Source organism: Mesocricetus auratus, unplaced genomic scaffold (assembly GCF_017639785.1).
Source record: "Mesocricetus auratus isolate SY011 unplaced genomic scaffold, BCM_Maur_2.0 Super-Scaffold_100001, whole genome shotgun sequence".
Taxonomy (NCBI): Eukaryota; Metazoa; Chordata; class Mammalia; order Rodentia; family Cricetidae; genus Mesocricetus; species Mesocricetus auratus.
Window position 1 is genome coordinate 17414819 of NW_024429187.1, and position 71887 is coordinate 17486705.

General features: G+C 42.5%; 1 protein-coding gene and 2 pseudogenes across 6 annotated transcripts; 1 reads left to right on the forward strand and 2 right to left on the reverse strand.

Moving 5' to 3' along the window:
- The window catches only part of LOC106020761, a 15507-nt pseudogene extending 13121 nt beyond the window's left edge, over nucleotides 1-2386 (reverse strand).
- Nucleotides 2387-3557: 1171 nt separating this feature from the next.
- Nucleotides 3558-5500, reverse strand: LOC101839122 (annotated as a pseudogene).
- Nucleotides 5501-27196: 21696 nt separating this feature from the next.
- On the forward strand, nucleotides 27197-58960 carry Resf1 (retroelement silencing factor 1). Of its 6 annotated transcripts, none has more exons than XM_021228911.2 (6): nucleotides 27197-27406; nucleotides 31478-31537; nucleotides 37820-37888; nucleotides 50300-54748; nucleotides 56351-56434; nucleotides 58146-58960. In XM_021228911.2, the coding sequence occupies exons 4-6, from the start codon at nucleotides 50356-50358 to the stop codon at nucleotides 58301-58303; spliced, it is 4635 nt and encodes a 1544-aa protein (XP_021084570.1). In that variant the 5' UTR covers nucleotides 27197-27406; nucleotides 31478-31537; nucleotides 37820-37888; nucleotides 50300-50355; the 3' UTR covers nucleotides 58304-58960. The 6 variants fall into 6 exon arrangements, with proteins under 6 accessions (XP_021084570.1, XP_021084569.1, XP_021084568.1 ...); XM_021228909.2 differs by lacking the exon at nucleotides 27197-27406 and adding an exon at nucleotides 30580-31076; XM_021228912.2 differs by lacking the exon at nucleotides 27197-27406 and adding an exon at nucleotides 30580-31039.
- The last annotated feature ends 12927 nt before the right edge of the window (nucleotides 58961-71887 follow it).

Below are 71887 nucleotides of genomic sequence, written 5' to 3' on the forward strand. Positions count from 1 at the left end.
TTATGTTAGTCAAACCTTAAAAGTTTAATTTTTAATGGTCCTTTTTCAGTCACTTTCCACCCCTGGGGATTGGGCTCCTCTTCTGTGGGTTCTTTGGGTGCCTTTTTGAAGTGTAAGTGATTAATCCAGGCAGAAATACCAGTTTCCTTAACAGCAGTAGGCGTCTGGAGAATCACATAGTAACGGTCTTTCCATCCAGCTTTAAACTGGTCAGTTTTGAAGTGGTGGATTAATACAACATCTCCAGGCTGGAATGGATGATCAGGTGGAGGTTCCCAACGGGTTGAACAGCCTGGACCTGAGGGAGAATCTTACCCAAAGTTAATTGCAATGATTTTATTGACTCAGAAATTGAAATGGGGCAATCTGATAACAGCCCAGCATGTACCCAAGGGGTTATGGGAGGTAGTTGTCCATAGACTATTTCATATGAGGTGAGCTTTTCTTGGTAGTGGGTACAGACTTTGAGGAGGGCATAAGGCAAGAGGTCAACCCAGTCACCACCAGTTTCAAGAGTATTTTTAGTTGAAGTCTGCCCTGGCCTGCAGGGCTCAACGGGATGGAGACCATGGGAACCAGGAATGAATGAGACAAGAGACAAGAGGGAGATGTACAGCAAGACAGATCTTCTAATCAAGCTGCCGTTTAATGAACGTTCTGTACAGGCTTAAATAGGGGAAATGAGATAGGGGGATGCCAGACAATAAGAGAGGGGTTGGTGCCTAGTAGTCAGCTGAGGAATGTCTTTGGTCACATACCCAGGAGTGTGTTTTTGGTCACCTATGAGGGGTGCTGGCAGACCACCACTGAGGCTGAGCAGCAGGAATGAAGAGGTGTTAGTGCTAAGTAGCCTAATTGCAAGGAGGAGGGTTGAGTAACCTAACTGTAGATTGCTATCAGCTATTCCTGTGAGCCCAGGTTCTATTCATTAGGAAGCTGGGGAGGGGACAGACTATTCTTAAAAAGGACTGACAATATTTACAAGAGGTTTCAAACAACAATGATCGATCCCAACAGAAATCCCCTTTAAAGTTCTATTCATCCTCTCTACTTTTCCTGAGCTCTGAGGATGATACATACAAGGAAGTTTCAAATTTATGTTAAGAGCCTTAGAAAGCACTTGAGATAACTTGGCTGTGAAAGCTGGGCCATTGTCAGACCCCAGAGATTTGGGGAGGCCAAATTTAGGAATAATTTCTATTATTAATTTCGTAGCTATCAATATGTGTCCAGGAGGTGCTCAAGGAAAGCTGAAGGTGACTCATCTGGGTCCTGTTTCACATGGGGTTGCCTGTTTCATCTCTTCTAGAAGAACCTGGTGGTATTCACTGAATGACTTCCTACCTCTCTATGTGTCATAGAACCATTGGAGTCTCCTTCTTGGTGGAGCTATTCTCAGAGTGCTTCATTTACTTCATTTACTCTCATGAGAATTGATTCCCTTTCTTCAATAGTGAAGAGGGTACAGAGAATCTACTGACAGTCATCCCATGTAGGGATATGACTGTAAAAGATAGAATCAATTAGAGAAACTAAGAACTTGGGGCTAGTGTTGAAAGGTGAGTTCTGGTTCTTCCAGTTATAGAGATCTCTGGTAGAGAAAGGGACATACAGGTAGTGAGTACCAGGAAATGGTCATGGGGGATCAAGGACTGAAGGAGGTGTCACCCCAGGATGAGAATCAGAGGAATAGTTAGGAGGGTCATATGGGTCTCCCTTGCAGGTGTGGGGAGGAGAAAAGACAGGGGGAGTACAGAAGTGCTTGGAGGGGAGAAGATAGGAAGTAGTAAAGAACTAGATGGTTGGGTAGGGGTTTGTGTAGACAGGGGGACCAAGTGAGGCCTTGGTGATGGGGACTTTGGTGGCAAAGGTGGAGGCTGAGGTGAGGAGAGAAGAGGGTAAAGGCAGTTATACAGAGAGAGAAGGGATTCTGTAAGTCCTGCAGAACGGTTTTCAGAGGGGACTTCTGCTACAGGCCCTCAAAGGGTTCATCTGCTGAGAACTAGGGACTGAGCACCTTGCCCAATGTAGACCATACAGACCTTCACCCAGGGGGTGGGTTAGAAGTTGCTTCAGCTCAAAGCAAGATGTATCCAATCTGATTTGGGTGGGCAGGCTTACCGAGGGTGGCATCAACCATTGCCCAGGCTATCTGAGACTCAGAAGTGCCCTGGGAAGGCCCATCAACTCCATATGTGGGCCATTCAGTTTCACAGAGTGCTTGGAGGTGACGCTTGATGTTAGAATAATCATAAACCTCCTTAACTATAGGGAGGTAAAGCTTATTAAATTCTTTAAGAATACAGGTTAGAGGGCTATTAGGCTTGCTAGTCTTACTACCCATACTGTTTGTTAATTCATTCTCACCAAGTTCGTCTATGGCCATACCACCCTGAACGCGCCCGATCTCGTCATTCTCACCAAGTTCAAAATAAACCAATTAACACAGAAAGTACAAAAGACAGAAAGTCAACAGTAAACATGAATTAAAAAAAAAAAGGCAAACAGGACATAAAACCAGACCAAAAAACCTCAGGTGGATGGTGCAATGTCTTGCTTTTTGCCATGGACAGGAGAAAATTGGGGTTCCCTCAAACCCCTTCTACATCCCAGGTAGGGAGCCCACAAAACAGAACCAGACTGTAACTCCATTGATGCTTGCTGCATACAAATTTACCCTGTAGTCCTCGAACTGAAGGCAGTCTTGCAGCCTTGGAACATCTCAAGGCTTGTGCCCCCTAAGGTAGCTCTCTCAGCCTTTTGGAGTTCCAGAGCAAAGGTCCAGGTTTAGAATTTGGGTGGGTGGTTTGAATCTCACTGGGGATCTACAGAAAATGTTAGTTCCAAAGGCAAGAATAAGATCACTGCCACAATTTGAGTCAAATTTGAGACAAGCTTTTTTTTTTTTTTTTTTTAATATTGGGTTACATGCAAGATCTGGCCTAAGCTGGGTTAAAGAGAGCAGCTCAGAATCCATTCTTGCACCCCCCCCTTTTTTTTTTTTTTTTTTTTTTTGGTTTTTCGAGACAGGGTTTCTCTGTATTGTTTTGGAGGCTGTCCTGGAAGTCAATCTGTAGACCAGGCTGGCCTCGAACTCACAGAGATCTGTCTGCCTCTGCCTCCCGAGTGCTGGGATTTTGGGCCCTTTTAAGAAGTAAAATCATGAGTAGTTTTACAGTAGGGAAACAATAGGATAATAAGGAAATAAAAAAATCTTTAAAAAATCATGTGGTCAACATGCAATTTGGGAGCATTCAGGGTATCCCCAAAAGCAAGTCAAGGTCATGTATTGGTTTCAGAAAACAAAGAGCAACTCAACTCTCATAGTAATAGAGATTTATTTTTAACAATGCAGCATAACTGCTCCTGCCTTCAAAATGGAGTCAGGCAGATTCTTCACAGCGATGACAACTTCAGATGAGCCTCTGGTAGAAGCTCAGCTGTTTACCCTAGAGCTCCTGTTGGAAGCAGTGTTGGTTCTCCCATGGAGGGATCTGTCTACAAAGGGAATTATCTCACAGCTGCAGATTTCTGAGAATCTGCCAAGTACCAATCCACTAGAGCAGTATGTGATATTTAAGTGCCCTGGGGACTCTGTTGATAACTAGCCTCCTGTCACAACTCAGGGAAGAAAATAGCCTTGGGTGATCTGAGGCCCAATCCAAAGGGTACACACTGTCTTCATGTGTCCCAAAAGTGGCAATAATATCATCCTGCAAGGGTTCCTTACTCTTCTCAGCACAGTGCTGGTGTGTGAGTGTGTGTGTGTATGTGTGTGTGTGTGTGTGTGTGTGTGTGTGTGTGTGTGTGTGTGATGACATCATCATTATACACCAGAGGAAATGGACGCCTTGTTGAACAGGAACACACTACTGTCATTGCTGCCAGTGAGGACCAGCTAGCTGTGTTGGGGTACCCCGAATTGAGGAGGGGTCCCCAAGCTGGATTCGTCACCCCAAGAATCAAGAGTCCACGCGTCAATTGATGCAACACGCAAGAGGCTTTAATTAGGCATCTGCAGATGGGCCTATCGGTCAGCTTTTAGACCGATTGGCCCTGAGGTTCAGTTTCAATCAGCTTTTAAAGACAAAAACCACAAGCTTTTGGGAGGGGTCCCTATCTTGTGACGGGGGGGGGGGTATGTGACTATTGACCAGGGGAAGTAGATGTCTTCCTGACCTACACGTTGTAAATTCCTCAAACCTAGGTATGAGTTAATCATCTCTCCCTAAGTAAATGGTAGTTATCATCTCCTTGTTTCCCACAAATCTTGTTTGCCCATCTCTGACGCCCTGGTCAGTTCGTCACAGGTGGTCAGCAGCCCAGAATTTGGCCTTTTATGGGTTTACAGCCCTTCTGCAATTAAGGTTGCTAAACCATACATTCCATTTTGTGGTTTGGCCAGTTCCTGGGATGGGGGCCTTTGTTCACTTCCCAAGTTCTCTAGTGGGGTGCCCTCCCTGTTTAAGCTTATATTTTATTTCTATAAATTCGGGGTCTTTCAGCTGGTCATGAGAGAGATTGTAGTAGATGCCCCACACCCAGTGAGAGTGATCCTGTAGGGTCTTCATAGGCTAAGTGTCTCAGAGCTTTACTTTGTAGTCATTTCTGCAGCTGGTGAGATAATACTGCTTATTGGCATTGTAGTCAAGGTCAACACCAGCTGCCCATAGATGTTCCCTAAGCAGTATATCTGGCTCATATTCCATGTGTCCCAGCCTTTCAGGGTAGTGTTACTTTCTGTGGCCACCTGGCACAGTAGTCATATGGGCTCCAATGCACTGCAGTGAATAAACCTCAGCTGTCTCCTTCCTTCCAACACTGATAAGTTGGCCAGCACTTCCTGGCTTGAACTTGCTTGGAAGTCCTACAGAAGGATGTGACTGTCTGCCAGGGAATTGACTTTCTTCCCATCATCCATCAGCTGCCACATGAAGCAGGCCATATTGCAGTGGGCTACTGTTGTCAATGGGACAGAACAGTTCCAAGGTCTCCACAGTGCTTACAGGATCCTTGGGAGACTCCCTGACTGCTTGGTTCCAATTCATTGCACATCATTCAAACGGTTGCACACACCTGGACTCTATTGTCTGATGTTTTGTTGGCCAGCATACCTATATCTGCTGGGCTGTCACTAATGTGCCATATCTCACCTACTTGATGGAGGAGAACATTTTTATTTATAATTTTTTTTCTGAGACAGAATTTCTCTGTATAACAATTCTAGCTGTCCTGGAACTTGCTTTGTAGACCAGGCTGGCCTAAAACTCATAAAGATCCACCTGCCTCTACCTCTCAAGTGCTGGGATTAAAGGTGTGTATCACCATTGCCTGGTTTGTTATTTTTATCATCAAAATCTAGTATGTGGTGGTGCAGCCATATCTTATAAGAATGGCAAAAATCATAAAGCCAACACAGCTGAGTGACAAAGATCCAGCAAAGCTGAATCACATGATCACTGCTGTGACTGTCTTTCACTTTTCGTTTTGTTCTCTGCATGTTGCATACCGCAGGGGCTTTTAACATTTGTACATTATGCCTTCTTCCAGGAGTACTGCTTTTAAGTTTCCTCACAAAGTCCTGAGCATACAACACCTATCACTTTTAGGGAGATATTCTTATATACTTGAAGGTCTTCCTTAAGTCTTGCAGGTTTTGATGCACATAAAGAGATCAGTCAGATAGTGGTGTCACATGCCTTTAATCCTAGCACTCTGGAGGCAGAGACAGGTAGATCTTGAGACCAGTCTGGCCTACAGAGTGAGTTCCCAGACAGTCAGAGATACACAGAGGTACCTTGTCTCAAACTTCCTACAAAACATCCAGAAATCTCTTTATGATTCTCTGAGATCCTCTTAAAACATCTGTCACAACACTTACTCAGGAACAAGATAATAAAAGCAAAGTGAACTTTAAAAGGTCAGCAAGATTCATTCAGTAGGCTAGAGGAGCTGGTTACAGATCAGATTACAAGTTTCTTCCTACTATACACTCATACAATTATGTGATATATACAGCAACAAAGTTAGATGAGCTGAAGTTACCTATACCCTTCACAGGGACTTATATTGATGGGCAAATAATGGTGTGGAAAGATGATAAAAGAACGAGGAGTTGCCACATAGTGGTGGCACATGCCTTTAATCCCAGCACTGAGTAGGCAGAGACAGGCAGATCTCTGAGATCAAGGCCAGCCTGGTCTACTGAATAAGTTCCCGGACAGCCTCCAAAGTTGCAGAGAAACCCTGTCTCAAAAAACAAAACAAAACAAACAAACAAGCTGAAGGGACCAGACAACTCACCCAGTCCCCTGCTTTAGCAGCCATGACAGGCTGCAGAAAAGACCCAGCCACATGTATGCCTGTGACTTGGCGCATGTCCCTAAGTTTCTACCCTTCTGACCTTGCTGAGCCTTCCCTGGTCACTAGGAGGTCAGATACCCTCCATGTGGCAAGAAACCAACTAGAAGTTAGCTGGTGGGTACTGGACATGCTTTACAGTAAAAGTGGTATAACAGTGATGTGCAGAGAACAGCAACTGCTCTGGGAGGACCTATAGGCCATAACAACCAGTTAACCAATCAACATAGGACAGGCCCCCCAAGCCCAGAAGTGCACCAATCCTGAGACTGTTGTGTACCCCTAGATATTCCTCTTGCTCTCCCCAATAAATTCCTTGTCTTTTGGTCCCTTTGGGTCCTTCTTAAGCCAACTGCTTGTTCGATGGAGGAGAGAAACAAGACAGTTAACGCATTAAATAATAAAAGACTCTTTGCTTTTGCATCAGAATGGGTCTCTTGGTGATTTGGGGGTTCAGAATTTGGGCACAACAAAACAAAGAATGAGGTGTCAGAACCCCCCTTTCTTAGAAAAGTTAGCTTGTTAACTCCTGCAGAGCCACTGTGGCATCATATGACCAAGGAACAAAAGAATGCTAGGATTAGGCATACAAATAAATTCTATAAAGATATATAGTTGTTGTTACTGAATAATAACTGCAGCAGCTTTGGCCTGAGGATTTTTCTTGGGACTACTGACACTCTAATCATTAATAGTTAATAATACATTGCTCAGGACATGGAAATCTGCTTGGGCTGGCTTGGAGATTTTCTTTCTGTCTAGTGTCCTTGAATCCTCAAGAGTTGCCAGCCTTGGGCTGGTGATATGGCTTAGAGGTTAAGAGTACTGGCTGCTCTTCAAGAGGACCTTTGATTCCCAGCAACCACATGGTGGATCACAATCATCTATAATGACATCTGGTGTCCTCTTCTGGTATCCAGGTGTACATGCAGGTAGAACACTGTATACATAATAAATAAATCTGTAAAAAAAAAAAAAAAGAGTTGCTATCCTGAGAATAGGCTGTCAAATGCCTCTAGAGTCTTAAAAGTTGAGTTATGGGGTTGTTGAGTAAAAAAGATTGTAAAAGATAACTCTGTTTTGTCAGGGTTTATCAATAATGACTAAAAGATATGGAAGAGGAAGTGAAACACATGTCTGAAAACAGAACCGATATGGCCTATGCTTTAGAACATCCTTTCTTAATGCAAAAATAAAGAAACATTCTGACTGCTTATCAGTCAAACTACTGACCAGCATGACCTGGCTCAATCTTTCCCTTACCTACTCCTTGCCTCCTTTCTGCAACCTATCAGTCACTGGAGCTGACCCCTGGCAGTGTGGATCTGATTAAGTGATTGCATCCCAATCAAAAAAAAGAAAAGAAAAGAAAAGAATGGCATCTGTTTCTGTAGTTTGGGGTGTTAGAATGTATGCCTAGAAGCACTCCAGCTTGAAGTTAACCAGTGTGAGTCCTTCATGATCTGCTGCCTGTACCCACATCCTACCTCTGTAACACTAGGCCAAAACTTACTTATTGTCCTCTCAGAAATAGACTACCAGCCCCAGGTCAGCTACCAATTTGTTCTAAGCCCAAGGGTCTTGATATCCAAGATTTGGGATCAGTAAAGCAGGCCACTGTCAGCTATTGCTAACTGTACCGGCTACTATGAGTCACTGGTTGCCGAGCACAGAGTCACGAAACAGTCAAGATCCATAGTAATAAGCCTCTAACCACAGCACCTAAAGCCATACGTCTTTGACCTATAGAGATGGTGAAAGACCCTGGCCCAGTCTAAACAGGCAGCTGAGGCTTATGGAAAATTCCGTTTCCCCCACAGCTGAATAGTCATTGTTATCAGAAGGGAGCTCTGCCCAGGGACACAGGCTGCTGGGTGTCTACGAAGCGACCGGATGGCCAGCCCAGCAGGGTTGAGCAAACACAGAGACCAATTGTTCCTCAGATAGGGCCAAGGCCGAAACTTGAGTTCTAAGAAAAACCTCTATTTGCCCGCGCTCTGAGCCCTAGCCTCATTTAAATTGCCCAATCAGGGTCCTGTTACTAGGCTTCTCGCTTCTGTACTGCGCTTTTTGCTATAAAAGAACCCCTGAGTCCCCAGCTCGGCGCGCTCAGTTCCCCGAGACTGAGACGCCCGGGTACCCGTGTGTTATCAATAAAGCCTCTTGCTGTTGCATCCAAGCTCGTGGTCTCGTTGTTCCTTGGGTTCGGGTCTCCCTTCCGTGAAAGTATCCCTGCTGGGGTCTTTCAATGGGAGCTACAATCCTTTGTTTTTTTAGGACCCAGAGCTACAATCCTCTGGATCTACTAGTCCAGCTCAAGGGCCCTTGACCGAGAACCACTAGCACTAAGGAGGACACCTGTTCTTGACTTCCAACCAGATACAGCAAAAGAGACCAGACAGAAACAAAACAAAACCTTCAAGTATTCTCCCCCAACCCCATATTATTTGCCCCGACCAGCAGGGCACAACTGGTTCGAGCCCAGGGGAACCTGGAATGAATGAGACAAGAGACAAGAGAACAGATGGACAGCAAGACAACATGGCTGATCAAACTGCTGTTTAATGAAAGTTCTGTACAGGCTTAAATAGGGGAATGTGGCATTGGCCATGGGGCGGAGGTTGTTAGACCAGAGACTCAGGGAAGTGAAGCAGGGGGCTGTTAGGGGCGGGGAGTGTTTGATATACAAGAGAGCAGCAGATCTCACCAGGGAGTGCAGGTGTTAGCCAGGCATTGTTAAGTGATAGGTTATCTCTGGTACCCCAGCCATTTGTGGGAAGGTGCCTGAGTTTTGAGATGTGCCCTAGGGTAAGAAGTAGATTCAGTGGCCTGGTCCCCAACATCTCCTCCCTTACTTTTTATTAATAAAGGAGAGGGGTCTGGACTGTAGTTCTGAGAGTTGGTAGAGGAATAGGCAGTAGGTATTAAGATAGCTTTTTACAATGCCGCCCTTATATTAGGGCCCTTACAGGTATGAAATAAAAAGGCCATGGGTGGAGATATCCATGAGAGGGCCTTGTCTGTCTTAGGTCAGGGTGTTTCATGGACCAGAGGTGTTTAAAAGCTTCTCCCTGTCATTGGAGATGACATCATATAATGAATATTCCTGTGAGCCCAGGTTTTACTCATTGGGAATCTGGGAAGAGGACAGACTATTCTTAAAAAGGACTGACAATACTTACAAGAGGTTTTAAAAGACAATGATTGCTCCCAACAATTATGTAGCTCTAGTTGTCCTGGAACTCACTATGTAGATTAGGCTGGCCTGAAATTCACAAAGATCTTCCTGCCTCTGCTTCCAAAGTATTGAGATTAAAGGCATGTGCCTGTTGATTTCTGGAATTTAGCAAATAACAGAGAGTAAGAAGACCACTGAAGTATACTAACCAGAAGCAAACTTTATTCCATCATCATGGGGCACCAAAACTTCTAGTTAGCTAGGGCCACAGGCAAGTTGGGATTTAGCACTGTAGCCATGAGGAGAGGCCAAAGCTTCTTTTTATAGCAGAAAGCCGTACAGGGTAGGAAGCTAAAGGAATTTTTACAGTCTTGAGGTTAGACCTTGAGGAGAGTGCATTCTGATGTTTATGACTTTTGATTACAGGATGTTAGTTCAAGATATTTATGAAAGACTATGACTATCTTGACACAGTGGCGGGTCTATCTTAATTCCTAAACAGCTGCTCTTCCCATAACTACAAGGAATGTAGGTCAAAGGGTCATGTAGGAGTGACTGCTAAAGATTAATTTATTTAAAGCAGTTGCTAGCTCTGATATTCTTAGAACAAATATAAGCTATATTAATAGCTGGGTTCTTCAGTGCCCCCACAGCCAGCCCCCCCAAAAAATCTATTTTTAGGTCACTTGATTATAAATTCAATTTTATTTTCACAGGCCCTTTTATTTGTACTTAAGAAATCATGGAGGATCTAGCCACTCCATCCAACCAGATTCTGCATATCCTTCTCCAGGGTCTAACCTAACCATCTAGAGCTGGTTGTAGATGGAACTAGAAAAAAATCATATTAAGTGAGGTAACCCAGAATCAGAAAGAATTTACATCTCGTGTTTTTCTTTTCTGAGGTTCCTAGCTCCAAATCTTCAGATATCAATATACACGCTAGAATAACTGTAAAAACCAGCAAATTAAAAAGAGACCATTGCTGTTGTGGGGGGAGTAGGGGAACAATAGAGGGAAATAACAGGGTACAAATAATCTGATGGGGGTGTGCTAGATAGTTTTATGACAACTTGATATAAGCTAAAATCATTAAGTCAATTAAGAAAATGCCTCCACAAGATCTGGCTATAGGCAAGTCCGTAGGGCATTTTCTTAATTAGTGGTGGATGGGGTAGGGCCATACCCAATATAGGTGGTACTATCCCAGTTCTGGGTTCTATAAGAAACTACCAGCTGTCCTACCAGAGGTCCTGAGTTCAATTCCAAGCAACCACATGGAGGCTCATAACCATCTGTAATGAGGTCTGGTACCCTCTTCTGGCCTGTGGTGACATATATATATATATATATGTATATATATTCAGGCAGAACACTGTATACACAATAAATAAATAAATAATAAATCTTAAGAGCACTGAAAAGAAAGAAAGGTTGAGTAAGCTACCATGAGCAAGCCAGTAAGCAGCACCCCTCCATGACTTCTTCGTCAGCTCCTGCCTCTGAGTTGCTGCCATCACTGCTTTTGATGATGAACTATTATATGGAACTGTGAGCAAAATAAACCTTTTCTTCCCAATTTGCTTTTGGTCATGGTGTTTCATCACAGCAACAGTAACCCTAACCAAGCCATGGGAAAATGGTTGTAAATGAAGGCTCAGTGAAACCACCAAACCAGACCACTTTATGGATAAAATGAAAAGTTTATTGAGGGAACAAATGGCCAGGTGGTCTCCAAGAATAGAGGACAGCAGCCATAAAGAAAGCCTTGTCAGATTTGTTGGGAAGGTAGGAGTGGTAGAAGGTCCATGAATCATGGTAGCCTTGGGGTTAGCATGAAGACATTGAACTGTTGTAGGCTTTTTGGGTTACTCAGGAAGTAGATGCTCTTTTGGGGGTGGATCAGGGTGGTATTGACACTGAAGAGCCCCACCAGTTGGAAAATTACTAGCTGTCCCTGGGGTGAGCAGCAGCTGCGCTTAAAGATAAACATCCTGCCCTGGTGGTCCTCAAGGACTTGGAAACATTTCCCAGACCTCAGTCCTCAAGGACTTGGAAACACATTCCCCAGACCTCAAGGTTCCAGGAAAAGGCTGGCCACAAAGTTCAGCCAGGGCACAGCCCTTGCTAAAGATAGATAAGGAGCCAGTCAGCCACAAGCAAATGATTGCATGAAGGTCTGGCACCGAATACCAAACTCCTCTTGTACCCCCACCACCCCGTTTTCGGTTTCAGGCTTTAAAAACTCGCTGTAATAGCCGGGCGTTGGTGGTGCACGCCTTTAATCCCAGCACTCGGGAGGCAGAGGCAGGCGGATCTCTGTGAGTTCGAGGCCAGCCTGGTCTACAAAGTGAGTTCCAGGACAGCCTCCAAAGCTACAGAGAAACCCTGTCTCGAAAAACCAAAAAACAAAAAAACAAAAACAAAAAAAAACTCGCTGTAATTTCTGCTCGGGGTTCACTCCTTCCCGAAGGCTGCTGAACCCCGGCGTGCTGTCTTAATAAAAATCCTCTTGCGTTTTGCAACGAACTCGGGCTCCTTGGTGGTCTTTGGGGCGAGGGTCTCAAGAGGAAGACTGAAGGGTCTTTCCACACCTTACAAGATCTCTGGAATGTGAGTTTAGTTTTCTGTTTACCCAGTAACAATCCATCTGTTTACCCATTCAGAGCCCAGATCATCAACTTTGGACAGCAACACTGCCACTTTGGGGTCTCACTTAGGACCTAATAATGGGGGCTCTAATTAGGGCAGGGGAACTAAATATAGAAGAAGAAGATGATAGGAGGTTAAAATAACAGTAATGATGTCTGAAAAATTTATGAAGTACTATTAACTATCTAAAAAAAACCAAACAAACTTATAAAACATGTAAGTCTGTGTATAAATACACATATATAATTTAAATAAAAATTTTCAAGTAGGGTGACAGTGGTCCCTCTAAGAACCAAAGACTAACAAAAATCCCAACACCAGGCATGAGAAGGTCTCTTTTGAGTTGTTGGTCAAGGTTGTTTAAAAAGACTCAACATTACAGGCTATTGCTATTGTCCTTGGTCCACCCCCACCCCAAATGGTGAACAGTAAGAACTTATTGCTGAAGAATCATGCACTTCAGACACAGGGCCCAGAGCTGGAACTGATTTGGAAGCTTCTTCACTGACCGCTACTTTTCATGGTACCAGAAGCCATCATGCAGGCTTCCTAAGGAAGGAAGAAAACAACCATCCTACCCAGCTATGCTGCCTATGAACCACATCAATGACCAGCATGGCACAAAACTCTAAGGCTGTAGTAGTGGTATGTATACCTTGGCAGAAACCAACAGCTCTCTCTCTAATTGGACTCAAGAAGACCTTCTCAACAAGAGAGAAATCTTGCCTGGCAGCAGAAACCTAGCCAACTACCCAGGACTCATAAAGTCATGATCTTGCAAGAGAACCCACAACTACGGCTTTACCAAACCACATAACCCCAAAGTACATTATAAATATTTGTCCTTACTCTCACAGATAAATGTAGTTCTCACGACTCATCTAATAAATTTCTTTTTGACAGCCGGGCATTGGTGGCGCATGCCTTTAATCCCAGCACTCGGGAGGCAGAGGCAGGCGGATCTCTGTGAGTTCGAGGCCAGCCTGGTCTACAGAGCGAGTTCCAGGACAGCCTCCAAAGCCACAGAGAAACCCTGTCTCGAAAAAATAAAAAATAAATAAATAAATTTCTTTTTGTAACAGATGGAGATTATTACCAAAAGTGTAGAATTGTGGCTGGGAATGGTGGCACATGCCTTTAATGCCAGCATTTGGGAGGCAGAGTGGGTCAACCTCTGTGAGTACCAGGACAGCCAGAGTTACACACTAAACAAACTAAAAATGCAGAATTGTGGAGTCCAGTCCAAAAGGATACAACTCCAATATAACTCCTGCATCTAAGGCTCAGGGATCACTGGGGGTGGGGGTTGGGTGGGGGGAAAAGATTCTAAGATTTAGATGATCAGGGAGTTTGCTATGAAATTGTGTTTCCTAGGGATATCATACACTATATCCATAAAATACTGTTTAAACATGAGCTGCACAAGGACAACAATAATAGACATGCTAATGTGGATGGGTAGGGGTGGGGTAGAGGAGGGTACCCCTATGGTCTCAACCCTATACAAAGAACTACAGGCAACTAAGGAATGCTGGAGTGGGAGAAATAGTCTGTCTCCTTTAAAGAAGAGCACATCATTTGGTTATCTAGTGCAAAATGGTCAATTCTGAAAATATCCTTATAAGAATATACAGAATAAGCAAGTTGTATTTATATATTTGGGAATATATAAGTATATAATATACATACATATATGCATGTAAAATTTTTTTAAAATGTTGGGCCCCAGGCCCCATGGATCTCTGTGCATTATTTGTCAGGCAAAGAACCACAGGTGCATCCTGTTTTCTAGTCCTGGCTTACAGCCCTGGCCTTGCCCTACGTGCATCAACATCTAGCAAGAGGAAAACACGGGCTCTTACACTGGGGTTTAGGCTGCTCCCTCCTTGCAACAAAGGGCACACATTCATTCTGTTCTCCTTGCAATAAAGACACGTGTACACACATTCTCTTAGCACAAATGGCTAAACGTCTTGTCTTTTATTTAAATCTCCAGGCTTTTGCCCGATACATTAGACTTGCTTATGATACGGGCGCCACATTAAAAGGCTATTGGTTTGAAAGAGAGCTAGGATGGGTATGTAGGAGGATTGGGAAGAAAGGGAAGGGGGAAATGATGTAATTCTATTATAATCTCAAAAAAAATAAAAAGAAATGTGAACCACAGAATAACACCAGGAAATGATAGTCACAGGGGCCAAAATTCTATCTTCCAAATACACGCGTTACCGAACTGCGTAAGGACTCAGTATGCATGTGCAAGTTTCCCCTTTTTCCCCTTTTAAGTGAGCACCTCCATGTACTCTCTCTCTCTCTCCCTCTGTCTCCCTCCTCTCTCTCTCCTTCTCTAAAGCATGGCGGCTTGTAAACTTAGAAAATTGTAAAGTTTTTTGTTTTGTTGTTGTTGTTGTTGTTGTTTTTGTGTGTGTGTGTATCTTTGCCTGTCTTGGAACTTACTCCATAGACCAGGCTGGCCTTGAATTCACAGAGATCTGCCAGCATCTACTTTCAAATGCTGGGATTAAAGAGGGGTTTCGCCATTGACCAGTTCATTTTGTTCTGTTTTTTTTTTTTTTTTAAGACAAGGTCTTTGTATGTATTTCTAGCTGTCCTGGAACTCACTATGTAGACCAAGCTGGCCTCAAACTCAAAGAGCTCTACCAGCCTCTGCCTCCTGAGTGATGTGCTAAAATGCCTGGCAGATAAAAAGTCCTAAGGTTAAATATTAAGATCTTGAAAGATAGAATCTAACAGTGGCTTTTGTTGTTGCTGCTGCTTTGAGACAGTCTTTTGGAGTTCAGTAAGACCCTCTGTCAGGACCCATGAAGATGGCTCTGCTTCATCTTGACTAAGGTCAGAGAGTTTAAAACTGCCTTAGTCTCCCAAGGTTACAGTCAAAAGGCCTAAAGGTGTAAAGTGTGGCCACTGTAGGATGTTTTGATCTTGGTAGTGAATTTCTTATCTAAATAATACACAGACTTGGTCTGAGGTGTGGTTACTCTTGACCCTCAAGGCCGGATAAAGGGGAAATTGAGTCTAAGGTGTAGTTACCAAATGCTTGGGGGATTAAGTCTTGGGGGATAAAGAAGTCTTTTGCCATGTCCCCTTTTGGTTGGGGTACTTAATGTTGAACAAATTTGGGGTGTCCAGTATTTATTGGATTGCCCTCCTGACTCTATCCTGTCTCTGTCTTTTTCTTAGCATTTTTACCTGCCGTTTCTCAATCCACACTCCCCTTCTCAGGTACAAATCAGGCGAGTCAGCTGGATTCGATGGAAGCCCACAAAGACGGGTTACAAGCCTCAAATTCTGTTTTAACTGCGAATGACCTTGAACTCTTCGATCATCCTGCTCAACCCTCTTCATGATGATGTGACAGGGCAAAGGTTCTTCAATTTTGTTTCAGGTGAAGCCATTTTTGGTTTAACTGATGCCCTGTTTTCTACTCCTACTGTGAAAAGTCCAGTGGGAAAGTACTCAACACTGATCTTGATACTTGGGGTTGAAATACCCAAATAACTTCATGTTATTGACTTCTGTTAAACCAGCAGTTCTCAACCTATGAGTCATGATCCCCAAAGACCATTAGAAAACAGATATTTGCATTATTATACATATAACCATAGCAAAGTTGTAATTATGAATTAGTAACAAAAAACATTTTATGGTTGGGGGTCACTCCTGCGGGGCCCAGGGTAGCTTGGCTACACTGCTGCCATGACAGGTTCAATAGAAATCAGTTAGAGAGTAGGCCTGAGTCATGGTTTACTGTAAGGCAACACCTGGTTCCAGGAAAAACCACAAACTGACACCACCCAGAAATGGGTCAGTCAGCATCCAGGGGAAAACATTCCACGACAAGCGGAAAGTATCTGGAATTCCAAACATTTCCAACTGTTGTAGATAGGATCACCAGATGTCCCTCAGCACAGAATGTACCTATCCCCTTTTGCCAAGACACTCCTAGAGAAATGTCAGCCAATCAGCATCCCTGATTAACCATGTGACTTACTAGAGGCGCATAAAGATGAGGAAATAAAAGAGCAGTTTACCACACCGCTAACCCCACCCACTTTAGGCATGACTAAAGACGTATATGTACGTAGGCGGTGAACTACGTCACTAGCCAGGCCCACTTTTGGGCATGGCTAGGGGGCGTTATGGGGGAAGGCATAAAAGACCGAAGAACGGAAGTATTGGTCTCTTTTCCAGATTTTGGCTTCCAGTTCGGCAGCGGAAAACTACTGGGCTCATCTGGGTTACTTGTTTGGTATTTTTTGAGTAATTTCTACAATAAATACTTAGTTTTACTCTCAGTAAGTGTGCCGTTTATTGTTACAGCGTCATTTGGAGCGTCAGAAATCCCCTCACCCCAACCACTGCTGTAATAAAAACTCTGCCCCCAACTAGGCTCAGGGTTGTCTGCTCTCACGGTTGTGTTGGACAGACAGAGAGCCCGAGCTCCAGCCTGAATAAGGTCTCTTTGCTTTTGTATATGGATTTTCTTTCCTTGGTAGTCTTTTTTTTCTTCAAGACAGAGTTTCTCTGTAGCTTTGGAGGCTATGCTAGAACTTGCTCAGTAGACCAGGCTGGCCTTGAACTCACAGAGATCTGCCTGTCTCTGCCTCCCCAGTGCTGGGATTAAAGGTGAATACCATCACGGCCTAGCTTTCCATGGTGATCTTTGAGGGGTCCCCACAATCTGGGCATAACAACAACATGAGGAACTGTATTAAAGGGCTGCAGGATTAGCAAGACTGAGAATCATTGTGTTAAATTGCTTGCTTTACTTCCCCCTGTAATTGCCAACCAGGATGGTCTTTCTTTCTTTCTTTCTTTCTTTCTTTCTTTCTTTCTTTCTTTCTTTCTTTCTTCCTTCCTTCCTTCCTTCCTTCTTTCTTTCTTTCCTTCTTTCTTTCTCTCTCTCTTTCTTTCATTCTTTGCCTTTAAGATTTCCCTGTACCTCAGTTTGAGGCCAGCCTGGTCTATAGAGCAAGTTTCAGAACAGCCAGGCTACACAGAGAAACACTGTTTAGAAAAAACAAAACAAAACAGAACAACAGCAAATCTTCATGTAAATATATTCCAGGCTGCTCTGTGAGAACTGTTTCTTTCCAAGCGGTAGCTGGGCAGCTTAACAGACTCTGTTAGGACTTCAGTGGTGGTGAGTGATCTTTGAGTCGCTACCCTAAAACACTGGTAGAGCAGATCATTGGTGTGTGCCATACCCTTCATTGGTTTAGCCTTTAATTCTAAACAGAGAGGCTCTGTAATTTATGAGAGCAGACATCATATAAAATAATCTGGGCTTTTTAGAATGAGTTATTTATTTTTATTTTATGTTCATTGGTGTTTTACTTGTATACATGTCTGTCTGAGGGCGTGAGATCCCTTAAAACTGAAGTTACAGACAGTTGTGAGCTGCCATGTGGATGCTGAGAATTGAACCCTGGTCCTCCTGGATGAGCAACCAATGCTCCTACCATTAAGCCATCTCTCCAGTCTGATCTGGGTTTTTAAAATTTGTTTATTTATGGCTGACTTTTGCCAACCTGTGCAGATCTTAGGACCTGAAAGAATGGGGTGGATTACAGTCTACTGCTGTAGACAACCTTTACTTCTGTTTCACTGTACTTTTATACATGAATATAACAAATAAAGCAATGATCCAAAGAAGGTTAAGAAAAACATGATTAAAAAAAAAAGCATGTAAATAAACACCAGTAAACATATACTGGATATTAACCGAGCAGTATTTTCCCAGAACTTTCTCAGAACAGACCAATTTAATTACAATTGCCTGGCACATACTATAGATTATATCTGGGAAAGTATGAAAGCAAGGCAGAAAGCTAAATCCAGATTCAGGATACATTGATCAGATTGGGTTCTATAGCTAAACTGACATCCAAGAAGAATAAAGACATCTTACAAATTGAATGTAAATGTTTAACACAGAAGGCACAAAATCACATCCAAGAGCAACCCAGGGATACACAGAGAACAAAATGAATCCAGGGAACAAGATGAACTTAAGTTACAAGGCTCTCTTCCTTTTTTTTTTTTCACAGTTCCTCAAGGCATTGTTGACTATATGTTATTCATTTGGCCATGTTCTGACACCTCCCAAGCCTGTTTACCTCAGAAAATGAGGACCTATATGACCATAGATATAAAGGATGCTTTCTTCTGCCTACCATTGGATATGGCCAACCAACCTTTATTTGCTTTTGAATGGACACACCCAGAGGGTGGATACACTGGTCAACTAACATGGACTTGTTTGCTAGAAGTGTTTAAAATTTCAGCAGCATTGTTGGAGGAAGCTCTGAGTGTAGATCTATCGGGATTTAGAAAGAGTATCCAAAACGTATCCATCTACAGTATGTAGATGACCTCCTTATAGCTTCTACCATTCAGGAGGAATGTAGACAGGCAACAGAATGGCTATTAGAGACCCTCCAAACCCTGGAATACAGTTCCAACCAGGAGACTTGGTTTGTATAAAGATAATCCCTGCCCAGAGGTCAGAACCACTGTCAAAGTAGCTGGTCATCCCTTAGCTATATCATTCCCAACTGAAGGAAGCCACGGGGAACCATCACTAATGGACTACCATTGTTGGGCCCCAGCCCCACAGGATCTCTGTGAGTTGCTGGTCAGCCTACTTGTTTTCCAGTCCAAATGCTTCCTGTTTTCCAGTACAAGTGCATCCTGTTTTCTAGTCCTGGCTTCCTGCCCTGGCCTTGATCCTCTGACATCAACATCTAGCAGGAAGAAAACACCTCTCTTCCACCTGGGGTTTTCCCACTGTGCTGTAAACCTGTATATAGGGCTCCTCCCTCTCTACAAGAGAGAGACCTCCTAGTACTTGCAATAAAGACACACACACACACACACACACACACACACACACACACACACACACAAACTCTCTCTCTCCCTCTCTCTCCCTCTTTCTCTCCTGGCAATAAGCACATGCATTCTCTTAATACAAACAACTAGACATCTTGTCTTTCTTTTCCTGATACCTTGGACTTGCTTGTGGCATGGGCGCTGCATACTACTAGAACCTCTGATATCTAAAGATAAGGTTGACCTGAGTCTTGTGGGAACACCAGACCTTGAGCAGAGACCCACTTCCCCTTCTGCCTGGGAGTAGGCAGCTGTAAGACAATGTTTACTAAAAGCATGTTTACTAAAAACAATACAATGCCTGGGGGCATTAAGTTCCTGGAAAAGGCCTGCCCACAGAAACCACCCTGACCTCAACCTTGTCCAAAGACTAACCACCTCTTCTGCCACGCCCAGATCAGTTTCTGGGGTCAGAGCAGAACCAGCCAGGGTAGAGGAGAGAGCAAAAGCTTCTTTGGTGGGAGCCTTTCCTAGGAAGTTTTCTTAAACCTTTTTGGAGCCTGCTTAAAGTTTTCTTTACATCGTTAAACGAGTCTCTGTGTTGTCAATCCCCGACACCCTCCACACGTTCTCGGACACAGGCCGTGCAACAGACGCGACAGAGTCTCTTACAAGTGGGTATCATATTTATTTCCTTCCTCCTCCCTGGGGAATGGGCCTATAACCATTATAGTGATTTGGGAACTGAGATAAACAGAAAATGGAAAGATTCTCTTTAACCTGACTTTGGATGGCCAACACACTCTCTAGGTAGACCTTTGCATCCTCATGACCCTACATCTTAGGGAGCTAAGGTGAAAAGGTGGGTCTAAGGATGGGTTGTAGCTCTATTTCTCTGGAGAGTGAACTTCAAGACCTCCAATTCTATGCATGTTCTGCAATGGTCCATTCTCCTGTCACAGAAATGGTAATTATCACTGTTACCTAGGATTGTGAAACAAAATACTCTTGAGGACACAAATACACCTATATCCAGATAGAAAAGGAAAACACCCTTCAACCTTTAATACTGGAAGATGTAGCCCCCTGATCATTAAGGTAAAGGCCTGGTTTGGATTGGCACCCACTATTGGGTCACAGGGAGAACATGGGCAATTTGGCTCTATGCCACTGGAAAGAACCCAGGGAATTCATTTCCTAGTCAGAAAAAGTACACACCCAAAAGGGTGACTCCCACTGGGCCCAATTCTGGTATGTTCCTCCTAATCCCAATCCTAAGGGAAGACCAAAGGTCTACTTCCCATGCTTGCCTTGACTACCAAAGAGCCTAGACTCCCATCCCTGTTCCAGTCAAAGTCCTTCCTTCCAGGTGAGACATGTACTGAAAGTTCTATTGTTTTTAAAACACTTCTGACCCAGAAATAGGGCAAGACTTCGGGCTATGTCTGGATCCATGGTTACCTTTCTATATAGGAATATGGTCCAATATACACACTCTCTCCAATAGAGAACTCTACCAGTTGTGAACAGAAACAGCCTAAAATTACTTTAGCAGTTTTAGAAAGAGGGCAACATAATCTTCTTAGGATGAGCACATGATTTGACTCATGCCCATTGTATTAGTTAGGGTTTCTATTGCTGTAAAAAGACAGCATGGCCATGGCAACTCTTACCCAGGAAAACATTTAACTGAGGTGGCAGCTTATATTTCAGAGGCTCAGTCCATTATGGCAGGGAGTGTTGTGGTATACAGGCAGACATAGTGCTGGCTACCTCTTAACCAGAAGGCAACAGGAAGTAGACTGTGATACTGGGTGATATCTTGAGCACAGGAGACTTCAAAGCCTTTCTCCACAATGAAAGGGTTTTGTAATTAGATGATGAGAACAGTATGGTGTTTGGTTATGGATAAGTTTTGGGTATTCCACACTCAGGTGGCACAGCCATATCTGATGGGAACAGCAAAAGTCATAAGGCCAACACAGCTTCTTGACAAAGATCCAGCAACGCCGAGCCACATGATGGCCACCATGACACCTTTGGTTTTCATCTCCACCTATTGTATATTTGGGTAAATGTTAATATTTGTACAATTTGGGGATACTGGATGGATGGGAAATTTCTTATGAGTCATTTATGCCTTCTCCCAGGAGTACTGCTTCTAAGCTTCCCAGGATTGTCCTGAACATACTACCCCCCACCCTTCAACTTTAGAGATATATCCTTATCTACTTGAAGGTTTCCCTTACACCTTGGAGGCTGTGACACACATAAAGAAGCCAGAGGTCTCTTTATGAAACTATGAAATCGTCTTGAAACATCTGTCCCTGTACTTACACAACAACAAGATATTCAAAACAAAGTAAACTCAAACAGGTCAACAAGATTTGGTGGGCTAGAGGAGTTGGCCACAGTTCAGATTTCAAGCCTCTTTCCACTATACACTCAGGCAATTACATGACATATACAGCAACAAAGTTAGATTAGCTGAAGTTACCTCAGCCCCACACAGAGACATATTGATGAGCAAAGTATGGAGTGGAAAGATGATAAAAGAATGAAATGTCAAGACCTCCCTTTCTTTTTCTTTCTTTCTTTCTTTTTTTCTTTTTTTCCGAGGCAGGGTTTCTCTGTGGCTTTGGAGGCTGTCCTGGAACTAGCTCTTGTAGACCAGGTTGGTCTCGAACTCACAGAGATCCGTCTGCCTCTGCCTCCCAAGTTCTGGGATTAAAGGCATGCAGCAGGACCTCCCTTTCTTAGAAAAATTAGCACACATAGAGTCACTGTGGTGTCATCTGACCAAGGAACAACAGAATGCCAGGGTTAGACTTATAAAAAATTTTGTAAAGATATAAATGTAAACACTTTGGTATGTCAGAATTTGAATAATAACTGCAGTATCTTTGGCCTGAGGATATTTCTTGGGCACTCTGACCATTAAGAGTTAATAATATGCTGCTTGGGATATGGCTGTATGCCTGGGACAGCTTGAAGATTGTTTTGGTCTAATGTCCTTATAGCCACAAAGCTACCAGCCTGAGAACACTCTGCCATATGCCTCTAGATTAGTAAAATTTGGGTTATGGGGTTAATGAGTGGAAATGACTAAAAATGATAACTATCAATGATGTCAAAACTTGAGGGAAAATGATTGGAAATGACAACTCTGTTCCATCATAGTTCATCAATGATGACTAAAAGATGAATAAGAAAAAGTGTTAAACACACATCCAAAACCAAATATGATATGATCTATGCTTTGGAATGAAAGACCTCAATACACCCCTTTGAGACTCAGAAGGTCACCTCAGTGGAAAATTCCCCAAGGTCTCCTGGCCAGAGAACAAGGTCAGATTGAAAAGAACATCTGGTCCAGAGTGCTGACGCAGGAAACTGGCAGGCTGTTGAGATAAGCTTAATTTTGACCTTGTGGTTTCTCCAGGAAGGTTAAATTAGGCCTGCACTTTTTGCAATCCCCCTATTGCTTGCCCAGATCTGCACCTGCAGCGGCTCCACTTCTTACAATACCCCTATTGCTTTGCTTGCCAAGATTATGTATATAAAAAGAAAACTGTCTTAAAGCCCAGCGCGCTCAGCTAGCTAAGGCTGCTGGAGTGCCGGCAGACACCTGTGTGAACAATAAACCTCTTCCTGTTTGCATCCAACTGTCTGGTTATTGAGCTCGGGACGTCATGGGGTATTCAGCCTGATTACTTTCAGGAACAACATGAATCTATACCTGCTTACTGAATTCTGTATAAATAAAAAAGCACTCTTGTTGGTAGTCAGTCAGGATGCAAGATTCTCCCGATCACCACAGCCTGGCTCACTTCCTTCCCTCTCCTACTCCTTATATTCCCTGCTTGGACCTGCATCTTTGTAGGGACTGTGCTTCCTCTCTTTCTCTCTCTCCTAAAATAAAATGAAGCAGTGTCCCGTGTCTGATTCCTCCCATCGAGGCTCTTGCATCCACCCATCTGCAGACCCCATCCTCACCCAGAGCTGTTCTCCAGCACTCAGGGATGTACCTGGGGGGCTGGCAAGGGGCAAGGTATGTCAGATTGTGATTTGGACGAGTAAGGAAACGCCCAGTGAGCCTGGGGTCAAACTGATGGCGGGAGTGAAGGAAATAGAGGCTAGGACATTCTTCCCCCAGCAATGGGATGGGACAGGTTGGTACCACTTGGAAGGAGTGGGTAAGGGGAACATCCCTAAAGATATAACTAAGTGATGGAATTTGATGAGGTTGGTAAGGTTGTCCCTCTACCCCATCAATAGGAGAATAAGAAGGGAGGTGAGACCCCAAGACTCCATCAGGACCAAGTAGGTGACCTTGATGTCCAGAAGGAAGGAGATGGGTCACCCTGATACTGAGTACCCAGGACTCCCTGTTAGAAATGGCAGTAGTCAGGTTAAGGGAGCTTGGGGCTCCTCAGTCATCCACGGCTAGGTCTAAGGTCAGCTAGAGGGCAATCTGGGCCTGATATCCTTACACTGAGAAGGACATGGTCAGTAAACAGCCTGATGTCCCTTTTGATGGCTCTTCGGGCACTGAGCATTCATTTCTGAATGAAAATGGCCCCCATATGGGGTGGCATTATTGGAGGTGTGGCCTTGTTAGAGTAGGTGTGGCATTACTGGAGGAAGTGTTTCATTAGGGGATGGACTTTGAGGTTTTAGATGCTCAAGCCAGGCCCAATGTTACTCGCTGTTTCTGCTGCTTGCCTATCTGGATGTAGAACTCTCAGCTACCCCTCAGCACCATATCTGCCTGCCTGCCACCATACTTCCCACCATGATGATAATGGACTAAACCTCTGAAGGGTAAGCCAGTCCCAGTTAAATATACTCTTCTGAGCATTGCTATGGCCATCTGTTTCTTCTCAGCAATAGAAACCTAAGTAATACAGAAACAGCTTAGGTGGTTTGTGAGTGCTAGAGTAGGCCCAGTCCCAGTGATCCTCTTGATGTATTTGAAGCAGGGATCTGGAGGTTTTCAGGTTTTGGAAGCAAGGGAGCCTGGGCAGTTGCTATGGCCAGCTGAAAGGTCTTAGTCACTATCAGGTATTTTTGTTTTGGGACTTTTTCATTTTTCTTGTAGTGCAACTTTAAAGCCACCACTAAGACTTCTGCCTGTGGAGTCAGGAGTCCCCTCTCTAGGCATTTAAGTTTGACCCTTATGTCAAGGAAACTCTGGGAGATGGAGTAGATCATGAACAGTTGTTTTCCATCAGGAGGCTTGGGATGCAGAATGGTATATTTGTAAGAGTGCCTTTATAAAGTGGCCTAGGAATTGAGGCAGGTTTTCATTTTGTCCTGGGTGAACGTTTGGATTTTCATAGTTTACTGCTTTAAGGGTAGCCTTAGAGACTGGCCAGGATGCAATTTATACATTGATCCCTAGCTGGAATGTCCCCTGGAGTATTGTAGTTCCATTTGAGGTCATTGGAGACCACCTCAGCCCTGACTGGGTGGGCAGTATTAGTTTGGTGAATTTCATCTGCATGTGCCCTCCTAGCCTCGTCCCAGACTTGCCTGCCCTCCTCTGGAGAAGGTTGTTGGTGAGAATCATGTAAATGTCATGGAAGGTTAGGTTGAAAGGTTGGGTGAAATATTGGCACTCTTTAGTGAAAGTAGAGGGATTAGCTATACAAGCTCCCAACCTCTTTTCTTTTTGAGAGAGAGATCACTTAATGATAAAGTTTCCATGAAGCAACCTCCTCTAAAGGGAGAACTGGGGGCTTCATTAGGCCAGGTAAGAGGTGACTGAGGAGGTCCCATGGCAGAGCAGGAATGAGTAGCAGGAGTACTGATGGCTGCCAGTGAGTTAAAAGTGGGCGCCAGAGAGGAATGATTAGGGAGAAGAGGAGATTGGAGAGGATGGAGAAAGAGAAGGGAGCTGAGGGTTGAGGTCAATAAGGGGAGGCCTGCCAGCTAGATCAGAAATGGTTTGTGCTTCATATCTGGGAGGAGTTAGGTGGGGGAGCAGGAAGAATAGATGGAGGGCTTGGTGCAGAGATAAGAGAAAGCTGGAATGTAGGGAATAGGGGCTCTCTATTTCCACAATCTGAAGATCTAAGTACTACTGGGATCTAGGCTATGGTTAAGTGGTCATTTTGATTGATTAGCTAAGGGGTATTGAGGCCAAATTTGGTTACAAAAGTGAATAATTTTGGAGCTCTTCAGGTCCGGTGCCAGGTGTAGAGGTTGGAGGTTTTTTTTTTTTTTTTTTTTTTTTTTGGTTTTTACAAGACAGGGTTTCTCTGTATTGTTTGGGAGGCTGTCGGTCCAGCCTAGCCTCGAACTCACAGAGATGAGGTTGGAGGTTTTCTAAGAGGCATCCCAAAGGGGAATGACACCATTCCCATGGGGTGGGGGTTGCAGTAGCCTGCAGTCAAGGGTGTCCCCAGGACTCAGGAAGGAGCAAAAGAAGACCAAGACATTTAATGGGTCATCACCGCACTCAATGAGGGTCAGGGCTAACCACTTGGCATGTGGCACTTGGCACCAGGGCTTTCAATGAGGCCTGAAGGTTTACCAGAATGCAATGAAAAATCATCCTCAGGAATGAGGTCTCATCCACTGGAAAAGGATGGGGATACAAACAGGTCACATTACTATCATGATGGCTTGGTTGTCAACTTGACTATATCTGGGATGAACTATAATCTAGAAATGGAAGACACAATTGTGATCTGAATCTTGAATCAGGAAAACACACATCTTTAATCCAGACCTTGAAGTTGGAAAGTGTGGCGTCCACACCAGGAACAAATCCGAGGTATCAGGAAATGAAAGACACGACGTCTGGCTGTTTGTGCTAAGAGAATTCACCTGCCGCCTTTATTGGCAAGAGCATGTGTGTGTATATGTGCCGTGTCTGTATGTCTGACTGTGAGTGTGCCGTAAGGAGTGAGCAGCCTTATATACAGACTTACAGCACAGTGGAAAAACCCCAGGTGTAAGACCTCATGTTTTCCTCGTGCTAGATGTTGACATCAGGTGGGCAAGGCTGGGTCTAAAGAACAGGATGCACCTGTAGCTATCAGCTGACAAGCAATGCACAGAAATCTGTGGGGGCTCGGACCCAACAGGAAGGCATAACTAATCTGGGTCACACCTTCTGTTGGAAGACAATGGAAGAAGGAAGGGATGTTCTTCCCCTGCTTGCCCTCACCTCTATTGGCACATCCATTCCTTCTTTGAGATTCCAGCAGACCAGCTGAGACACCCAGCCTTGTTCGACTGAGCAGCTACTAGATTCTTGCACTTTCCATTCCTATCTAGCCATTGTTGGACTGCAGGCTGTAAATCATTCCAGTAAATTTGTGTGTGTGTGTGTGTGTGTGTGTGTGTGTGTGTGTGTGTGTGTGTGGAGAGAGAGAGAGATTCATAAGTTCTGTCACTCTAGAGAACCCTAACTAATACAACTATCATAAAAGCCATGAGGGCATAGAGAAACTGTGGGATTATGGGTAGCTCCGATGTGGAGGCAGAAAAGGGAGCAAGACAGTAACAGGTCACAATAGCAGTCAGGACTAAGGAAGCCACAGGTTTGCAGCTCTGAGGATGGGGGGAATGGGGGTCCGTGAAGAGGGCCAGCCAGCCATAGCTGTAAAGACTGTGGCTGGGGGTACATCCATCTCCAAGAGTATCAGAGAAGTGCCAGGTGCTCAGTGGTCACTTGTGGGAACAACAGACCTTGGCCAGAGGCCCACTTCCCCATCAGCCTGAGAGCAGGCAACTGTAACCGACCACAGAGAAGACATGTTTACTAAAAAACATGTTTACCAGCCAGGCGGTGGTGGCGCACGCCTTTAATCCCAGCACTCGGGAGGCAGAGGCAGGCGGATCTCTGTGAGTTCGAGGCCATCCTGGTCTACAAAGCGAGTTCCAGGAGAGCCTCCAAAACAATACAGAGAAACCTTGTCTCGTAAAAACCAAAAAAAAAAAAAAAAAAAAAAAAACAACAACAAAAAAACATGTTTACTAAAAACAAAACGGTGCCCGTAAGAAATGTTTACCGGAGCAATAAGTTCCTGATAAGGGCTTGCCCACGGGAACACCCTGACCTTGACCTTTTCCAATGACTAAACGCCTCCTCCTGACCCCTCCCCGCCAACCGCTGCCTCTGGTGTCAGGGCATATAAGCAGCCGGGTAAGAATAAAGGGTCCTTCTTGGAGCCTTCTTACACCACCGACTGGTCTTTGTGTCACCAATCCGATACCCTCCGCACATTCTCCGACACAGGCTGTGCAGCGGGCGCAGCAGTCACTTCCTCCGACTCAGGAACTGAACAAAGGGGGAACTTACCGAATTACACCTGGTGGATGATGCCCCGAGAGATGGTGAGCTGGAAGGTGAGTTTGTGTGGGTGGACTGGAGATGAGAGATAGGGTCCCAGCGTGGCTCAGATCACCAGGAGAGCCTATTGGTGTCACAAAAGCAATGTAAGGGTTTTCCAAAACAAGGGCATCTTGGCCCTTAGGAGCCAAGGAATACCATGTAATAAAAATATGTAACCTCACACAAGAAGTTTCTTGGGGAGAAGAACATAATGGGTTCCACCTCTCAACAGAAGAGACAGCAAAGGGCTGGCTGGAGGGGAAGGCCTTTATATGCTTTTTGGAGCATGCGCTATGTGCTTAGTGGGAAAGTATAGGATAGAAACATTAAGGCTGAGTCACTGGGGTGGGGGTGGGGATTTCCAAGTTTCTGAGCTTGAGGTCAAACCCTTTGACCTTTGTCTTGTGCTTGGGGTCAAGTCGGGGTCAGGGTGTTTTTTTCCTGGCTCTTTGACCTTGCAGTTATGTCTCCAGCTAGTGGGCTACACTGTGTTGCAACAGCTGGTCTAAAAGAGGCATATGCATTTAATTCATGTATCTAACTTACAATCTTGTAATGAAAGACCCAGGCCCCGGCAGATCTGTGACCTGTAGCCCTAACACAGTCCCTGAGCCCTCCTCCTCCCCAAGAAACACCCCCTGGATTTGGGACCTGAGCCAGTGAAAGGACACTTTATCCCTGAACCCAGAGCCAGAGAAAAACAACTTGACTCTGAAACCAGAGCTAAAAGAACACACTTTGCCCTTAGTCAGAACCTGTTAAAGAAATTTGCCCTAGCCCTAAAATTGGAACCTAAAAGCTAAAAAGAACCAGAGAAAGAAATACACTTTAGCCCTGAAATCAGAGCCATCTCTGGCCTAAAACAAAACCAACCAATCTCTGAGCAGGAAAAACCAATCAATCCTTGAGCAGGAAAGTAGCAACCTCTAGTCTAGAGGCATGGCTTTCTGGACCTCAACCTAGGGAAGTAGCAACCTCTAGTCTAGAGGCATGACTTTCTGGACCTCAACCTAGGGAAGTAGCAACCTCTAGTCTAGAGGCATGACTGTTCCAGCCCAGGGACATAGTCTAAATGTATGACTCCCCACACATCTTAAGCCTAGGGAAGTAGTAACCCTTAGATATGTACCATGACTTTTTTTCTGGACCTTAGCCTAGAGAGGGCAGCCAATCCCAAGCCTGTAGACTTGTAATTCTCCTGACACCATGGTGGGGGCAGCCAATCACAAGCCTACAGGCTTGGAATTCTCCAACTCTTCCACACTTTAAAAATCTCCTCCCCTCACTGCTCAGGGACCGGTGTTAACTTGGAATAAAGACTCTTGCTTTTGCATCAGGCTTGGTCTGGTGGTGGGATCCAGACTTTGGGTGCAACAGTAAATGATTTCTCCTAGGTTGTATGGCTAATGAGCAGTCATAGCCAAGACCCAAGTTTCTTTTTTTTTTTTTTTTTTTTTTGGTTTTACGAGACAAGGTTTCTCTGTATTGTTTTGGGGGCTGTCGGTCCAGCCTGGCCTCAAACTCACAGAGATCCGCCTGCCTCTGCCTCCTGAGTGCTGGGATTAAAGGCGTGTGCCGCCACCACCCGGCCTGACCCAAGTTTCTTAACGAACTCCCCTTTCATTCTTTAACTTAAATCTGAATTAGGCAGACACAGCAGCAGGTGGCTCAGTAATAGTGAAGTCCATGATAGGATGAGTTGATAAGTCCTGATTGATCATGTCTAGCCAAATAAATGCTTTGATAGCTGGCCCTTGGTGGTAAGCCCCAGGAATGAGTCAGGCATGAGGAAGTGGCCAAATGAGTCTAGTGTAGAGTCTAGTGGTTTAGCAAAAGGGCGTAGGGCCCAGGGCTGGTGCCATGTTGGCCGTGTGTGGACTTGTTAGAGACCTTCAGCATTATCTATCTGTCATCTACCAATCTATCTACAATCTATCTTCTATCAATCATCTATCTAAACCATCTACCTATCTGCCATCTATTTATCCCACTTAGTTCTGTTGTGCCCAAGTCAAGAGACCACCACAGAAGCCGGGCGTTGGTTGTGCACGCCTTTAATCTCAGCACTCGGGAGGCAGAGGCAGGTAGATCTCTTTGAGGTCGAGGACAGCCTGGTCTACAGAGCGAGTTCCAGGACAGCCTCCAAAACAATACAGAGAAACCCTGTCTCGAGAAAAAAAAAAAAAAAGGCCACCACAGAGAAACTGATGGAAACACACAGGGGTTCATTGATTATAAGCTCGATGCAAACACTCATGGGTTGGACTGTCAACCAAACACTTCCATGCAGCAGGTGAAGGAGAATGGCCCTAAGATCTTAGGGTAAGGGTTTTTTGTTGTTGTTGTTTTTTTTTTTTTTTTTTTTTGAGACAGGGTTTCTCTATTGTTTTGGAGGCTGTCCTGGAACTCGTTCTGTAGACCAGACTGGCCTCAAACTCAGAGATCTGCCTGCCTCTGTCTCCAGAGTGGTGGGATTAAATACATGCACCGCCACTGCCAGAAGGATAAGGGGTTTTTAAAGGGAAAAATCGCAAGCAGGGTGGTACACGCTTTGGCATTTCAGGATTGGGTAAGAGTGTGACCTTTAAATTCATTGGCTGGGGTCTAGGTGATTTAGGACATCTGGGGTGAGCAGATGTAGTCATTGGTTGACTCAGGCAGGCAGTTTGTGGTTTTTTCTTAGAACTGTTTATAGCTCCTTGGCCGGAGCCTAGTCAGCTCTGGGACACATGAAAATGGTGGCTTTTTCTCAAAATGAAGTTTGTTGTTTCTTCAGTTCTAGATAGGCTGGGCTCACTGACTCACAGAGATCTTCCTGCTTCTCACTCCCAAATGCTGGATGTAAAGGCATGATCCACTAAGTCCAGCAGAGGGTGCATTTTCTTTCACATACTTGATAGAAAATGTTGTCATCCCGTCTGAAGATCACTGCTTATGAGATTCTTCTTCACAGAATTATAACCTGTCGGAAATGCAGTTTCAGCCCCATCCCAAACGATTGAATCAGTTGTATTTCCGCCCACGATCGCAGTTTTGCATTAGAAGCCCTCTAGGTGATTGTGGTGCAAATTACAGGTGTAGGGGAGGCTTCTCTCTCCCCTCACACTGCTGAAGGCGCATCTGCCCGGCACTAGGACCATGGCTCTGGGCAGACGCTCGGGGGCGGAGCGCAGAGCCAGCTGGATCCGCCCAAACGGAGGCCGCCACCGAAGCTCGGCGCGGTGTGCGCGCGCTTGGCGGAGGCCTGGGTCCGTGCTAGAGGCGAGTGAGCTGCCGGAGGGGCGACAGGTCTGCGGCGGAGCAGGCTTTTGTTCTCCGATCGCGGCTCAGGCTGGGTCTCCGTTACCTCCGTCTCCGCCGAGGGGACGCTGGAAGTCCGTAGCCCGCTGGGATCACGGCGAGTGGCGGGCGCGCGATCTGCGGTTGTTGGCCTGACGTAGCGGGCGGTCGTGTTGCTGCTTCACGTTCCTTCCTGTCTCGGGAGGAGAAGCAGAGCTTTGTTTTGTTTTTCGGTTTCTTTCTGGCTCGTCTTCCGCGCCCCAACACCGCCCCCCCGCCCTTGCGACCCAGCTGCATTGCATTGCGCTCCACCCAGGCCTGTGTGAGCGTCGCGGCCCGCAGCATCTCGGAAGCAGTTTGCATTTGTGGTACTTTGAGTGTCTTCCTAGAAAAATGAAAAAGCAGGTGAAGTGTGCGAGTTTGGCGTGCATTCCAATAGGCCAGCAGTAGAACTTGCGTGGGCATTTAAATTGCTAAATGTGTTACTTTTAAGGGGAAATCTTAAGTTTGTTGTTGACATGCTAAGGTCTTAGTAACCGCTTCCGTAAGTCCCAGTGGGCTTCTCTTTTACCAACCCAAAATAACGAAATTGCTAAGAAGTATTTTTGCTTTGGAATTATAGAACAATAGTGGACTTGGAGAAGCGCACTTGAATTCTGGTGGCAGGGATTATTTAGAGACTACCCTAGTTTAGTGGTTTTGTTTTTAGCATAACTAATACCAGTTTAGTAAACTTAGTATGCTCTTAGTACTACTTTAAGGTAGGTTTACCTTTTAATCTTAAAAACGTTTTTTGTTTTTCTTAGGATCAAAGGTGTGAACATACTCCTTGTGGAAGAGACTAAAACGTAAAATTATATTTACAGGTAAGTCTGTACTTTAAAAACTCTGTCCTGGTTCTACTGGATAACTATTCACATTTTACCATGGAGTAATTTATTTTGGAATAAAATGTTGAATCAACACTGGTTAAACCTACAGAAGCTGACCTGGCGTGGCTTGCATGCCTTTAGTTCCAGCATTTGGGAGGCCAAGGCATGCAGATCTCTCTTAAGTTCAAGGCCAACCTCATCTGCAGATCTAGGCAGAGCTACAGAGAAACCCTGTTTGGACACCCTTATAGAACCAGTGGGGCACAGTGGATTTGGTGGCAAAGCTTAAGAAATAATATCGTTGGCATGGTGCCTAACAGCACTTATTTATTAGTAAAATAGGGGAGAGATGATGGGGGGGGGGCAGGGTTGGAGATGAAACTCTGGGCCTGATTGCTACCCTGGGAGAGGTTGTATTGGTTGGTGAATTAAAGTTACCTAGGCAGAGGTTAGCTCTTAACTTGTGGTTGGAATGTATTATCAGGGACTTTTTACTTTTTTATTTTTGAAAAATTGTTTTATGAGCATAAGTGTTTTGCCAACATGTAAGAGTACTTTGTGTTCTTGGTGTGTGAAGGCTAAAAGAAGGCGTGGGTCCCCTGGAACTGATATTACAGGCAGTTGTGTATCTACCAAGTTGGTGTTGGGACATGAACCCAGGTCCTCTTCTAGGGCCACAAGTACTCTTCACTGTTGAGTCATGTCTCTTTCAGCCCCTACGCTCAGTGATCTGGTGGGTTCTGTCCCATGACTTTAAAGCTTGTTAGTTTGTCGAAGCCACTTGGTTCCACCAATTCACTGTAAAATCTCGGAAGAATTTTACTTCCCTGCTTCAGCTTCCTCATCTGTAAAATGGGATGACAGTAGTGCTTACATTATGGAATTGTTTGATAGGCAGTTCATTTAGCTAATTTAAATTCAGAATTCATGAATTAACTTTGTGCATATTAAACCCATCTCTTGTAGCCTAGCCTGGCCTTGAATTTGCTGTCAAGCTGGGCATGACCTTCATCTCTTGATTCTTCTGGTCTTCATGAATACTGAGATTAGATTTATACTCCCTGCTCACAGCTTGTTTGAAGTCAAAGTTACCCAGTAATCTTGCTCTAGTTTTTTTTTTTTCATTTTACCTATTTGGTTAGTTCCTTCTCTTTTACATTATCTGTGTCGTGATTTTAGGAAATCATCTGCTTAGGGAATTGTAATCTTGTTAAAGCTTAGTTATGGTGAACTTCAGGCATCTTTGTTTTTTCTCCCCCATTTCTTTGGAAACTAATCCCTGTAAAGCCTTCGGGAAGCAGTCTGAGGAAAAGCTAGGATTTGTACCAACTCTGGCTATAGAAATGCAAACTAAGAACCTTAAGACCTGAATTTTTTTTGAGGCACCTATGCAGTGCTCAAAATTCCTTGTATGCTAAATGAAGTTGTCAATGAAAGGTAGTTAGAGCTGGCTTAGTGAGATAAGTATCTCAAGTGAGATTAGAACTATCTAACATATCTAAGTGAATACAATCTTTGAGCGCTGCTGTTCTCTGTCTTAGACCAAAATCACAAAGGAGGCTAAAGTCAGGTTTTTATTTTCATATCAAATGTATAAATTGAGGGAAACAGGCTCAATTAGAAATCAAACAAATGTTGCTTCAAAGGAAAGGACTTGTTTGTTTTTTTAAGATGTATTTGTTATTTATAAATAGTGTTCCTGTGTGCACGAATGCCTGCAGGCCAGAAGAGGGCACCAGATCTCATTACAGATGATTGTGAGCCACAGCCACCAACCATGTGGTTGCTGGAAATTGAACTCATGACCTTCAGAAGAATAGCCACTGCTTTTAATTAACCTGAGCCATTTCTCCAGCCCCTGTTTATTTTCTTTTAAAGAGGAACAATGAGGTGAAATCACTTGTTTTGAGCAATTATGATTGGTCTTGCTAGTTGTTTAGAATGAATTTAAATTGAGGCAGTTGGTCTGTTCATACACTTAGGTCAATGTCATTGATTGTCTCAGTTTTCAGTATTCAAAGGAAGGCTTTAAAAGTGTGTTAGGAGGGGTGTGTGCACTTGAGTCCAGAAGAGGGTGTCAGATACCCTGGAGATGGAGTTGAAGGTGATTATGAGTGCCTGATATGGGTGTTAGGAACTTGGGTCTCCTGCAAGATTGTTTCTTCCCCTCCCCTTTTCCTATTTCGTTTTTGATTTTTTGAGATGAAATTCTCTGGCTGTCCTTGAACTCAGAGAACTACCTGCCTCCTGAGTGATGGAATTAAAGGTGTGTGCCTCCATTCCTTGTTCTTTAAAGTTGTCTTCAATTTACTGTAAATAGAACAACTTTTTTAGTTTCTGTCTTAATTAATAGATACGCATTTTTTCTTATGTTTCATTTATTTTCTGGACACAATGTCTTGTATAGGTCAGACTTCCCTCAAGTTATGATCTTCTTGATTCTCTCTTTAGAGTGGTAAGAATATAAACGTATGCTATTCTACCTGACTGGTTTTATGATCTTGTATTTGTGACCTAGTCAGACTAGTTATTTTTGAGACAAGGTGTCAAGTACCTTGGGCTGGCCTTAAGCTCACCATATAGACCAGGATGATTCTCCTTCTACCTTCTAAGTGGTAGAATTTCAGACATGTGCTGTCACGTCTGCTGCGCGGCCTGTGTCCGAGAACGTGCCGAGGGTGTCGGGGATTGACAACACAGAGACTCGTTCAATGATATAAAGAAAACTTTAAACAGGCTCCAAAAAGGTTCACGAAAAACTTCCTAAGAAAAGCTCCCACCAGAGAAGCTTCTGCTCTCTCCTCTACCCTGGCTGGTTCTGCTCTGACCCCAGAGGTGGATGTGTGTGTGGGCTTTTGAAGGTGCGGTTAGTCTTTGGACAAGGTCGAGGTCAGGGCGGTTTCCGTGGGAAGGCCTTTCCCAGGAACTTATTGTATCATTTTTAGTAAACATGTTTTTACTAAACATTGTCTTACAGCTGCCTACTCCCAGGCAGAAGGGGAAGTGGCCAGGAACTTATTGTATTGTTTTTAGTAAACATGTTTTTACTAAACATTGTCTTACAGCTGCCTACTCCCAGGCAGAAGGGGAAGTGGGTCTCTGCTCAAGGTCTGGTGTTCCCACAATGTGCTATCATGCTTGCCTTCAAATTTAGTTTTTAATTTTTAGAACATATTTCTTTTGATTTTTTTTTCAAAGATAACTTTCTTTTACCTAGAAACTGAAAGTTAACTTTCATCTACTCTGGATGTTTAATTATTTGTAACTGCTCTGTCCAGGACACCTAGTGAGGGTTGAGTAGAATTGGCAAAGCTGGGCAACCCTCTCTCTTAACGCCAGTCTTAGAACATTAAATATAGCGATAGTAGTAGGTATTTTATATAGATTTTTTTATTGTGGTAACAACAGGGATATAGGTATCAGCTTTTTTATGACTCTTAGAGATACTACTAATGGAATACCTTTGGTATTTTGGTCCTTTTTTTTTTAATTAAGCATTATAGCAATATATGTATACACAGAGTCTGCATCTCCTTTCTGGAAAATACCTGGAGTGCTTAGGGGAATTGCTTCTTGAAGCCCCTTAGGAATATTGATGGTGTGCTCTTGGATCACTACTTCAGATGGTAGCAGAATGGCCCTTACCTTTCCCACTCCTCTTTGCTGGCACCATTCTCTTGGGCTCAAGTTGTAAGGGCAGTTGGGGATATTTTAAATAAGCTTTCTCTATACTTAACTGAGATCATCTGATTTTCATCCTTTTTAAATCTTGTTGATTCTGCGTTAATTTGGGATATTTAGCCAACTTTGAATTACTGGGACACATTCCAGAGTCATGGCATTATAATTAATATGCACTTTGATTCTGCTTGATTGCATTAATATATCCTGAGGGGTTTTTATGTCTGTATTTGTGATTGATTGTCTTTATTTTGCGCAGAGTAATATTGGCTTCAAATAATTCAGTTGGGTGGTTTTCCCTGTCTACAGTGTAAAATTGATTTTAAACCTTTACACCCCACTGGTGCTATTGTGTTTGGAGGTGCTGGAATCTTTTTTGTTTTTTGTTTTTTGGAAACGGTATTACTCTGTAGTCCTGGCTGTTTTGGAACTTATTCTGTAGACCAGATTGACCTTGAACTCCCAGAGATTCACTTGCTTCTACCTCCTGAGTACTACGACTAAAGGTGGGTGCCACCGACACCAGTCGTAGGTGCTGGAATCTTGAGGAGGTGGGGCATTCTTAAGGTGCTGAGTCATTGGGGTGTGTCTTCAGGAGCTATGTCCACATTCCACATTTCTTTCTGCTTCCTATGACTTTGTATTTGCGTTTGAGCTATTGTGATATGCTTCACTATAAGCCTCAAACTGTGGAGCCTGACAATCATGAACTGTTTCTCTTGAAATCATGAGCCAAGATAAGCATTTCCTTTATACATAGCCTTTGCTGGCTTGGAGCTTGCTATGTAGAACAAATTGACCTTCAACTCACAGAGATCTACTTGCCTTAGCTTCCTCAGTGCTGGATTAATTAACGTCTTTATAGTTGATTAGGACTTACTACTGAATCAATTTTGGTCATACTGGCGTTAGTCACTTGTTTATATTCTCTTGGTGTAAGATTGATAGTGTTTCTATTTTGTTTTTGATTTTACCATTGAAATATTTTCATGGTCAGCTTAGTAAAGTCTTGATCTTTTCTAAGAACTAACTTATGGTTCTGTTGCTTTTTCTATTTCTGTATTTTTACTTAAGAGAGTTGGATAGCAGAAGGTAACAAAGTAGGCCGTAGTTGGTGGTGCATGCCTTTAATTCCAGCACTGAAGGCAGAGGCAAGCAGATCTCTTGAGTTCAAAGCCAGCCTGGTTTACAAAGCAAGTTCCAGGACAAGAAAAGCTGCTACAGAGAAACCCTGTCTTGAAAAACCAAAATAAGTAAATAAATAGGTAATAAAATAGAGTATGTAAAATAATGTCCTTGAAGCCGGGCGTTGGTGGCGCACGCCTTTAATCCCAGCACTCGGGAGGCAGAGGCAGGCGGATCACTGTGAGTTCGAGACCAGCCTGGTCTACCGAGCGAGTTCCAGGACAGCCTCCAAAGCCACAGGGAAACCCTGTCTCGAAAAACCAAAAAAAAAAAAATGTCCTTGAAGGTTCCATAGTAGGCCTTGGCTTTCTGAAAGCAGGATGGATGTGCTTTCTGCAGACAGCAGAGACACATGGTCTCAAAAACCATTTGTGACCTTTAAAAAATAATTTAAGGCAGGGCCAGAGTGATGGCTCAGAGGTTAATGGTACCTGCTAATGTTGGAGAGGGCCTGTGTTAATTTCAGCACCCAGACAGTGGCTAACAACTGACTGTGACTTCAGTTACAGGGTATCTAAGCAGTGCACACGCTTACATGAACGTAAAAAACTCATACACAGATAATCAAAATAAACCCTTAAAAAGATTCAAGGTTTGAAAGAACTTGTTTTTTTATAGGTTACATTAATAACACAATTCATTTAGAAATGACAGTATATCCTTGTTAGTATTTAGGCATTTTACTGGCCTGCCTTTGGAGTTCTGACAGGATATTCCCTCAGTTGCTGCCATCGAGAGCACCATCTGCACATATTCACTATGTTCCCTTTTAAAAAGGGCCCTGCCTACCTGCCATCCTTCTGTCAGTCTGTCTGTCTGTCTGTCTGCCCCCCCACACCCCCTTATCCTGCTGCTGCTGTCCATGGAAACTGGTCTCCCCACTCCCATTTCCCTACGATCCTTTTGCCTTTATAAAAATCCCTCTACTTGAGCCGGGCGGTGGTGGTACACACCTTTAATCCCAGCACTCGGGAGGCAGAGGCAGGTGGATCTCTGTGAGTTCGAGGTCAGCCTGGTCTACAAGAGCTAAAAAAAAAAAATCCCTCTACTTGAACCATGTCACATGGCAGCTCACTCTCATGTGCTGCTTTTCTGAAATTACAAAAGTCCTTACATACTAGCATTAATATTTTTCAACCCCTCCATAAGATAGTGGCTTTCTATTTTTCTTTTTTATTATAAATCCTGCTAATAGTTGGCTTATTATTTTAAAGTAGTTGAGCAAGGCATGATGGTGCATGCTTCTGATCGTAACGCCTGGGAGGCAGAGTGATGAAGAGCTCTGAGTTTGAGTCTTAGCCTGGTCTATAATGTGAGTCATAGGCCATTCAGAGCTATGTAGTAAGACCCAGTCTCAAAACACGCACACACACACACACACACACTTTTTCTTTCTCTCTTTTTTAAAAGCTGACCACGTTGGCATCGGCCAGTAATATCACGACTCTCAGACTGAGGACTATGGATCACAAATATGAGGTTAGTCTCTGCTGTGTGATGAGTTGTTGGCCAGCTTGGGCTAGGCATTGTGACTGAAGTTTGCTGTTCACTATGCCAGAAAAGACTGTTACAAATCCTGACAAGTGTACTTAAATTCTACTTGACTGGGACCAGCAAGCAGGTCACTTCTTAAGTGACAGGTTCCTGAGAGAGAGGATGAGGGGATGAAAAATAAAGGAAATAGAGGAAAGCTGAGGTCTGGAGGTCTTGCGTAAGTTATGTTTTATGCCAAGCAAGTTTATTAAGGACAGCATCTTAGGATTTGCAGGTGGAAATGGCAGTCAGGAGAAAGCTATCATAGAATGGGGAGAAGTCAGCTGGAAGCTAGTCAAACTGAGCATTCAGCATCCTTGAGACTAGTGGTTTTCAGGGTGGAAGAGTCATGTTCTTAGGAACTGAAACCTTAACTCCTTTGAGGCCCTTGGCCCTTTACCAAGTTTGCTCTTAGGCAAGGGACAAAACTAGTTCCCTTTGTCCTTTCCGCAGGCTCTCTGGGAAAGTCTTGGGTCAGTCCGGCACATAACACATGCCTAAACAGTGGGTAAATACTGTGACTTAGGTGGCTTAAGTTGTAGTGATTTACATTCTTTATAGCCCAGCAAACTTATTTGAATGGCCCCCATAGGCTCATAGATTTGAATGCATAGTCACCAGGGAGTGGCACTGTTTGAGAAGGATTAGGAGGTGTGGCCTTGTTGGAGGAGGTGTCACTGATAGGGGAGGAGTTTTGAGGTTTCCAAAGTGCAGGGCCAGGCTGGGTCTCTGCTCCCTCTCCCTCCTTCCCTCCCTCCCTCCCTCCTTCCTTCCCTCCCTCCCTTCCTCCCTCCCTCCCTCCTTGTGGATCAGGGTGTAGCTTTCAGCTTCTGTTATAGCACCATGCTTGCCACCATATTCCCTGACATGGTGGTATGTACTGACTCTCTGAAACTGTAATTAAGCCTCAGTTAAATACTTTCTTTTGTAAGTTTCCACGGTCATGATGTCTCCACAGCAAAATAGTGACTAAGATGATCATAAAATTTGTCTTGCTAAGAAGTTGGTTAGGGCGGTTTATATAAGTCTTAACAACATTGAGTTAAGACTACATAGCCTGGTGCATATGTGGTGTATTGTTAACTGAGATGTTGTCTGGTCTGTGACATTAAGTTATCTGATTGTGTGGACCATACTTCTGAATGGAATATGTATTGTAGTTAGATTCATTAAAATTTCTTTGTGAGATAACAGTTGCCATAATGTGTCATGATTTGCTCTTATTGATGGTAACTTAGATCACTTCTTGTATACCTTGCGGGGATTGTGATGGCACTGAACACTCTTAGCACTGCAAGAGTAAGACTTGGAGAGACAGCCACAGATTGTTCTTTTGCCTTCTTAGCTCTGTTGACACGACTACTCCCTCTTCATCCCCGGTATAGCAATGGCCTACTTCCAACTTGACTTTTCAATAGCCCATGTTTTGACAGATCAGTTCTTACCCATTTTTCTGGACTATTGTGAAACCATGCCTTTTGTGTTCTACCATTGAACTCCATTCTCAGTTTCAAGACTCCCTGATGTACTAAAATCAGAAGATGCTTATATTTGTATTTTGTGTATAAGTTCTGCATTATCCTCCTGTGTATACTTCACATCATTTCTAAGTAATTTAAAATGTCTATTACAAAGTAAGTGCTATGTAGACGGTTCTTGTGCTGTAGTGTTTAGGAACTAGAAACATAACAGAATCAGTACCAACACAGTTTCTCTTGCTTTTAATCTTTGGTTAAATTTGCAGTTTGTATGTGATTGTATTTTGTTTTATTGTGACTTAAGTTAATGTAGAGACCAGTTTCAACCACATTAACCGTGTGCTACTGCCTGCCAGTGGGAACTGCTTGCCTTTGTTAATATGTTAAATAAGATGCTGTAGTTAAAAGTGTTCACAATTCTCTTGTTCCTTTGTTTAGTTGTTTTTCTTGACAAGATCTTGAAGCACAGGCAAAGTTTGTTGGGCTCCAGCCCCCACGGGGTCACTGTGAGTTATTTGTCAGCCAATCACCACAGGTGCATCCTGTTTTCTAGTCCTGGTTTACAGCTCCAGCCCTTCCCCATTGGCTTCCACCTCTAATTATGAAAACACTTAAACCTGGGGTTTTTCCACTGTGCTGTAAGTCTATATATAAGGCTGCTCTCTCCCTGCAATAAACAGCACACTCTCTTAGCACAAACGCTGGCCATCTTGTCTTTCGCTTAAATCTCCAGGCTTTCACCGGATACATTAGACTTGCTAGTGGCACACAAAGAAGTTGGCCTCAGAGCTGTGACTCTATATCCTCTGCCCTCCTGCAGTTGTTAAGCAGCCTGTTTAGACTGACTTCTTTATAGAATACCAGAGATACTATAGATTAACTAAACAATACTTTTTAAAAAAAAGATTTTATTTATAATATATACAGCACTCCGTGTATGTCTGTATGCCAGAAGAGGGCACCAGATCTCATTGCAGATGGCTGTGAGCCACCATGTGGTTGCTGGGAATTGAACTCAGGACCTCCGGAAGAGCAGCCAGTGCTCTGAGCCATCTCTCCAGCCCCACAATACTTTTGGAATTACTGAAAAGTGACATTACCTTGGATTGTTGGCATTTGTAAATTTGATGATTTTTTATTGGAAATTCTGTATTTTTTTCTGGTGCTTTTATTGCAAATTATTTGAATAGGAAAACTGGCTTTCATTTTAATCATATCAGTGTACTGTTTGGTAACTACACTTTCTGTACTGTGTAAGCCTGTTAGGGGAAGAGACTGGCAAGTTACAAAATGTGGTATGTGCAGGGAAACCTTAATGTTCTGAGGTAGTTGTTAAGGGAGCATGTGCAAGGGTCACTGAAGGCCACTGTAGGGATTTAGGATTTGTCCTAGGACCCGGATAAGGAGTGAAAACAAACTCACTGACAATTTGAATACCTGTAATGTGTTGTACTGTCAGCATTCTTGGTGACTCAAGACCCAAAACACCTTGAGAGTCTCTCTCCACTCTTACCTTCCTGTCTCTTCCATGAACCTGGAAATACCATTCTGTCCTACCCTCTACTTCTTTGTAAGAACTGGCCATAAGGAGTTTCTGTGACCTATTAGGAGAGTAGATTGCCAGCCCTCACACCGGTTCCTGCCCCAAACCCAAAAGGAAAGAGTGGCATTGGAGGCCAAGCTGGACAGACTTGGCTGAATTTTTTCGTAAGTCCATTAGATATAACCTTTTTATCTTATTTTTTAAATTAATTTACTCTTATGCATTATGTTCTGTTTACATGTGTGTCTGTGCACCATGTGTGTACCTAGTATCCTCAGAGGCCAGAAGAGTGCATCAGATCTCTTGGACTGGAGGTACAGATGGTTGTGAGCCACCATATAGGTGCTGGGAATTGAACTTGAGTCCTCTGGAAGACCACCTAGTGCTCCTAACTGGTGAACTATCTCCCAAGCCCTTTCTAATCATGTCTGAATGACTGTTCATTTTTTAAATCTAAGCATTAAAAGGGACACTTTCTCTGAATCTTCATTTCTGGTTTCTTCTGTCACATAAAATGTTGATTAAATTGAGCCGGGCGTTGGTGGCACATGCCTTTAATCCCAGCACTTGGGAGGCAGTGGCAGGCGGATCTCTGTGAGTTCGAGGCCAGCCTGGTCTACAGAGCTAGTTCCAGGACAGCCTCCAAAGCCATAGAGAAACCCTGTCTCGAAAAACAAACAAACAAAAATGTTGATTAAATTTATTATCCTTTTAAAAATGTTTTTTCTTGGTGTTCAGAGATTTCTGATAATATTCACTCAGCAAACATTGATGTCTACTGGATAGTGTCTCATGTGTAGTTTGGGCTCACCAAGTTAGAACTATTATGCCTTTCATGTGACTATTAATAGTACCTGCCCTAGTTTTCTTCCTATTGCTGTGATAATGTTGAGACATTCAAATCCACTGGGAAGACCACATACCTAGACTCAATTCAAATTTCTGCTGGCAGACGGCAACATGCTATTTGGAGGCGGGGTGATATGGGATTTTTAAAGGGTGCATCACAGCTACCAGTGGAATCCATAGCTGGGCACGAAAACTGTTCTATGTCTCTCCGTTTGTTTTTTTCTCTCCTTCTATATAGTAATAAAAAGACCATCCCTTTCCCATAGTAGTTTCAAGTTTTACAGAAGCAAAAGCAGTGGTTTAATATCTAACAACCCTGTTATCTCACCTGCAGGAGACTAGGAGCTCCCATTTATTCCGGAGCGAAAGGTCAACAGCCCTTAAGGGATGATGCCTGGCTCCTTATTGAGTTTCTTTAGTCATCACAGGGAACCTGTGTAAATTACTACTCCAGTCTGAGCATTCTAGTGACTGGGATAGAGCAGTTCATTTCTGGTCAGACAAACACTCAGTACCATAGTTAGCCTTTCAGAACCTTATATGTAGTAACAACTGCAGGAGGGCAGAGGATGTAGAGGGTCACAGCTCTGAGGATGTAATGTATCAGGCGAAACCCTGGAGATTTAAATGAAAGACAAGACATCTGGCCGTTTGTGCTAAGAGAGTGTGTGTGTGTTGTTTATTCCAAGGAGGGAGTATCTTTATATACAGATCCTCTAGGTGTAAGAGTGTGTTTTCATAATTAAAGGTTGATGCCAATGGGGCAAGGCTGGGGCTGTAAACAGGATGCACCTGTGGTTATTGGCTGACAAGCAACTCACAGAGACCCTGTGGGGCCTGGGGCCCAACTGGGCTGCGGTCAAGCCCCCACTATAAAACAACTCAACAAAAGGAGCTTTAAGGGAGCAAGAGTTTATAAGGCTCACAATTCTGGATTACAGTCTGGAGAAGCTGAAGCAGGTATTTGAAGCAACTGGTCCTACCCACAGCTAGGAGCAGAGAATGAGTACAAGGATGCCTGTGCTCAGTTTGCTTTCTTAGGCAGTGTGGAATTCAGACCCACCTCAGTCAACATAATCATAGTCCCCCAGGGACATCCCCCATAGGTCAACTTAATCTAGATATCCTTTATTTCACTCTTCTCACGTGATGGATTCTAGGTTGAATCAAGTTGAATGTTAAAACTAACCATCAAAACAGCATAGTAAGATCTTCATAAAAATTTCAAGTGAAAAATCCTTTCCTATTTACTTCATTCTCTCTTCAGCCTCTTTTATTTAACTCAGCTTGCTATTTACAACTTCCTCACACCCCATACCCACCCACCCACCCACCCATGACCTCAAGCATCTTCTCAGGTTTCTCATAGGAAACTACTACTAACAGTACTAATGCCACGTAAGAGTCAATCTCTTTGGAAAACTAAATGGCAGACTTTGTCTACTTAAAGATTTGTTTTATTTGAGATAGTGCCTCACTGTGTTGCCCAGACTGGTCTCAACCTCATTTCAATTCCCAAGTGCACACTATCACACCTGGTTATAAGTATGTGTTTTGTTTTTATTTTTGTTTTGGAGATAGGAGCTTAATATTTTCAAGGCTGTCCTCCAACTTGATAAATAGGGAGGGAAGGAAAGCCTTGGGCTTCGATCCTTCTGAGCTTACTGGCTTGTTACGTGGTATTGGGGATGGAACAAGGGCTTTGTGAAGCTGAGCTATGCACCACTCTCAGTTATTCTTACATACACAGAATAATAAAGTCACCTTCCTACTTAGAGAAGTGGTTCACAGCTCTTTTTTTTTTCATGTTTGAATTACCATTGTTTCCAGTCTCGTGCTTTGGGGAGCTATTTTTTTAAAAGATTTATTTATTTATTACATACACAGTGTTCTGCCTACAGGCCAGAAGAGGGCACCAGATTGAATTGTAGATGGCTGTGAGCCACCCTGTGGTTGCAAGTCCTCTGGAAGAGCAGTCACTGCTCTTAACCTCTGAGCCATCTCTCCAGCCCCTTGGGGGGGTATTTTTAAATAAATCAAATTGCTTGAACACAGCCTTTGTGACAGTCTTAGATAACCAAGATACCTTACTAGTGAGTAACAGGTGGGAGTTGTGAACAGTAGATACCTGTATCCACTGTATAAGGGAAGTAGTTAATGATCATGCTACTCAGAACAGTACATATTTAGACACAAAAACTTAAACTTCTAGAGTTTGCCATCTAATATTTTTAAACCATATACTGCCTGTCTAGAGACTAAGACTAAGTTTTGTTTCTTATAGCCAGTTATAATTACAGGAAGAATGTAAGAAAATTGCCAACAGCTGGATATAAGAATGTAGTTTTTAATACATAAAGAAAAAGTTCAATGATGAGTGGATAGGATTATATAGGACATATACACAATGGAATGCTGTTTAGTCATAAGAAAAGGTAGTTCTATCATTTTTATTAGCACATATGGATGTAACATGAAAAATAAAAGACCCAGAGACTGATACTAGGGTTCAAGCTTCAAGCTGAAGATCAGAAAAGCAAAGTAGCCGGCCACTAGTTCTTACCTGTAGCTCAGACTGAATGGGCTGATCCTCTCTCCGCGAGTTCTCACCAAGACTCAGATTATGTCCTCTCAGTGTGGCTGGAAAATGAATGCTTCCTATTCAATAATAAAGACCCTGCTTTTATCTTTTATACCCCTCTAGTGCTGGAATTAAAAGTGTGTGATCTGTTTACTCTTAGACTGATCCAATCTCATGTAGATCTGGGTGGCTTTAGACTCACAGAGATCTGTCTGCCTCTTAATCCTGAGTCCTAGGATTAAAGGTGTGTACCACACCTCCTAAATTCTGGCTGATGTGATTAAAGGTATGTGCCTGGCTTCTATGGCTTGTGGCTGACTCTCTTCCTGAATACCCAGGCAAGCTTTATTTTGTTTATTTATTTTTTTAGTATTTATTTATTTATTTATTATGCCTGCAGGCTAGAAGTACCAGATGTCATTACAAGATGGTTGTAAGCCACCATGTAGTCACTGGGAATTGAACTCAGGATCATTGGAAGAGCAGATAGTGCTCTTAAACAGCTGAGCCATCTCACCAACCCCCTCAGGCAATAATACACCACCACATATGGATAATAAATAGTACATTGTTACTCCTACAAACTGAAAAGTCATTTCCACAGCCACGTGGCTACTACAAACTGAAGGGCAGAAAGTAAGGAAGAGACCCCTACAAATAGGCAGGGTTCTGTATTTTGTTTGTTTTTGTGTGTAGATGAGTGTGGTGGCTAAATTTGGGGGGGTCTGTCTTCTACCTTGTTTGAGGTGGGTCTCTTGTTTGCTGCTGTTGAAAGATTCAGAGGTGGGAGGGCTTACTGCCTCATTTAACCTTCAACCATTGCGCATTGAGAACAATTTGTCAAGTTATACTAAGCCTCTGAACATGTTAAATATATTTCAGTTTAAGAAAACCCAATGTTTTGATTCAAAAACCCTACTTGTACTTTGCCGCGCCTGCTGCGCAGCCTGTGTCTGAGAATGTGCGGAGGGATTGACAACACCGAGACCTGAAGGCTCCTCAAGAAGGCTCTCCTTTATTCCTACTCTGGCTGGTTATTACATACCCTGACACCAGAGGTGGGGATGGGTGGGTATGAGGATGTGGGCGGTTAGTCTTTGGAAAAGGTCGAGGACAGGGCGGTTCCCTCGGGCACGCCCTTTTCAGGAACGTATTGCCCGGGGCATTGTATTTTTAGTAAACATGTTTTTAGTAAACATTGTCTTACAGCTGCCTACTCCCAGGCTGATGGGGAAGTGTGTCTCTGAACAAGGTCTGGTGTTCCCATAGTACCCTGTCTTAGTTACTTCTGTGTTACTGTGTAGACACCATGACCAGGACAAGAAGAAGCAATTTATTGGGAGCTTACAATTTCAGAGAATGAGTCCATGACGATTGTGGTGGGGAGCGTGGCATTAGGCAGGCAGGCTTGGTGCTGGAGCAGTAGCTGAGAGCTTATATCTTGGTCCATAAACACAGGCACAGAGAGCTAACTGGGAAGCTATGTGGGCTTTTGAGACCTCAAAGTCCACCTCCATTAACAATACTCCCAGTGATACATCTGCAACGTCACATTGAAAGACCTGAAGTGGTCAGGCTGTGTGAGGAGCCGCCCTCGCTATCGCTATTGCCGTTAGAAGATGGCGCTGACATCCACTGTCAGTTGGAGTTAACTGTCGCTGTCAGTTGGAGTTAACTGTCGCTGTCAGTTGGAGTTAACTGTCGCTGTCAGTTGGAGTTAACTGTCGCTGTCAGTTGGAGTTAACTGTCGCTGTCAGTTGGAGTTAGCTGTCGCTGTCAGTTAGAGTTAACTGTCGCTGTCAGTTGGAGTTAACCGTTTAAACTGTGCCTCTCCCGTGACGTCATCTGGGGTGATGTGCAAACCACCAATCCCGGCTCTACACATCTCACTCGGAGCTCCTAGGCTTATATAAGGGGCTGGGTTTCTTAGCTTGGGGTCTCCCTCTAAGAAGCTGATCATCTATCTCTCAAGATGCATTAAAGCTTTACTGCAGAAGGATCCGAGTGTTCTGCGTCGTTCTTGCTGGCGAGACGGTAGCGCGGGACAAGGCTGAATGCCTCGTGACGTCCCGGGCTCAATAACCAGACAGTTGGATGCAATCTACAAGAGGTTTATTGTTTACACAGGCATCTGTGGGCACTCCAGCCGCTTTAGCAAGCTGAGAACCCTGGGCTTTGGGACAGTTTTCTTTTTATGTACATAATTTTGGCAAGCAAAGCAATAGGGGTATTGTAAAAAGCGGAGCCACTGCAGGTGCAGATCTGGGCAAGCAATAGGGGGTTGTCAGAAGTGCAGGCATAACTCATCTTCCCAGGAGAAACCACAAGGTCAGAATTACACTTATCTCTACAGCCTGCCAGCTTCCTTCGTTAGCACTCTGGACCAGATGTTCTTTCTAATCAGACCTTGTTCCCTGTCTAGGGGAAGGGACCTTGGGGAATTTTCCACTGAGGCAACCTTCTGAGTCTCAAAAAAGGGGTGTGTATTGAGGTTTTTCAACATTTCCTAATCTTTTTCAAACAGTACCATCAGGTGGGAGAGCCGAACACTAAAATATATGAACCTATGTGGACCATTCTCATTCAAATTGCTACTTGCTTATGTGGAGGAAGTAAAATATGTAGTGTGTAAAGAGTGCTTAATGTATAAGAAAGAGGACTTGAGTATAAATCCCCAACACCTATTTAAAAGCTAGACATGACCATTTCAGATAGGTTAACTGGCCATAGAATCCCCAGATCCAGTGGTCTCCATCCTCCAACCTCAAATATGGGATCATGAGCATGTATAACTATGTCTTTAGTTGGTCATGATTGAACATGCTTTGTAATTACAACACTGGAGAAGTAAAGAGACAGGAGAATCACTACAAGTTTAAGGTTAGATAAGGGTACACAGTGAGACCCTGTCTCAAATCTCTAGGTATTTGGGGACCTCTGTCCAGACCTGGGGTTGTAGTAAAGTAGTGATACGTTTTGTACTATACTGGATGACATAGTGACTTGCTTAGCGCATGTTCTCATCTTTATAGCGTGGAGGTACAGAATTAAACTTCTCCCAATTTGTCTCCATTCCTTGCAAGGTATTTTGGTGTGCCAGCAACTCTAGTATGTCTCTTCCCATAACCCACTTGATTTTAAAGCTGTATTTTTACATTTACACAACACTTGTGACAGCAGAGAATTGTCTCCCTGCCAACTTATTCTCTAGTTTTGCTCACATGCCTTCTGGGTATCCTGCTTTCCCATTCAGTCCTGTATCATCAAATTCTACTCATTAAAGGGCTCCGTTCCACAAGACTGTTCCAGTTCCCATTCCTGAGAGTCCTGCACTTCTGGTGACTGATTGCAAATTTAAGGGGTGTCTTGTAACAATCCCTTCTTTGCTATACTTAACAAAAGCCAAAGGTTGTGATAAATAGGCAGAGTACACTATCCTCTGAGCACTTGTATCAAATCTCAATACTGTTACTTGCAGTGTTAAACTCTGGTTCTTCATGGTTTCTAAAGCTATGCGTGGTGTTGAAAATTCTGCCATTGGCACTGAGTGTTTCCTGAGATGGCACTGAGTTCTTCCTCTTATCTCAGTAGTACATACTAAAATGTGAACAAAAGAAAGTAGAAGAAAATTCTCTCTCTCTCTCTCTCTCTCTCTCTCTCTCTAAAGATTTACTTATTTATTATGAATACAACATCCTTTCTCCATGTATGTCTGCATGCCAGAAGAGGGCACCAGATCTCATTATGGATGGTTGTGAGCTACCATGTGGTTGCTGGGAATTGAACTCAGGAAGCAACCAGTGCTCTTAACCTCTGAACCATCTTTCCAGCCCCTTTTTTTGTTCTTATGGCTAGGCTAGCACAGCCATAGACAGGACACAGGATCCTGGAAAGGAGGTCAGTGGTAGACAGACACATAGAACTCTGGCTTCACTTCAAGAATGAGTAAATTTTGTTTTTCCGCAGTTGTTTCTGTAGCAGTTTTAGGTACCAACTAAAGATAAAATGAAATGCAAGTCCCCTTTGTTTCATTCCCGGAGTTCCTCTTCCACACTTCTCTGTTCTTGTGTGGTCTTATGTGTACTGGAGGACATTCTTCCTTAGACTTAGGCATTATCTCATGCCTGTAGCTTTCTGAAGTCATGTAGCATACTCAGTCAGGGTTCATGCTTGAGAAAGGAACTGTACACCATCTGGATCCTCACAGTTTTAACTTTTTATTTTGAGATGGGCTTCACTGAACTGCCTAGGTATGCTTTGAACTTAGTCTATAGCCTAGCTAGGCCTTCAGCTTGATGTCTTCCTGCTTCAGCTTTTTGAGTACTGGGGTTATAGACATGCACAACCAGACCTGGCTCAAATAAATTTATTGGTATGTCACAAGTGACATAGCCATAAAGTTGAATGCTATGCAGACAGATAATTTTTAGTGAAATGTAATAACCTGCCTGTGTGTGATAAGAAAAGAACCAAAAAACCCAGTAGATGGTGTTTGTCTCTATGTTTTAGATTTTGTTTCGTTCTTCAGATAGGGTCTCTCTATTTTCCAGACATTTTGACAATACTGTTTAGCCTCTTGAGTAGTTGAGCATACAGCATGAAACTCTTTATGCTTAGAAATTTTATAAAAAGACAAGATAATATTGTATACAACAATAAAATTATAAGTTGGGAATGTACAGTAAGAATAAAGCATTAAAATAAGAGTAACAGACCATGACCATGGAGATCTGCGACCCCCAGAGGGGACCCCCAACCCGCGGGGATGATTTGATGTGGGTCGCTACTAATTTGGTTGGTCTTCACGAGCAGATCCGATCTTAAAAAGCAAACTTCAAGAGGTTAAGGGAAGCAGGCTCAAGACAACTTTTGCTGATCAAGAGCATTTATTCTTGGGGGTGAAATAGCTTTTATAGGTAGAGCAACTCAGGGGGGCAGTACAAGCATGTCAATCAAGTCTCAAATATACACCAAATAAGGTAAAGACGAAGTTGTAATTTTCCGTCGGTTGCATTCCACAAATGCTTATCAATGTAAGCCAGGTGCAGGAAATAGGGAGGGGTAAAAAGCATCCAAAGGAACACATTAACCTTTTGTTAACAAAGGCAATTGTTCTATAAGGGTTACTTCCCCCTGGCTAGGCGGGTGGGCTGCCCTGTGTAAATTTAACTTTTGTGGTTAGCTATTTCCTTTGTCTCAAGGGCATGTGTGCCTGCAGTCATGTAGGCAGAAGGCCAAGAAATGGCTGACAGACTCCATTTTGTTCAAGGTTCTTAGCAGTCCCCAACAGATCTCTCTCTCTCTCTCTCTCTCTCTCTCTCTCTCTCTCTCTCTCTCTCTCTCTCTCTCTCTCTCTCTCTCTCTCTCTCCCTCCCTCCCTCCCTCCCTCCCTCCCTCCCTCCCTCCCTCTCTCTCTCTCTCTCTCTCTCTCTCTCTCTCTCTCTCTCTCTCTCTCTCACACAGAGGGAGAGTGAGAGGGGGAAGGAGGGAGGGTTTAGGGGTACAGTGAATGCTTAGCATGCTTGAGTCTCTTTAAGTTCATAACCCTCACTTCAAATAATAGTAAGTAAAAGTGCCACTTTAACAGGTGACAGCTGCTTCATGTGGAGTAAATCCTTACACATTTCATTGATCTTGACAATTGGCTCAATTATTGTTACAACTTCTATTACTACTATCTGGGTACAGCTCATTAGTTACCATAGACATAATTTGCTTCTATTGTTCTGTGGAATTCTGTGTAAGCAGAGTGATTACCACAAATTTGAAGTCAGTGTGGTCTGCAAAGGGAGTTCTAGGCCAGAAAGACTGTTCCAAAATAAATAAATAAATAAATAAATAAATAAAAAAGGCCAGGGAATGGGGAGAAAGTTTTAATAAAAGATCTTTATTTGTATTTCTTGTAGATTTGTGACATTCAAAACCACAGACTATACAACACTACTACTAAACCAGACCAAATATGAATTGGAATGCAAAACCAGAGAATGCTGCCCCAAACCCACAATATTCTAAAAGCCAGTCGTCTCTTTTGCAGCAGCTTTTATTGCCTTCTTCCACAACTCAAAGTTCTTTTACCTGTCTGCCACATAATCAAGACGCATGCATGTATCCCACTAATTCAAATTCAGTTTCACAACCACTTCTGAACGTCAGGAGTTACGTAACTCCTCCGATCTCTGTTTCTAATATGCATAATAGGACAATTGTGGCCTCACAGACTTCAGTAGAAAGAGTCACATATACACATGTTAAAGCAGACCAACAACCAAACCACAATTTGCAAGCAGTATCTTCAGGAGTTACGCAAAATGCCTGGATGAATTCAGCAATGAGGAATTTTATGCCTTCTCATTCAGAGGCAACCATGACTCATACACCTGATGGAGGGACTAATATGCCTTATATGCATGCACCACAGAGTCAGCTTGTCACATCAGATACCTATTCTGTGCAACTACAAATGACTCCTTCAAATTCTGTAAGAGGTCCTGTAACTTACCAAGGAAATTATCAAGGAAATCAAGGACTTAACCATTCGATACCAGATGAGCTTGTTGGCTGGACACAATGCACATCCAATGAACTTACTTATCCAGATTACAGGTCACCTCCAAAGCAATATCCTTATTTACCACAAAGCTTTGTGCAAGACACTTCTGTTCAGAAACAAAACTTTGTGTCATCTACATCATTACAAGTTAAAAACAATCAACTTCCACCTTCTACACAGACCTTACCATCAAAGCATCCAGTACCTGTGTCATCATATCAGTATGCCACAGAAACCAGCAAAAGACTCCCTCTACCACCTTACAGCTGTAGATATGGAAGCCAACATGTGCAAAATTCTCAGTCTGTTTCTAGACACTTGCCTGTGGAAGTTCCTCAGAGTTCAGAAATGCACTCATCTGAAAAAAAGAAAGATGCTTACAAAGTCTTTCAACAGCAGTGGCCGAACGCTAGCAAAAATGTCAGTACAATTGGAAAATTCTGTGAGTTGAAAATAAATACAAAACAGTCTTACAATGACTCTGCTGGCTCTTCTGGCAATGGTGTTCAGACACTTGTTCAAAATAATCAAGAAGAAAGAAAGTATTCCTACAATCCAAATACAAATCAAATAGTAGACACAAATGTCACAAAAGAAAAACTGGTGAGGGATATTAAAACACTAGTAGAAATTAAAAAGAAATTTTCAGAACTTGCAAGAAAAATTAAAATCAATAAAAATCTTTTGATGGCAGCTGGATGCAGTAAAACAGCTAATACTTCTTATACTGAACCAACTCAGCATTCTGAATTTTCTCCAAAAGTAATGTCTGCTAAAAGGGACAGTCAGTGCTCCATGGAATTACTAGCAACATGTCTTTCTCTTTGGAAAAACCAACCTCCAAAAACCACAGAAGAAAATGTTCCAAAACCTTTAGAAGAAAAACAGTATAATGCACCAAGAGCTAGTACAACAGCAGTTGGCCGTTCAAATACCATGAATGAAGTTCATGTGAAGAACTTTTGTTCAGGTGTTAGAAATTCTCAGAAAATAACGACCTCATCACAAACAGCCTTGTCAGTTCTCACACCGATTTATGAGTCTTCAGATGTAGCTGTTGGAAAAGGAACAGAGCTTCAGATTGCTGTGGTTTCACCTTTAATTCTTTCTGATGTCAATACTGTACCTGGGAAAGAGTTAGCACCTGAAGTTGTACCAGAAACTGTGTATCCAGTTGTTAAGGAAGGCAGTGTTTGCATCATACAAAACCAGCAAGCAGGAAATGGAACAGTAACTACTGCTTTGCCCTTTGATGTTACCGGAGCAGTAGCAAGTACTACTGTATCAGCTGAACTAACCTTGCCTGTGCATAAGGAAAAGCAGCACAAACCAACACAGAGTGATCTAGACATAGCTGATAGCAGCCTAGGGAAACACTCTTCCCTGGGTGCTGAAGCTTTGCCTAACCCTAGTGACAGCACCATTGTGAGTGAACCTGTGTTACAGATTGAAAGTATCTGTTCTCTTGCAGAAGGTGATGTATCTTACAATTCCCAGATAGCAGAGATATTCAACTCTTTACAAAATGAGCCCCAGAAACCTTCTCCTAATCAGGTAATTAATAGTCACCAAGAAAAACAAGTAGATAGCATTGCTGAAAACAAAGACTGTAGTTTTCAGGAAGATACATGTGTGCAGGGTACAAATGGTCCTCATGAAGTCCCTGAACAGCCAGAGATACTGGAGCCTTTACAGGCAGCATCTAATGAGTATGTTGAAGCAAACAGAGAAATCCTAGAGGAAGGCAGTAAGGAGGACACTGAGGAAAAAGAGACAACTAAGGACATGTGTTTACCAGCTGCAGTCCAGCAAGATCCTCAGCCTCAGGAAACTGAAAGGGCCAGCAGTAAGTCAGGACACAGTCTTCCTGCAGTAAATGAGATTAATGATGAAAATGAACCTGTTTCATACCTACATGACCAGCTCTCAGAACTTCTAAAAGAGTTCCCTTATGGCATTGAGACTACTGCCAGGCCTGAAGTTTATGTGGGCCGACAAAAGACACATGAAATCTTAGGAAGTCAAACTGGTAGCAAAACTGGTAGTATGTCTGGGAATAGCACAGACCAAATAAAAGTTACATTGTTAAACGCAGAACAAATCAAAGAATTATTCCCTGAAGAGGACTTAGGCAAGTTGGAAGAACCCAAGAATACAAAAGTTATTGCAGAAGTAAAGAGCCTGTGTAATTCACAGGTCCCCAGAAAAGAAAGTAATGACCCTGGGATGTTGGATAAGGAGAAAGACAAAATCCATTGCTGTGCCTTGGGCTGGCTCTCAATGGTTTATGAAGGTGTGCCACAGTGTCATTGCAATTCCATGGAAGAGAAAGAGAAAGACCAGTGTTCTTTGGAGTTCACTAATTGTAAACAAGAAGAGCAGACTTGCAATAGTGGAATCACTATTTTTGAAATTAATCCTATTTCTAGTAACCTAAAAAGTTCTCTGATCCAAGAAGCTGAGAAAGGCCATTTTTCTGATATACATGGTGAAAAGATAAAAACATCTGAAACAAAAGACAGCAGCTCACCCAGGGTAGAACAGGAATTAACTGATCATTTTTCAGTGACCTGTTATCAGAAAGATAAAGATATATCTAAAACAAAACAGGATAGCTCACTGAAAATAGAACAAAAAATGAAAAATCTTTCTTCCAAATGTGACAAACCAAATCCCTTAAAAAGCAATAAAATACCATCCCCTGAAACATTTAATGTGGTAACTTCCAACTCTGGTAAAAATATGCCAGCATTTCCTAAACAAGATTCTCAGGAAAGCCTGTCGAAGAAACACATAGCCCAAGACTCAGATCCAATAAAAGGACATGAAGGACTTTTGCCAAGTAAAGATCCGTGCAGGAGGAATAGCTTTTTGGTACAGTCGGTGTCACCAGAAAAGAAAAAATTAAAATTCAAATCAGGTAGTTCCAAACTTAAATATTTTGAAAAAAGAAAAAATGACCATGTGCTTACCCCAGATGTGGAAATAAAAAAGAAGAAATACGAAAAACAAGAGCAGAACAAAAATGCTGGGAGCACACTCAAATTGTGTAGTACTTTGACCGAATCAAATGAAAGCGCCTGTGCTAAAGAAAAGATAGTGACAAATTCTGAGCCCTCAGACTCGAAGGGAAACTCCTCTAAGAGTACTAAAGTTATAACTCTGCAGGAATACTTACAGCGGCAAAAAGACAAACATGTAATGGGCAATAATGCCTCCAAAAATGTAGAAAATGTGCCGTGTGACTCTGAACACATAAAGTCAAGTAAGCATTCTGCTTCACCCAGCTGGGGAAAGTTAATTGAGGGTCAGGGTGTCAGTGCAGAGACTTCTAAAGAAGCAGAACATAATTCCACCAGCCGTGATAAGAATCGCAAGACCCACCATTCTGAGGAGGCTAGGACATACAGTGTGTCAAACAGTAAAGGAAAATTTGATAAGAAGCATCCAGAAAAAGCTTATATTGATAAAACCAAATTAGAAAGATTGACCAATATGAGTGTTAAGTCTAGCCAACTACCTCTCCAGGTAAAGGAACAAAGGAAACAGTACCTGAATCGAGTTGCATTTAAATGCACAGAACGGGAAAGTATTTGTCTCACCAAATTGGACAGTGCATCCAAGAAACTCAGTAAAGAGAAAGAAAAGAGTAGGGCCTGTACACCCATGACAAAAAATGACAAACACAAGCCCATGTTGGAGTTTAAATTATGTCCAGATGTGCTATTGAAGAATGCAAGCTCCGGTGACAAACAGGATGATCCAAGGGCTGGACCTGAGAAGGAGAAAGCACCTGTGCAAGGTTCAGTATAACTTTCTTTAGGGTGGGGTGGGGTTATAGGAGACAGTTTTACACAGTTCAGCCTGGTGTTGTTGGCCTTTTAACTCCGATCCTCTTGTCTCCCATGTGGTAGAAATGTAGGCCACAGGGCCTAACCAGTAGTATTTGTGTATGTGTGAGGAACTGTAGAGGTGTAGTCCTAGGAGTTGGTGTGTAGGATGGGCTAGAGTTGGGGTGACAGTGAGTCAGTGTTCATTGAGCAGCATTTGTTGTGTTTGTTACCCTTCATTTTAAAATCTAATAAATTAGTACTGACAAATCTTCCAAACATTTCCTGAACATAGATACTTTATTAAGTCCCTAAGAATCTGCCCTGTGAAAAGCATTTCTTGTGGTAAAAGTATGAAGTGTACATTTGTTTTAAGAAGTTTTGGTTTTGTGGTATCGGTAGTCAAACCACTAGTACTATCTACCGCCGAACTGCAGCCACAGGCAGTGTCTTGGTTTTCAAAGCAGCTTGTATGTGAAGCTTTGTTCCAAAGGGAGGTAATGTACCTTGTTAATAAGGGGTCAGTCAGCTTGTTGCCATCTTTGAAATTGAGGATGAAGAGGTTATCCCCAAAGTTAAAATGGTAACATCTGGTCTATTTATAAAATAGAAGACCTGTAGAAGCTGTAATTGCTTGGAGCAAATTAATCTAAAATTAGTCACAAAGTCTAAAAGGTGATGGGCAGAGTGGTACGTGTGAAATGCTGGAGGCAGAAGAATCCAGGGAGTTTTTGTCCAACCTTGGCTATAAGATGTCATCTCAGAAACTAAAAGCAGTGAAAAGGCCAGAATAGCAATCATGAGTCATAGGTAGCATCTCCATGGAGGAAGAATTAAAAGGGAAAATGGATGAATAGGAGGTTTTGAAGTCATGGATATTACAGCTAATATGTTGTGCAATGAAACTCAGTTTTGAGAAGTATCAAGTTTTAATTTGTATGGTTTCTTTTTTTGCTTTTCTTCTGATTATATCTGTTGGTGTGATGAAGCAATAACATAAATGGTGTGTGTGTGTGTGTGTGTGTTTGTAAGGTGATAGGTACAGAACACATTTCAACACTTGGGAGGCGGAAGCAGGTGTATCTCTGAATTTGAGACCAGCTTGGTTTACGTAGTAAGTTCCAGACCAACCAGAACTACATAATGAGACCCTGTCTCAAAATATAGAGAGCTAAAACAAAAGGATCGTTTCAATGGGCATTTTTATTAGGTTTTTAGAATGTGAGACTTTGGGTATAACTGGAAATTTGGAATTGAGCAGGGGCAGTGACTTCCTATCACATACCTTTAAATAAATACCCCGAGAAATGTTGGTGATTTAGACAAGGTGAGGAAACGTTTATTTTGTGTAAAAATTAAAAACAATTCATTTTCCTGTTGTAAAATACTTGTCTCACATGGTAAAAAAAAAAATTCAGGTCCTTTAAAATGTAATGTTACATATATATGGCATTTAGATATAGTACATCATAAGATACACTATGATGTATTATAAAGACTTAACGTGGGTTTTGTTTTTCATTATGGTAAAATAGAGGAGTAAATATTATATCTGAAAACAAGTATTTAAACAGTTTCAGGAATAAAAACTACAAAAGAAGACTGGCTAAAATGTATCCCTACAAGGACAAAGATTCCAGAATCAAGTCAAGAAATAGGTAAAACACCATTTGTTTCCTTTTGTTGTTTGTTTTTGATTTAACAGCTTATCTATAACATTGATAGGATTATAATATCACCATCCATGATTTTATTTATATTTTTTTTTAGTCACTTGGTGTTTCTCAAGGTAAGAAAGAGCTCTGTTTTCTATGTCAGGATGGAGTTGGAGGCCAGGATCTAGTTCCCTTTAACTATCATACTGGATTAGGTAAGGAAGTTGGTATTTTTGACCTGAGTAGGGCCAGAACATTGAATTTTCTGGATCCGAGCTGACCTCAATTTTGACATTGTATGAAATGATATGTAAATAAGGATATTATGTAATTTTGATTAAACTCTTCAGTAAGAACTGTGGCAGGCTGGATTGGCCTCCAATGATGTCTGCCAACCTCCATTTGGTGATTTGCAGGCTCACTCATTCAATTCCCTAAACAAGGTAGTCAAGGACATTCCTGTTTGTCATCTGGCTTATTACATTGCTAGATTAGGGATTTGACCCTGGTCCCTCTCTTCCAAGTTCATTGAGGATAGTGAAGTAAATATTTTAAAGGACAAAAGGCTAGTTGTCTTGGTAGCTTTTAGTTTGTTGGGGACTGAGCTCAGTAACTATCTGGTAGACTGGCCTTGTATTCACCATGAACTTCTGATCCTTTGGCTTCCACACCTCACATGCTGAAGGTTTATGTGCTGCTAAGAGCAGAATCCCGGGCTCTGTGCTTGCATGGTAGGCAAGAACTGTATTATCTGGATCCTCATCTGTTTAATTTAAAGTGGAATGAATGTAGTTCAGAGAGTAGAGTTGAGGAGTTACATTTTAGTTTTGCTTAGATTAAAAGGCAAAGATAGCTAAGTGGTGGTGACACACACTTTTAATCCCAGTATTTGGGAGGCAGAGGCAGGTAGATCCCTGTGAGTTCAAAGCCAGCCTGTTCTACAAATCAAATTCCAAGACAGTCAGGGCTATAAATCAAGTTCCAGGACAGCCAGGGTTGTTATACAGAGAAACCTTGTCTGACGGAATTTTTTTTTCTCTGTGTGTAGCCCTGGCTATTCTAGAACTTGCTTTGTGGACTAGGCTGGAACTCACATAGACCTTACTCTGCTTTCTGAATGCTGGGATTAGAGGTGTGCTCCACCACTACCTGGCCAAAAGATTTATTATTTTTAATTAGTGCCTAAATATGGCTCTCTGGGTCTGTGCACATAAGTGCCATCAGAGGCGGTAAGATCTCTGGAACTGAATTTATAGGTAGTTTTGAGCCACCAACATGGGTGATGGGATTAGATCTTGGGACTACTACTTTTTAAATTTTTCTTCATTTTTTGGTTTTTCGAGACAGGGTTTCTGTGTGATTTCGGAGGCTGTCCTGGAACTAGCTATTGTAGACCAGGCTGGTCTCAAACTCACAGAGATCTGCCTGCCTCTGCCTCCCCAAGTGCTGGGACTAAAGGCAGCCATCATTGAACCATCTCTCCATTTCCTCCTTTGGTTTTTTGAGGCAAGCTCTTGCTGTGAAACTCAGATTGGCCTTGAGCTAGCTGAATATCCTCCTGCCTCAGCCTTGAGAATGCTGTGATTAATAGGCATTTACTTTCATTTCAGCTATCTAGCTTATGTTTCTGTCCCCACAGATACTGTACATTTCCCGTCTTGTTTTTCATTATGTTTGTCATATTGAACATTAAGTATCAGTTTTACCTTCTTAGATCGGGCTGAGTCAAGACTATCTAAGAGAAGCTTCAGTGCAGATGAATTTGAAATGCTACAAAACCCAGTAAAAGATTCAAATGTCATGTTCCGGACTTACAAAAAGATGTACCTGGAGAAGAGAAGCAGAAGCCTCGGGAGCAGTCCAGTGAAGTAGTCACAGGATATAGTGGTTTTGCTTTTACCTCCAGGAAGTCCCTAACTTTTTCTTTTCAGAAATTCCTTGCTGGAAATAACTCAGGACTTTCACATTTGGAATTCTCATGTTTTTCATTGATACTGTGTGATCGAAATGTTGGATTAGCTGCTGGTGAACAGGCAAAGAAATAGTTTGCATTTGTCTGTGAACTACAAAATGTGTGATCTTCTACATTTTGAACCATGTTTACTGTTTTAAGTCTGGCTGGCACAGTGGTGCACACTTGTGATCCTAACATTTGGCAGATGGAGACAAGAGGATCAGGCTACGTGAGACCATCTCCAAAACAAAAACAACAGCAACCAAAAAGAACATGAAGGTGACTTGTGCAAATCTTACTCCGAAATGCTGTCATCCTGACATAACTCTTCATCAGCTGAGGACTTGTTTGACTGGGGCTGTAAATATATTTTCATTTCTAAGCATATTAGCAAAACTTATTTTTCAAAAAATGCCCACTGTGAATGTCAAAGTATATTCGTACGTATTTTGTACTTTATTGTATAGGTTTTTCCAGAAATCTTGTTTTATACTTTTGTTAAACTGAATGGAGTTTTTGGAAGATGTTTTGACATTACTTTTCATACTTGAAATAAACATTTATTTTTTAAAGAACTACAGTTGAAGTCTTCATGGTTCCATTTCTCTTTGTTTTCTTACTCTCATTAATAGACACATTTGGATAAGTTGGGCATGGTGGCACACCCTCAGGGAGGCTAAGGCGGCATTTGCTACAGAGGACACATAATGTTTACTTCTAGGAGAACATAGGTTATTTTTAGAAATTCTTGCCTCTCCCAGTGGTAGAAATGGAATTCTAGACCTCGTGCATGTTAAATGCTCTGCCACTTAACTATACCCCCTAGTTCTGTTTCTTTTTTAAACCCTAATGTTGTCTATATAAACATTGAAACATAAAAGTACATTGAAGGGGGAAAAGTGTCTGATTTTAAAAAAGAGAATTATGCAGAAAATTCCTTGTACATTCAACTTCCATATTGCCACCAATCTTGGAGGGAACACCCACTTACTAGCTTTTTATGCAGTATCAAGGAGTACACATGATTATTTGAAAATGCTGTTACACTTTTTTCCATGAAAGAAAAACACTGAATGGAAGGCTGAGGCACAAAGATTGCTGCTAATTCAAAAATAGTCTGGGCTAAGGAGTAAGATCCTTTCTTCAATCAAAAGAAAAGGTACACTGTCGTGCCCGCCTCGACCAACAAGGAAGATGCATCGCGCAGACTCTTCTTTAAGCAGTTTATTCAGGAACCTTGAACAATCTTCTTCTCCCAGGGAGCGCCAGGGAGCACCAACCCACAGCTTAAAAGCCCTTGGGGCGGCCAACCCCAGCATGCCAGGTGGAACATGCAGATAGGTCCACATACGCAGAAGCAAGCCTGATATCCAGCCTTAACTAAATACAGGTGTTGTTTATCACAGAGAGCACCTGCTGTCGGGCTAGCGGAAGGCGGAAACCAGCACCATCTTAAGGGTGCGGCACTTTGCAGCTCTCTACAGCCACAACCCCTGCCTCGAAAAACCAAACAAAGAAAAGAAAAGGTACATTTATATGAAGTCAGAGTTTCTTCACAATATACTTGCCTTAGTTGGGGTTTTTATTGCTTCGACCATGGCAACTCTTACTAAAGAAAATATTTAATTGAGGTGGGGACTTACACTTCAGAGATTTCATCCATTACCATGGTGGGACATATCCGTGTGTAGACAGATGTGGTACTGGATAAGGAGCTGAGAGCTCTACATCCTGATTCACAGGAAGTAAACTCACACTGAGTATAGACCCCAAAGCCCACCTCCACAGTGACACACTGTCAGCAAAGCCATACCTACTCCAACATTCCCTATGCTCCAAGCATTCAAAAACGTAAGTTTATGGGGGCCATATCTATTGAAACCATCACATTCTACTCCCTGGTCCTTGGAGGCTTGTAGCAATAACAATGCCAAACTCATTTAGGTCAACTTCAAAACTCCCTATAGTCTACCAGTCTCAACAATTTTTAAAAGTCTGAATTTCAAAGTCTTCTCAGGTTCATACAATCTCTTTAAATGTAATCCCTTATAAAATCAATTACCTAATTTCTTAATTATTTTTTAAAATATTTATTTATTGTGAGCCACAGTTTCTGTGTGTGACAGCTCTGACTGTTCTGGCTTGTCAGATATCCACTTGCTTCTTGAGTGCTGGGATTAAAGGTGTGTTCCTCTGACCCGTCTGGTGGGGACAGTCAATGTAAGACCAGGGATACCTAGGAGAAAATGGGGAGCAAGGGGTGCAAGAAACAGACGGCAAGGCAATATTCTGATCAAGCCGACAACCTTTATTCATTCCAAAGGGGTTTATATAGGGCTGTAGGTGGGAAGTGAGGAGGGGAGGGGAGTGGGAGTGTTGACTGCCTCTTCGAGGAAGCTGGCAGGACAGAAAGGTCAGTGGAAGGGGTAGACCATCCTGGTTTGCCTGGTAACCTAACTGTATGTTCCAATTCTATCTTTCACAGTCTCTCCTCTATTGCTCAAGCCTATTGCCCGAGTGACTTGGTGATTTTCACTAGGCTTAATCTTTAACTGACGGATAAGCCATGAGCCTGTTTCTCAAACTTGCTTCATAACTTTTCTTTTTGTTTTTTTTTTTTTGGTTTTTCGAGACAGGGTTTTTCTGTATTATTTTGGAGGCTGTCCTGGAACTCGCTCTGTAGACCAGGCTGGCCTCGAACTCACAGAGATCCGCCTGCCTCTGCCTCCCGAGTGCTGGGATTAAAGGTGTGCCCTACCACTGCCCAGCTCATACAAACACACACAAGCTCAAAGAAAGCTGCCAGCTCCTGTGGGTTCACTCAGTCAAGTCGACCAAGCTCTGCTACTGCCCTCCACCCAGCGCCAGTATCCCTGGTGGTTTTAGAATAGAATAGAATAAGGCCCTTGAACGTCAAGGCAGAATCGAAGGATATGAGGCTTCCCAAGATCAAATTCTTTCTTGTTGAGGGTCTTTATGCTGATGCAGATACTCAATCTACATACAGTGAGCATACCATGTCCCTATGCTATACAGCAGTCTTGAATACTTGTGACAAGATTCAAGAACCAGGGAAAAGAATTGAGACATATACTAAGGTTATACAAGTCCCAAAAGTGCCCCTTAGTGACTTTTTGCAAAGGCTGACTAAAGCTGTACAAATAGGGATAGCATATTCAGAAGCTAGATGAGAATTCATTGAATCTTTAGCTTTTGAAAATGCTAATTTAGAATGCAAAAAGTGTTTGGGCCTTTAATAATCAGATCAGCACCAATGGATGAATGGCTCCTGCACATAGCCAATGTTAAGTCTTTTGACTAACACTGTGGCTTGAGTAGGAGAAGCGATCTCCAAAGGTATGAGGAGACATCAAAATATTAAATGTTTTAATTGTGGTAGAATAAGATGTCTGAGAAGAAGTTGCAGACAAGGAATTTCTAGAAATAATGCTTCTGGGAATAACCCAAATAGAAGACCACCCCAGCCTTCTGTATTATGTAGGAGATTCAGCAAAGGCCAACATTGGACCAACAAACGTAGATTGAAAAGAGACAGACAATGCAACCCTTTACCATTGGGGAGATGTCTTGGGGGACCTTTCAAAGGCCCCCATGTCGAAATTGGTCCAGTCATTCCCAGTCACTGTGGAGGACGATTCTCCTCAGAACAATTAGAAATTCTAGTGCCTATTGTGAAACAAATCTATACTGCTCTGGATGGCAGAATAGCTTTGGAGGATGAATAAAAAAATGTAAGGAGGAAACAGAAAATGTGTATCTTGGCAGACTTCTATAAATGAGCAAAGGCCAAAAAAACTAAGAGTACAAATAAATAATGTTAGACTTTAAGCATTACTGGACACAGGTGCGGACGCCACCATTGTCACTCTAGAATCTTGGCATCTAAGTTTGCCTCTTCACAAGGTAGATGTTCAATTTTTAGGGATTAAAACCCTATCTCGGGTAAAACAAAGAACAAGATGGGTAGAATGTATAGGGTCAGAAGGACAAAGAGGAAGGGTGAGGCAATATGTGACTAATATAGTAGTAAATCTATGGGTCGTGATCTGGTGCAGCAATGGAATACCCAGATTAACATTCCCCAAGAATAAAAATGAACCATAAACCAATTCATGTCTATGGAAAAATGTTATAAGGCAATATATAAAACAAACACCATCCATTCAGGCTGTACAAAAATGGAAAAAGAAAACAAACAAACAAAAAAACCTAGTGTTGAACTCATAGAGGGACCAAAAGTCCTGCCCTTAAAATGCTTTCATGACAATCCTGTCTGGGTAGAGCAATGGCCTATGACTTCAGAGAAGCTAGATGCTCCAGAAAGCTGGTTCAGGAACAGCTGGACATATTGAAGAAAATGGAGAATGTTACAGACTTCAAGCTGAGTATCAGAAAAGCAAAGCAGCTGGTCACTATCTCTTAATCAATGGAAGGTTCTCCCACAGGGAATGTCAGATAGCCTCACCCTGTGTCAGTATTTTGTGAGGTATCCATTAGAAATAATATGTAAGCAATTTCCTCAATATATATAATTTACCATTACATGAATGATATTTTATTATCTGATTCAAATATAGATAATTTAAAAAGAATGTTTGAAGAAGTAAAGAAAAGTTTTCCTTGTTGGGGATTTCAAATTGCACCTGAAAAAAATATGAAGAGGTGATTCTATTAACTATTTAGGCTATAAAATAGGTTTACAAAAAAAGTTAGACCCCAAAAGGTACAAATTAGAAGGGATCGATTGAAGACTCTTAATGATTTTCAAAGATTGTCAGGAGACATTTCCTATCTACGGCACATTATTAGAATAATCTGATCAACTGATTAATTTAAACAAAACGGCTTATGGTAACACTGACTTAAATAGTCCCAGGGAATTAACAGCCAAAGCTGATAGATAATTAGGGTTAGTGGACGATGAGTTACAGATTGCACTTGTGGATCCTATAGCTCCAAAGCTTAACTGAATTCTGGTCATAGTACCCTCTAAGCATTCCCCTACAGGAATTTTAATGCAGAAGGAAGATATTATCATACAGTAGATCGTTTTACCACATAAACTGAGTGAAAATTAAAAAACTTATGTGGAAAAGATCTCTGAGTTGATTCTAAAATGAAAATTGAGACTTCATCAATTAGCAGGAATAGATTCTGCAGAAATTATAATACCTTTAACTAATGATGAAATTGAAACATTATGGGTAGAAGTGAACCCTGGCAAAGAGTTTGTAATAATTTTTTGGGAGAGGTCAACAACAATTATTCCAAAAGCAAGAGAATTCAACTTATAAAGATAACTAACTGTATCCTTCCTCAAATTGTAAGGGAAACATCAATAACTAGAGTCCCTACATTCTATACTGATGAAAATAAATTAGGAAAGAGAGGTTACAAATCAGAACATTTAAGTAAAGTGGATCTAAGTCCTTATAATTCTCTCCAAAGTCAGAATTATATGCTATTCTCCTGGTGTTAATGGATCATAAGGAACCTCTCAACTTAGTTACAGATTCACAATATGCAGAAAAGTTGTTTTACATATTGAAACCACTGAATCTATGCCAAATGATACAGAATTGATTTTATTGTTTAATTCAATTAGAAGAGATAATCAGGGACAGGAATCATCCCATATATAAAACTCACGTCTCATCCCATGCAGGACTGCCAGGCCCTCTAGCACAAGGTAATGATGAAATTCATCAACTATTAACAGGAAATGTGCTAAATGCCTTCATAAAAAACCAAAAAACCTCTATGTCAATTGCAAAGGTTTGAAAAAAAGACTTTTTCATCACTTGGCAACAAGCCAATGAAATTATAAGAAAATGTCCTACTTGTTCTTTATACAACCAACTCCTGCAGGAAGTAACCCAAAGGATACTCAAAGGAATGAAATCTGGCTGATGAATATGCTGCATTTTGTAGAATTTAGAAAATTAAAATATGTACACCACTCCATTGACATCTGTTCAGGTTTTCAATGGGCTACTGCTTTGAGTTTGGAAAAATTTGATTCAGTAATTACATATTTGCTTAAAGTTATGGCCATCATGGGTATACCTGCACAAATAAAGACAGACAATGCTCCAGCATATGTCTCTGAGAAAATGAAACAGTTTTTGCATATTATACTATAAAGCATATTACAGGTATACCACACAATCCTACAGGACAGGCAGTTATAGAAAGATCAAATTGGACTCTAAAGGAAATGCTAAATAAACATAAAGGGATGATAAAGAACCCCAGAAACAGATTGCATGGTGCTTTATTAAGTTTGGTTTTTTTTTTTTTTTTTGAATGCTAACAAGAAAGGAAAAGCAGCTGCAGAGAAATACTGGATAATAGAAAAAAATGACTGAGTTAAACCAATCAGCTTTCTCTAAGCTCATAATTTGGAAACTCCTTCCCTTTTCATCAAAGCTTCCTGCTCTCTACCTAGTCTTATCTGGAGGATGTCCCTGGGCCTAGAGAACTGGCTTTATCTGAACACTGTCTCTAAACCAGATGCCTGACTTAATTTTAGCATGAACCCTGCCATAAATTCCTGCTGGAAGGCTCCCTTGCTGCACATAGGAGCCTTATGACAGGAGCATGCCTCTTAACGCAAATTAGGTGATGTCTCTGCCACTGTCCCCAGCTTTTATATTCCTCTTCCTTCCTGTAATAAAGTGGAGCTGTGACACTTTTTGTGTCTCCCCAGAGGGCTGTCTCTGGGACTTACAAGCCATGGGACCCTGCTAACTTGTTTTGGCTTCCTCCTGCCTCACAGTTGGAGGCCCTTGATCCCAAGGAAGAAGAGTGATGCAAATCAAAGTTTAGAAATTACTGGAGTTATTCCGAGTTGAATTTAGCCATAGGCACACTGTGCCTCTGATACAACTAGAGGATGAGGAACCTGCCTGAATCCATTTTGAGGGCAGAAGCCATTTTACTGTTTTGTTAAAAATAAGTTTCCGTTTACTGTAAGAGCTGAGTTTATGTTTTGTGTCTCTGTTTCCTGTAACCTGCCCTGTTTTTAAGAACACCCAGACCTGTTCTAACAAATGACCACAACTCATATGATGACTGTTTTTGAAAATTTTCTGTACTTTCCTAACCACCCATTGTCTCTCTTCTGTAATCATGCTGACTATTATTTGTGGTTTTATTCCTCCTTAAAAGGGCCCTAAAGAATGGACTCAGGATTGCCCTAATGCCATTTTGGGCAAGGTAGTAGTTTGCTCAATCTAGTCCAAAATTGTGGTACTGGTCTTACACTCATCCGTTGGGATTAATAATGTAAGTAGTGTGTTAACTAGGCTTGTTAGTAACTATTGGATGAAAATTATGTATTATAAGAGTTGCCGAGAAAATTTTTGCTAATGTTTGTTCATCAAGAATGACCTCTGAGCCGGGTGTTGGTGATGCACGCCTTTAATCCCAGCACTCGGGAGGCAGAGGCAGGCGGATCTCTTTGAGTTCGAGGCCAGCCTGGTCTACAAAGTGAGTTCCAGGACAGCCTCCAAAGCCACAGAGAAACCCTGTCTCGAAAAACCAAAAAAAAAAAAAAAAAAAAAAAAAAAAAGAATGACCTCTGACCAGGCAGTGGTGGTACATGCCTTTAATCCCAGCACTCAGGAAACAGAGGCAGGTGGATCTCTGTGAGTTGAGGCCAGCCTGGTCTACAGAGTGAGTTCCAGGATAGGCTCCAAAATCTACAGAGAAACCCTGTCTTAAAAGAAGAAGAAGAAGAAGAAGAAGAAGAAGAAGAAGAAGAAGAAGAAGAAGAAGAAGAAGAAGAAGAAGAAGAAGAAGAAGAAGAAGAAGAAGAAGAAGAAGAAGAAGAAGAAGAAGAAGAAGAAGAAGAAGAAGAAGAAGAAGAAGAAGAAGAAGAAGAAGAAGAAGAAGAAGAAGAAGAAGAAAACAAAAAAGAATAACCTCCAATTAGGCTCCATTCTCAAAACAAAATTAGACAACCCTGACTTATGACTAGCCATTAGGCCCATCCTCATATCACAGAACATATCTCTAATGGTTCCCTCAAGAGTACAGATAGTACAAGGTTATATCTATTAAGTCCTAGTCTGCTTCTAAGTCCCCTGTGCTCCTATCAAGAAAAATCATAAGTTTGCCAGATGGGCAAGATGAACCCAGGTAATGGCTATTCAAAAAGAACAACACCAGTATACTTATAAAATAGCTCTAGCAGTATCTTTGCTGTGTAAATCTCCCATTTGCCCAAGTAGCTAGACTTACAATCTCCTGTCTCTGTTCAAATTGTGCAAAATGTAACCTGGGGCTGGGACCTGAAAGAGATGACAGCTTATGTGAAATGTGTATGTTTACAATGTATATAAGTTACTGAAATGTAATCTGGCTGGCTCCTCTATGGGCATTAGCCAGAGTCAGATTCATGATGTATTAAAGAGATTTTTCACTTATTATTTATATCCTTTATATTTCCTTTATTCTAAGTATGTGGAATACTTTCTCACAGGGAAAGCATATTAATTCTAAAACTATCTCTGGACATGGGTCTCCATTAACATGACATTCCAAACTGCCAAAAGGACCATAAAGTTACTGTGGTAGGTTGGCTCCCATAGGTTCATAGGAAGTAGTATTATTAGGCTGTGTGGTCCCTGTTGGAGTAGGTGTGTCATTAGAGGGTGGACTTTCAAGTCTCAGATCCTCAAGCCATACCTGTTAATATGAAGGCATCTCTACTGGGGTCTGCCCTTGGGGTTCTGACAGGATACGCCCTCAGGAGCAGCCACTAAGAGCAACACCTGTGCACATTCACTACATGCCCTTTTGAAAGGGCTCTGTCTACCCTCTCTCTGTATCTCTGTCTCTCTCTCTCTCTCTTTCTCTGCTTCTCTGTCTGTCTCTTCTTCTCTATAACTCTCTCTTTGTCTCTCTCTCTTCTCTTCTGTGACTCTTTTCCCCAGAGGCTGGTCTCCCCTCTCTCTTCCACCCTTTTCCCTTTTACTTCCCCCAATTAAAAACAAAATAAAACAAAACCTCCACTCAAGCTCTGTCACATGGTGTCTTTCTCTCCAGCCCCACTTTTTAAAATTACAGTAATACCCAGTGTGGCATTCACTTCCTGTTGCCTTGCTGGTTTCATGTAGATCTCTCAATTCCTTCTCCAACACCATGTCTACTTGCACTCTGCCTTTCTTCTCACCATGACGATCATGAACTAAACCTCTGAAGCTGTAAGGTAGCCCCAATGAAATTTTTTCTTTTATAAGAGTTGCCAAGGACATGGTGTCTCTTCACAGCAATAGAAACCCTAATTAAGACAGTTACCTTCTAGCAGAGGCTTTCCGAATAAAGAATAAAGACACACTATTGTCCCCTTAAGAGTTATTCTAAATGGACTTCTCTATCATCTGGAGCTGAATGCTCCAGAAACAAAATGAAAATCCTGTGTCTTAGCTAGGGTTTCTATCACTGTGAAAAGACACCATGACTAGGGCATCTCTTATAAAGAAAACATTTCATTGGGGTTGTTTGCTTACAGTTTCAGAGGTTCAGGTTATTATCATCATGACAGGGAGCATGCTGGTATATAGGTAGACATTATATGGTGCTGGAGTAGTAGCTGAGAGTTCTAGGTCTTACAGGCAATAGGAAGTCAAGTGTGACACTGACCAAAGCTTAAGCAAAATAAACCCCCCCTCCACGTTTTCTCCAACAAGGCCATACCTGTTGTGCCCAACAGATCCCTAGAGACCACCAGGAAGACAGACCCACCTAATGTTGGGGAAGTCCTGTGTATATGTCAATAAATTACTGCTGGCCAATAGGAATCTAGATAGGTGGGGCTAGGAGTCCAGGAGGATTCTGGGAAGGAGAAACACAAGAGAGTCGAGATGTAACGCCATTGGGGTAGGAAGCCCGGAAACCTCTCCGGTAAGAGACATACTTAGATTAACAATTATGGGGTAATTACTTAAGTCAGAGCTAGCCAGTAAGAAACAAGCAAGGCCAACAGCTTCATAATTAATACAGCGTCTTGTGTGTTTATTTGGGGACTACAAAGCGGCAGAGCCCAGGCAACTGGCGGGAGATAAACCAAAGCGGCTAGCAAAGATAAAGCTTTTCTTAACACATCAAACTGCAAAAGTAAGGTTTTAATTGTTCATCCAACCATGATAGAGACCCCATCTAGCAAGCTGACTCAGCAGCCTCCAGAAGGAGTGAAGTTCCTTGTCTAATGCTAGATTTTATTTATTTATTCTTTTTTATTTGGATCCAATCTCTTTCTTGTCAGGTTCCCTCCCACCCTACCAACCCCCTCCTCCCTCAAACCTATAGAAAAATCCAAGTCTGGGAATTCTCTGGGGAAGAAGGGCAGAATGTGTTCTGCCCCTTGGCCCAGGCAGTACAGACAGGAAGAATGCACAGGGTAAGGGTAAGCCAGTAACTCCACTTGCAAAGGATGCAGCACTCACTGGCTGGGATGCATAAGGGAAGGAGTGCCTGCTGCCAGCTTTCCTCTGGTACCCACTACAAACTGGCATCCAGAGATGGGTGCCTGGCTTGAGGCCTCAGACAGTGATGCCCTTCTTTTGCTGGTGGCCATGTCTCCTGATTACTGCCACGTCCTATCTTCTGTTTCTGTGTACTGGCTACTGCTAGGTTTTAAAAACAAAAGTTACAGGGTTACATTAGTAGGTATAGGTTGGTTTCTGATTGGTTGACATCTGGGAACAATTAGGAGAATTTCTTAAAGTCATGTTTTGGCATGAAATACCCATGTACCAATTATTCTCATTGGTCAGTGCTGAGAGGGAACATTCTGAGGTTTCTATGGCTTTGTCTTGTTACTTACAGGTGGCCTGTTGTTCATAGATACTGATAGTTTTCAGAACCGTATCCTGAAGACTTCAGGGAAGGTTTTGGTCTCCCCTGGAGTTACTTTTGTGGCCAAGCAATTCCCAGGAACTAAGTATCTAGGAGTTTAGGGGAGTCTGGAGTTTCTTTGTGTCCAGTTTGGCCCTAGGTTCTGGGAGGCCAGAGGATCTGGAGTTTCCTTGTGTTAGAGGGCTAGAGTCTTTTCTGTATCCTGTCATGGCTGCTAAAGCAGGGGCTGAGTGAGGGTCTGGTCCCTTTATTTCTAAATTATTAGATGTGAAGCCTTTGATCTTAGTTTACCCCCTTCAATACCTGCTCCACAAAGCCACATCTCCCCATAGTGCCATTCCCTTTTGAGACCATTTCTTTCAAACCACCACAGCCTGTATTGTTTTGTTTTAATTGTAAAATGGGATTCGGGGTGGGGTAGTGGTAAGTGTGACGACTCAGTGGTTAATAGCACTTGCTGATATTACAGAGGATCCATAGAAGGCAGGTGAATCACAACTGTTTTTTCGCTTCAGGGAATCCAAAGCCGTCTTCTGGACTCCATGGAGCACCCACATCCACACGGTACATACATGACACACACATATGAACACACACAAGCAATGGCCACTCTTTGGTTATGGCCCACATCTGTTAGGTCCAAATTGGTCCCTCCCCCCAAATGGAAGTTCTGGTGACCATATTTTTAACAGAAAATACTCTGACAGGGAAGACAAAATGATTGTTATTGGATAAACAGAGCTGTCCTAGTTAGGGTTGCTATTTTGTTGTTTATTTTTGGGACAGAGTTTCTCTGTGTAGCACTGGCTGTCCTGGAATTCACTCTGTAGACAGGGCTCATCTCAAACTCAGAGACCTGCCTACCTCTGTCTCCTGAGTGCTGGGATTAAAGTCATGCACCACTACCACCTGGCTGGGGTTACTTGAACATCCCCAGAGTATTTTCTGAAGTGTTCAGGTTCTCACATTCCAGGACGAAAAATTATGCCAGAGACACATGTCATCTTAGTAGCCAAATTCATGAGCCTCATAAGTACTGGTGGATGTTAGAAACAGCTCCTTTTACATCATTGTTCTTTTTCTTAATTAATTAAGAGACGGTCTCTATTGGGGAAGTCCTGTGTATATGTCAATAAAGTGCTGTTGGCCAATAGGGAACCAAGATAGGTGGGACTAGGAGTCCAGGTGGACTCTGGGAAGGAGAATCACAGAGAGTCAAGATGTAGCGCCATGGGGTAGGAAGCCTGGAACTATTCTCCGGTAAGAGAAATACTTAGATTAACAATTATGGGGTAATTACTTAAGTCAGAGATAGCCAGAAGGAACAAGCAAGGCCAACAGCTTCATAATTAATATAGCCTCCTGTGTGTTTATTTGGGACTGATGTGGCTCTAGAACAAGGCTGGTGGGAAGGCTTCTCTCAAGGAAAAGGCTGCCCTTTACATAATGGTGATCAGGAGTGGGATCATGAATTTCCACGCAGAATGACAAAAGCTTTAAAGGAGTTTTAGAAACAAAAGAATGGAGAAAAGCTTGGCTTTTTGGTAGCAGAATTTTCTCAGGCGGGCTCTGTTTTGTTAGTGGCAAGCAGAGACTCGTGGCTGGCTTAAGTGAGGCTTCCTGATTCAGCATTAAAAAAAAAAAAAAACCGAAGCCAACAAGGTTCTTTTAAGAGGCTTTGCTAGCGATTTAAAAGTTGTACGTACAGCTGGAAGTGTCAGTGACTACATCTCCAAGCCGGCAGCTGGAGTCACGCTTATGCCTGCCATCTTGGAAAAAACGGCAGTTTAAAACAGCTGCGGTTTTAATAGATAAGACACGTGACCAGAAAAACATAAAGATTTCAGTAAAGTCAGACTTGGATGAACAAAACTTCTAAAGGTTTACAGTGTGTTTAAAATTATACATAAGATTGAGAGAGAAAAAAAAAACGGAATAGTGGTAAATAGAGAAGTCGGCTGTGGTGGCGCATGATGGTAGAAATTGCTCCAGAGGCAGAGGTAGGCGGATTTCCAAAGAGAAACCCTGTCTCAGAGAAACAGATAAAGAAAGTAAAAAAAAAAAAATAAAGTAATAATAGATAAATCAATAAGTAAGCCACGTAAAGATGGAAAATACACAGAGAGTCTGGATACTGTATGCTATTGTGTTTTTTAGTTTTTTGATTGCTCAGGAAGGAACAACTGCTAAAGTACACTTGATTATAAATGCTGCTGAATTAATCCAACTTATATCTTTTGGAAATGCCTTGACTTCAAAATTTAAATATAAGGATATGTTATTTGGGAAAGGAGTTTTTGTTCATGTTTCTACAGAAAATGAAAAGCTGAGGCTTCCAGGCTTCTGTGGTTTGATGAACCAAGACGCCGGAAGCAGTGGGCCAGGTGTTTCAACAATTGAGACAGCTACGATGATGCAGTCTTACAGACCCCGAAAATACGGACTTGTACAGGTTTCTGAGTTTTATCATGATCCCCATGGTATGAACAGCGCCCCCTTCCAGCACGAAGCAGTTTGGAATGAGCGATGTCCTAATTCCCATCTTGTTTATAAATCTTTGTTTTCATTTAAATGGGGTTGTTTATAATTGGCTAATGATCACGGCCAATCTCTTTTTA

Coding starts and splice junctions, on each gene's coding strand:
- Resf1 (XM_021228911.2), top strand. CDS start 50,356: ATGAATTGGAATGCAAAACCAGAGAATGCTGCCCCAAACCCACAATAT. Junction 54,749..56,350: donor GGAGAAAGCACCTGTGCAAG/GTTCAGTATAAC, acceptor GTATTTAAACAG/TTTCAGGAATAAAAACTACA. Junction 56,435..58,145: donor AGAATCAAGTCAAGAAATAG/GTAAAACACCAT, acceptor TTACCTTCTTAG/ATCGGGCTGAGTCAAGACTA.